This window comes from Mus musculus, chromosome 17, assembly GCF_000001635.26.
Source record: "Mus musculus strain C57BL/6J chromosome 17, GRCm38.p6 C57BL/6J".
In the NCBI taxonomy this organism is placed as follows: Eukaryota; Metazoa; Chordata; class Mammalia; order Rodentia; family Muridae; genus Mus; species Mus musculus.
In genome coordinates, this window is record NC_000083.6 from 22,482,012 (window position 1) to 22,545,467 (window position 63,456).

General features: G+C 40.9%; 1 long non-coding RNA gene and 1 pseudogene across 2 annotated transcripts; both read left to right on the plus strand.

Annotated features, from left to right (window-relative positions):
- Window positions 12,608–13,551, plus strand: Gm19012 (predicted gene, 19012; annotated as a pseudogene).
- Gm30818 (predicted gene, 30818) lies at window positions 15,435–40,103 on the plus strand. Of its 2 annotated transcripts, NR_168627.1 has the most exons (7): window positions 15,435–15,516; window positions 16,186–16,276; window positions 26,280–26,558; window positions 26,641–26,802; window positions 30,924–31,060; window positions 39,304–39,360; window positions 39,779–40,103. It is a non-coding gene; the product is annotated as a predicted gene, 30818 (long non-coding RNA). The 2 variants fall into 2 exon arrangements; NR_168628.1 differs by lacking the exons at window positions 39,304–39,360; window positions 39,779–40,103 and having other exon boundaries at window positions 30,924–31,243.
- The last annotated feature ends 23,353 nt before the right edge of the window (window positions 40,104–63,456 follow it).

A 63,456-nucleotide genomic window follows, 5' to 3' on the forward strand; every position in this document is an offset into this window, starting at 1 on the left:
TGTGCCTAGTAAAAGCAGTGCCTTGATGTGCAGGTGTGTGTGAAGGGGTGGTGTGTGGGTGAGGAGGGAGCAATGAGGGGAGAATCTTCAAGAGGAGATACTGGGAGGAGGGGGCTCAATATTTGGATGTAAAGTGAATAAATGTTTAAAAGTGAATTATTACAGAAAAATATTTTGTACAATATTTGTATTAAATTTTTTAAAAATGCAAAGATCATATGCCCCAGTACAGGGGAATGCCAGAGCCAGGAAGCAGGAGTGGGTGGGTTGGGGAGCAGTGTTGGGGGAGGGTATAGGGGGCTTTGGGGATAGCATTTGAAAAGTAAATGAAAAAATCTAATAAAAAATCAATTTAAAATTAAAAAAAAATATTGTGGCTATTCCCAAGCTCTTCAAGTTTATTTTCATCTATGTTTTCCAATGCCCCTTTTCGACTACCTGTATTTTTAAGAGAGAACAGCTCATGCAACTGGGGCATCCCAGAGAGCTTGAACCCACTTATCTGTCCCAATTCCTGGTTATCCCGATTTTCTACTCATTATTCCACCTCAGATTACATGTATGTTTTGGGGGAGGTTTTGTGGGGGTGACCAGGCTGTCATGTATTCATAATTTAAATTGCAATGTAAATTACATTACAGTAGTTTACCATAATTAACTCCACATCCTGTAGCTTTGGCATTTTTTTTACCAACTCTTCAGTAATATTTCCTATGATTTGGAGGTTGTAATATGTATATTCCATATCTAGCTTGGTATGCAACAGTCTCTGAAAAAACTGATTCTTGTTGCAAAATTTCCTTCAACCAGGAAAAAGGCAGACTCAGGCTGAGGCATATAGAGAAACATTAGGTGAACTTTTAATATTTGAACATGTAGCAATATCCTAAGACAGGATGTCTTCCTAGAGGTGTGCCTTTTCCAGTCATTGGCTTTTTAAATTTTTTATTGAACTGATAAAATTTATCTTAAAATATACAACTCAGTATTGACATTTTTAAGTCATCAGATTAATTTATAATAGTTAAATGCCTCTTAAATATACATAATATCTTCTGAAGATAAGAATAATATACACTCAACCAGTTTTTTAAATCGATTTGGAACATTAAACATGATAGAAGTAGGAAAAAATCTCTTATGAAGTCCTCTATGAAAGGAAATTGTGAAAAGTTCCTGATAGACAGAAACCGTTCTGTTTCCCAAGGGAGAATACTCAGGGTAACTGAAGCTTCATAGAATTAATTGGGTAGTGTTCCTTCTGCTTCTGTTTTGTGGGATAGTTTGAAGAGTATTGGGATTAGGTCTTCTTTGAATATCTCATAGAATTCTATGCTAAACCCATCTGATCCTGGGCTTTTTGGTTGGGAGACTTTTAATGACTGCTTCTATTTCATTAGTGGTTCTGGGACTGTTTAGATGATTGGTATTTGATCCTGATTTAACTTTGGTATTTGGCATCTGACTAGAATATTGTTCATTTCATCCAGATTTTTCAGTTTTGTTGAATATAGGCTTTTTTAGTAGGATCTGATGTGGGGTTTTTTGTTTGTTTTTGTTGTTGTTTTTTTAATTTCCCCAGTTTCTGTTCTTATAGCTCCGTTTTCTGATCAAGGTTTTATCTATCTTGTTGATTTTCTCAAAGAACCAGCTCCTGGTTTTATAGATTCTTTGTATAGTTCTTTTTGTTTATACTTGGTTGATTTCAGCCCTGAGTTTGATTATTTCCTGCTGTCTACCCTTGAGTGTACTTGATTCTTTTTGTTCTAGAGCTTTCAGGTGTGCTGTCAAGCTGCTAGTGTATGCTCTCTCCAGTTTCCTTTTAGAGGCACTCAGAGCTATGAGTTTCCTCTTAGCTAACACTGCTTTCATTGTGTCCTATAAGTTTGGGTCTGTTGTGCCTTCATTTTCATTAAAATTTTAAAAGTTTTAAATTTCTTTATTTTGTCCTTGACCAAGTTATCATTAAGTAGGGCATTGTTCAGCTTCCATGTGTATGTATGCTTTCCTGTTGTTTTTGTTGCTGTTAAAGACCAGCCATTGACCGTGGTGATCTGATAGGATGCATGGGATTATTTAAATATTGTATCTGTTGGTTCCTGTTTTGTGACAAATTATATGCTCAATTTTGGAGAAGGTCCCATGAGGTGCTGAGAAGAATGTATGTTTTAGGATGAAATGTTCTATAGATATCTGTGAAATCCATTTGATCTATAACTTCTGTTAGTTTCAATGTGTCTCTGTTTAGTTTATGTTTCCATGATCTATCCATTGATGAGAGTGGGGTATTTTCGTCTCCCACTATTATTGTGTGAGGTGCAATGTGTGCTTTTGAGCTTTACTAAAGTTTCTTTTATGAATGTGGGTGCCCTTGCATTTGGAGCATAGATATTCAGAATTGAGAGTTCTTCTTGGTAGATTTTTCTTTTAAGGAAGTGTCCTTCCTTATCCTTCTTGAAAACTTTTGGTTGAAAGTTGATTTTATTCAATATTAGAATGGCTACTCCAGCTTGTTTCTTGGTACCATTTGCTTGGTTTTCCAAATTGTTTTCCAGTCCTTTACTCTGAGTTAGTAGTGTTTGTCTTTGACACTGAGGTGCGTTTCCTGTATCCAGCAAAATGTTGGGTCCTGTTTAAATATCCAGTCTGTTAGTCTGTGTCTTTTTATTGTGGAATTGAATCTATTGATGTTAAGAGATATTGAGGAATAGTGACTGTTGCTTCCTGTTATTTTTGATGTTATTTCTATGTTTGTGAAACTATCTTCTTTTGGATTTTTTGAAAGATTATTTTCTTGCTTTTCCTAGGGTGTAGTTTCCCTCCTTGTGTTGGTGTTTTTCATCTATTTTCCTTTGTAGGACTGGATTTGTGGAAAAATATTGTGTAAATTTGGTTTGTTATGTAATATCTTGGTTTCTCCATCTGTGTTAATTGAGAATTCTGGTGGGTATAGTAGCCTGGGCTGGCATTTGTGTTCTCTAAGGTTCTATATGAGATCTGCCCAGGATCTTCTAGCTTTCATAGTATTGGGTAAGATGTCTGGTGTAATTCTGATAGGTCTGCCTTTATATATTACTTGACCTTTTCCCCTTATTGCTTTTAATATTCTTTCTTTGTTTTGTGCATTTGGTGTTTTGATTATTATGTGAAGGGAGGAATTTCTTTTCTGGTCCAAACTATTTGGAGTTCTGTAGGCTTCTTGTATGTTCATGGGCATGTCTTTCTTTAGGTTAGGGAAGTTTGCTCTAATTTTGTTGAAGATATTTACTGGCCATTTAAATTGGGAATATTTGCTCTCTTCTATACCTATTATCCTTAGGTTTGTTCTCATTATCTCCTGGATTTCTTGGATGTTTTGGGTTAGGAGCTTTATGCATTTTCTTTGATTATTGTGTCAGTGTTTTCTGTGGTATCTTCTGTACCTGAGATTCCATGTTCTATCTCTTGTATTCTGTTGGTGATGTATCTATGACTCCTGATCTGTTTCCTAGGTTTTCTACTTCCAGGGTTGTCTCCCTTTGTGATTTCTTTATTGTTTCTATTTCCATTTTTAGATCCTGGATGGTTTTGTTCAATTCCATCACCTGTTTTGTTGTGTTTTCCTGCAATTCTTTTAGGGATTTTTGTGTTTCCTCTTTAAGGGCTTCAAGCTGTTTATCTGTGTTCTTCTGTATTTCTTTAAGTGAGTTATTTATGTCCTTTTTAAAGTCCTCTATCATCATTATGAGATCTGATTTTTAAATCGGAGTCTTGCTTGTTCCATGTGTTGGGACAAGGGCTCACTGTGGTCGGAGGACTAGCTTCTGATGATGCCAAGTAGCCTTGGTTTCTGTTGCTTATGTTCTTGTCCTTGCCTCTTGCCATCTGGTTTTCTGTGGTGTTAGCTGGTCTTGCTCTCTCTGACTGTGGCTTGTCCCTCCTGAAAGCCTATGTGTCAGAACTCCTGGGAGACCAGTTCTCTCTGGGAGGAATTTGAGCATGGACACCTGTGGCACAGGGCCAGCTCCGGGGTGCAGATGGAAATTGGAATGATTCTGTCCTCAGTTCCTGTGTCCTGAGGGCTCTGGGCGGGTCCCTCTGAACAGAAGTGGTGATCTTACCTGTGCTCCCAGGCTTGCCAGTACTCCTGGGAGACCTGCTCTCTTCCTTTGGTATTTCTTTTAGGAGCACTGTGTCATGCATGGGATCAGCTCCGAACATGAGGAAAGCAGAAGCCTTTTTTATTGGTTTTCCCAGAGAGTGTCGAATCAGTTTTAAGTCATTCAAGATTTCTTCAACTTTTGAAATAAACCTTCCCCACTCCAAGGCTGTGGTGAAGTTTGTGATCTCAAGCACTTCGGACTCGTGCTCACTGTCTTCCACCATCTTGCCGAGGAGAGTATCAGCCTTTTGGCCAGTTTTGCAGTGCCATCTGTGTCCTTTCTTTATGGAGCTACCCTTACTCTAGAAAGTCTTATATTACCCACAAAATACTCTTAGCAACATTACACTAAAGAAAGAAGGTATGTTTGAAGCAACCTATCAGAAATGATTATTTCTGTGACATCATTTCTCCAGGGAGCACCTGGGTGCCCTCACCTTGAACATCATGCATGACATACAGTCCACTCAAGTGGCAGGAGAGGTGTTGAGGGGAATCCTGGGGCAGCTGGTCACTCAGATAAGTTGAGGACTTTCCAGGTGCACAGGCAAGTAACACTGGTTGACATCATGATTCTCTGCATCCTGGTCTGGCTCCATTTCCACACCCACTCCAGTGGAGCGTGCATGACAAGTCCAAAAGCTTGGCTGTAGTCCTGAGATACAAAGTTTCACAGAAACTGGTCTCCTGGAGAGTCTTTGTCATTCCATAACAGGGATGTGGTCCAGATATGTCCTGGTGATAGTTGGGATAGGCTTAGAGTGCTTTCTTTCAGTATTGTTTTATTATAGGTGCCCCCAAGGAATGATTTGACTTATTCAGACAAAATGCCTTCAGTGTTGAAAGAGATAGTGAAACAAATCAGGCATTGCAGTTTACTGGGTAAAAGTAGAAATCTCAGGGCAAGTTCTACAAAGTAAACTTAGAATAACAGCCTAGTCACTCTCATATGCAGGAATTTACAATGGTCTAGGAAGTAGGAGGGTTGTGGTTTAAGGAGGAACTAGAGTATTGCATTATTCATGAAAAGTTTAGCAAGAGCAGAAGCCCCCTGTTGGTGGTTTATACAATGTACTTGAATTGTGACTAGGGTATGAAATCCTCACCAGGCTCCTAGAATAGCTGACTTTAGATAGGGCGGCTTTTTATCTCAATTGTAACCACTGCCTGTTTCCTGCCAGTCTTTATGTATGCATTACTCTGTTTTGTGTAAAGAGTCATTATGAATCAGATGACCTCAATGTATCACCTAACTTCCTTGTTTTCTTCTATAATATAATTCTGATGCTCGCTTTGAGAAATTACGTTCAGTTCCAACACTCTCTGGTGTTCCTGTTTGTTTGTCACTAACCAACTCCTTTCCTGTTGGGAGCCGCGCCCACATTCGCCGTTACAAGATGGCGCTGACAGCTGTGTTCTAAGTGGTAAACAAATAATCTGCGCATGTGCCGAGGGTGGTTCTTCACTCCATGTGCTCTGCCTTCCTCGTGACGTCAACTCGGCCGATGGGCTGCAGCCAATCAGGGAGTGACACGTCCTAGGCGAAGGAAAATTCTCCTTAATAGGGACGGGGTTTCGTTTTCTCTCTCTCTTGCTTCTTGCACTCTGGCTCCTGAAGATGTAAGCAATAAAGCTTTGCCGCAGAAGATTCTGGTCTGTTGCGTCTTTCCTGGCCGGTCGTGAGAACGCGTCTAATAACAATTGGTGCCGAATTCCGGGACGAGAAAAAACTCGGGACTGGCGCAAGGAAGATCCCTCATTCCAGAACCAGAACTGCGGGTCGCGGTAATAAAGGTTCCCGTAAAGCAGACTGTTAAGAAGGATTCAACTGCATGAATTCAGAACTTTTCAGCTGGGGAACGAGAGTACCAGTGAGTATAGCTTTACGAGGTAAGCCTGGCCTTGAACTTTCTAAGGAAATTCAAGACAGTCTATCAGAAGTAAAGTGGAAAATGGCTTTACAAGTTATGTTTGGCCTTGAATTTTTTCTAATGTTAGAAGCCCTTTTGTTCCTTTTCACATGTTATCAAGTGGTTAAGGCAGGGCGGATTCTAGATGAAATTCAGGACAAGCTATCAGAAGTAAAGTGGGGAGAGAGAGTAGGAACAAAGAGGAAATATGGTACACAAAATAAGTATACAGGCCTTTCCAAGGGTCTTGAACCCGAGGAAAAGTTAAGGTTAGGTAGGAATACCTGGAGAGAGATTAGAAGAAAAAGAGGAAAAAGGGAAAAGAAGAAAGATCAATTAGCGGAGGTCTCTAGGAAAAGGAGCCTGTGCTCATCGCTGGATGGGCTCGGGGAGCCAGCTCTTAGTAGCTCTGAAGCAGATGAAGAATTCTCCTCTGAGGAAACAGACTGGGAGGAAGAAGCAGCTCATTATGAGAAAAAAGGGTACCAGCCAGGTAAAATGCTAGCTAATCAGTTAAGGAAGCCAAAAGCGGCTGGCGAAGGCCAGTTTGCTGATTGGCCTCAGGGCAGTCGGTTTCAAGGTCCGCCCTATGCGGAGCCCCCGCCCTGCGTAGTGCGTCAGCAATGCGCAGAGAGATGCGCAGAGAGGCCCTGCGCAGAGAGGCAGTGCGCAGACTCATTCATTCCCAGAGAGGAACAAAGGAAAATACAACAGGCATTTCCGGTCTTTGAAGGAGCCGAGGGTGGGCGTGTCCACGCTCCGGTAGAATACTTACAAATTAAAGAAATTGCCGAGTCGGTCCGTAAATACGGAACCAATGCTAATTTTACCTTGGTGCAGTTAGACAGGCTTGCCGGCATGGCACTAACTCCTGCCGACTGGCAAACGGTTGTAAAAGCCGCTCTCCCTAGTATGGGCAAATATATGGAATGGAGAGCGCTTTGGCACGAAGCTGCACAAGCGCAGGCCCGAGCAAACGCAGCCGCTTTGACTCCAGAGCAGAGAGATTGGACTTTTGACTTGTTAACGGGTCAGGGAGCTTATTCTGCTGATCAAACAAACTACCATTGGGGAGCTTATGCCCAAGTTTCTTCCACGGCTATTAGGGCCTGGAAGGCGCTCTCTCGAGCAGGTGAAACCACTGGGCAGTTAACAAAGATAATCCAGGGACCTCAGGAATCCTTCTCAGATTTTGTGGCCAGAATGACAGAGGCAGCAGAGCGTATTTTTGGAGAGTCAGAGCAAGCTGCGCCTCTGATAGAACAGCTAATCTATGAGCAAGCCACAAAGGAGTGCCGAGCGGCCATAGCCCCAAGAAAGAACAAAGGCTTACAAGACTGGCTCAGGGTCTGTCGAGAGCTTGGGGGACCTCTCACCAATGCAGGCTTAGCGGCCGCCATCCTCCAATCTCAGAACCGCTCCATGAGCAGAAATGATCAGAGGACATGTTTTAATTGCGGAAAGCCTGGGCATTTTAAGAAAGATTGCAGAGCTCCAGATAAACAGGGAGGGACTCTCACTCTTTGCTCTAAGTGTGGCAAGGGTTATCATAGAGCTGACCAGTGTCGCTCTGTGAGGGATATAAAGGGCAGAGTCCTTCCCCCACCTGATAGTCAATCAACTGATGTGCCAAAAAACGGGTCATCGGGCCCTCGGTCCCAGGGCCCTCAAAGATATGGGAACCGGTTTGTCAGGACCCAGGAAGCAGTCAGAGAGGCGACCCAGGAAGACCCACAAGGGTGGACCTGCGTGCCGCCTCCGACTTCCTATTAATGCCTCAAATGAGTATTCAGCCGGTGCCAGTGGAGCCTATACCATCCTTGCCCCCGGGAACCATGGGCCTTATTCTCGGCCGGGGTTCACTCACCTTGCAGGGCTTAGTAGTCCACCCTGGAGTTATGGATTGTCAACATTCCCCTGAAATACAGGTCCTGTGCTCAAGCCCTAAGGGCGTTTTTTCTATTAGTAAAGGAGATAGGATAGCTCAGCTGCTGCTCCTCCCTGATAATACCAGGGAAAAATCTGCAGGACCTGAGATAAAGAAAATGGGCTCCTCAGGAAATGATTCTGCCTATTTGGTTGTATCTTTAAATGATAGACCTAAGCTCCGCCTTAAGATCAACGGAAAAGAGTTTGAAGGCATCCTTGATACCGGAGCAGATAAAAGTATAATTTCTACACATTGGTGGCCCAAAGCATGGCCCACCACAGAGTCATCTCATTCATTACAGGGCCTAGGATATCAATCATGTCCCACTATAAGCTCCATTGCCTTGACGTGGGAATCCTCTGAAGGACAGCAAGGGAAATTCATACCTTATGTGCTCCCACTCCCGGTTAACCTCTGGGGAAGGGATATTATGCAGCATTTGGGCCTTATTTTGTCCAATGAAAACGCCCCATCGGGAGGGTATTCAGCTAAAGCAAAAAATATCATGGCAAAGATGGGTTATAAAGAAGGAAAAGGGTTAGGACATCAAGAACAGGGAAGGATAGAGCCCATCTCACCTAATGGAAACCAAGACAGACAGGGTCTGGGTTTTCCTTAGCGGCCATTGGGGCAGCACGACCCATACCATGGAAAACAGGGGACCCAGTGTGGGTTCCTCAATGGCACCTATCCTCTGAAAAACTAGAAGCTGTGATTCAACTGGTAGAGGAACAATTAAAATTAGGCCATATTGAACCCTCTACCTCACCTTGGAATACTCCAATTTTTGTAATTAAGAAAAAGTCAGGAAAGTGGAGACTGCTCCATGACCTCAGAGCCATTAATGAGCAAATGAACTTATTTGGCCCAGTACAGAGGGGTCTCCCTGTACTTTCCGCCTTACCACGTGGCTGGAATTTAATTATTATAGATATTAAAGATTGTTTCTTTTCTATACCTTTGTGTCCAAGGGATAGGCCCAGATTTGCCTTTACCATCCCCTCTATTAATCACATGGAACCTGATAAGAGGTATCAATGGAAGGTCTTACCACAGGGAATGTCCAATAGTCCTACTATGTGTCAACTTTATGTACAAGAAGCTCTTTTGCCAGTGAGGGAACAATTCCCCTCTTTAATTTTGCTCCTTTACATGGATGACATCCTCCTGTGCCATAAAGACCTTACCATGCTACAAAAGGCATATCCTTTTCTACTTAAAACTTTAAGTCAGTGGGGTTTACAGATAGCCACAGAAAAGGTCCAAATTTCTGATACAGGACAATTCTTGGGCTCTGTGGTGTCCCCAGATAAGATTGTGCCCCAAAAGGTAGAGATAAGAAGAGATCACCTCCATACCTTAAATGATTTTCAAAAGCTGTTGGGAGATATTAATTGGCTCAGACCTTTTTTAAAGATTCCTTCCGCTGAGTTAAGGCCTTTGTTTAGTATTTTAGAAGGAGATCCTCATATCTCCTCCCCTAGGACTCTTACTCTAGCTGCTAACCAGGCCTTACAAAAAGTGGAAAAGGCCTTACAGAATGCACAATTACAACGTATTGAGGATTCGCAGCCTTTCAGTTTGTGTGTCTTTAAGACAGCACAATTGCCAACTGCAGTTTTGTGGCAGAATGGGCCATTGTTGTGGATCCATCCAAACGTATCCCCAGCTAAAATAATAGATTGGTATCCTGATGCAATTGCACAGCTTGCCCTTAAAGGTCTAAAAGCAGCAATCACCCACTTTGGGCAAAGTCCATATCTTTTAATTGTACCTTATACCGCTGCACAGGTTCAAACCTTGGCAGCCGCATCTAATGATTGGGCAGTTTTAGTTACCTCCTTTTCAGGAAAAATAGATAACCATTATCCAAAACATCCAATCTTACAGTTTGCCCAAAATCAATCTGTTGTTTTTCCACAAATAACAGTAAGAAACCCACTTAAAAATGGGATTGTGGTATATACTGATGGATCAAAAACTGGCATAGGTGCCTATGTGGCTAATGGTAAAGTGGTATCCAAACAGTATAATGAAATTTCACCTCAAGTGGTAGAATGTTTAGTGGTTTTAGAAGTTTTAAAAACCTTTTTAGAACCCCTTAATATTGTGTCAGATTCCTGTTATGTGGTTAATGCAGTAAATCTTTTAGAAGTGGCTGGAGTGATTAAGCCTTCCAGTAGAGTTGCCAATATTTTTCAGCAGATACAATTAGTTTTGTTATCTAGAAGATCTCCTGTTTATATTACTCATGTTAGAGCCCACTCAGGCCTACCTGGCCCCATGGCTCTGGGAAATGATTTGGCAGATAAGGCCACTAAAGTGGTGGCTGCTGCCCTATCATCCCCGGTAGAGGCTGCAAAAAATTTTCATAACAATTTTCATGTGACGGCTGAAACATTACGCAGTCGTTTCTCCTTGACAAGAAAAGAAGCCCGTGACATTGTTACTCAATGTCAAAGCTGCTGTGAGTTCTTGCCAGTTCCTCATGTGGGAATTAACCCACGCGGTATTCGACCTCTACAGGTCTGGCAAATGGATGTTACACATGTTTCTTCCTTTGGAAAACTTCAATATCTCCATGTGTCCATTGACACATGTTCTGGCATCATGTTTGCTTCTCCGTTAACCGGAGAAAAAGCCTCACATGTGATTCAACATTGTCTTGAGGCATGGAGTGCTTGGGGGAAACCCAGACTCCTTAAGACTGATAATGGACCAGCTTATACGTCTCAAAAATTCCAACAGTTCTGCCGTCAGATGGACGTAACCCACCTGACTGGACTTCCATACAACCCTCAAGGACAGGGTATTGTTGAGTGTGCGCATCGCACCCTCAAAGCCTATCTTATAAAACAGAAGAGGGGAACTTTTGAGGAGACTGTACCCCGAGCACCAAGAGTGTCTGTGTCTTTGGCACTCTTTACACTCAATTTTTTAAATATTGATGCTCATGGCCATACTGCGGCTGAACGTCATTGTTCAGAGCCAGATAGGCCCAATGAGATGGTTAAATGGAAAAATGTCCTTGATAATAAATGGTATGGCCCGGATCCTATCTTGATAAGATCCAGGGGAGCTGTCTGTGTTTTCCCACAGAATGAAGACAACCCATTTTGGATACCAGAAAGACTCACCCGAAAAATCCAGACTGACCAAGGGAATACTAATGTCCCTCGTCTTGGTGATGTCCAGGGCGTCAATAATAAAGAGAGAGCAGCGTTGGGGGATAATGTCGACATTTCCACTCCCAATGACGGTGATGTATAATGCTCAAGTATTCTCCTGCTTTTTTACCACTAACTAGGAACTGGGTTTAGCCTTAATTCAGACAGCCTTGGCTCTGTCTGGACAGGTCCAGACGACTGACACCATTAACACTTTGTCAGCCTCAGTGACTACAGTCATAGATAAACAGGCCTCAGCTAATGTCAAGATACAGAGAGGTCTCATGCTGGTTAATCAACTCATAGATCTTGTCTAGGAACAACTAGATGTATTATGGCAAATAGCTCAGCTGGGGTGTAAACAAAAGTTTCCGGGATTGTGTGTTACTTCCATTCAGTATGTTAAATTTACTAGGGCAGCTAATTTGTCAAAAAGTCTTTTTCAGTATATGTTACAGAATTGGACGGCTGAATTTGAACAGATCCTTCGGGAATTGAGACTTCAGGTCAACTCCACGCGCTTGGACCTGTCCCTGACCAAAGGATTACCCAATTGGATCTCCTCAGCATTTTCTTTCTTTAAAAAATGGGTGGGATTAATATTATTTGGAGATACACTTTGCTGTGGATTAGTGTTGCTTCTTTGATTGGTCTGTAAGCTTAAGGTCCAAACTAGGAGAGACAAGGTGGTTATTGCCCAGGCGCTTGCAGGACTAGAACATGGAGCTTCCCCTGATATATCTATGCTTAGGCAATAGGTCGCTGGCCACTCAGCTCTTATATCCCATGAGGCTAGTCTCATTGCACGGGATAGAGTGAGTGTGCTTCAGCAGCCCGAGAGAGTTGCACGGCTAAGCACTGCAATGGAAAGGCTCTGCGGCATATATGAGCCTATTCTAGGGAGACATGTCATCTTTCATGAAGGTTCAGTGTCCTAGTTCCCTTCCCCCAGGCAAAACGACACGGGAGCAGGTCAGGGTTGCTCTGGGTAAAAGCTTGTGAGCCTAAGAGCTAATCCTGTACATGGCTCCTTTACCTACACACTGGGGATTTGACCTCTATCTCCACTCTCATTAATATGGGTGGCCTATTTGCTCTTATTAAAAGGAAAGGGGGAGATGTTGGGAGCCGCGCCCACATTCGCCGTTACAAGATGGCGCTGACAGCTGTGTTCTAAGTGGTAAACAAATAATCTGCGCATGTGCCGAGGGTGGTTCTTCACTCCATGTGCTCTGCCTTCCTCGTGACGTCAACTCGGCCGATGGGCTGCAGCCAATCAGGGAGTGACACGTCCTAGGCGAAGGAAAATTCTCCTTAATAGGGACGGGGTTTCGTTTTCTCTCTCTCTTGCTTCTTGCACTCTGGCTCCTGAAGATGTAAGCAATAAAGCTTTGCCGCAGAAGATTCTGGTCTGTTGCGTCTTTCCTGGCCGGTCGTGAGAACGCGTCTAATAACACTTTCCCACCTGAGTACCAGGACCCTGATTTCTCCAGAGGGCTGAGGAGCCGACTGAGCCAGCCTGTGGCACTCCATGACAGGTCGGGGCCCTTCTTTTCTCCAGGCCTTCTGTACAGTACCAAATGATGTTTCCTCATCTGTATTAAGCAATTCCATTTCAGGGATGTCTTGAGATGAATCTGCAGTTTGATGGTAGGGAGCTTGTAGGGAACCAATCTACAATGGATACCCCATGGAAAGAGCAAGGTAGAAAGGAAAATAAGCAGAATCCCCAGAGTGAGTGGAAAGAGGAAAGATGGCTAACTTCCCACATACTAAGGGGTTGGAGGAAGGAAAGTCTGCACTGACGGCTCAGCCTAAGGTTTACTCTAATCCCAAGTGTAACTTTCTTCTGGGTGAGTTTAAGTGCAAACACTCCCCTGAGGTCATCCTGTGTGGCATTGCCATATTTTGGCATCACCTTGGTAAGGATGGCTGGTCCATGTTGAAGCTGAAGACTGCTACCCTAAAGAACTTCCCAGATCTCCATGAGTTGCAACCTCATCACTGCCTTGTTCGAGCTCCCAGAGAAACTGAGGAGGTACATATACCACCAGGTGTAGTACACTGATAGACAGCACTTGCATTGCTAGTTGACAGGCCTTGCTTTACAACTTATGTACTGTGTCAAATACATTCCTAAGTATTGGGCCACGAATGACTTCCCACCAATACTTTGCCAGTATTCTCTGCAATCAACAACAGCAGCTTCATTTCTGGGTTTGGGCCTTCCAAGGTTGAGAGATTGTCTTTCTGCTGAGTCTAGATTGACATGTGGAGCATGAATCATTTACATAACAGACAATGGAGTCTGGCATCACAGAACAACAAGACTGCTTTAAGAGTCATTTTTTCTGGGAAGGGGTCTTTCAAAGTGTGGTCAAAGCCTTCAATCAAGGCAACATTATCATGTGAAAATCTCTTGCAATTGCAGTGCCATTTACACTCAGTGTGGTCTTGTAAATAGGTTTGTCCCCTTAGACTCGTGTGTTTGAATGCTTGGCCCACAGGAAATGACATTATTAGGAAGTATGTCTTTGTTGGAATAAGTGGTCTTGTCAGAGAAATTGTATCACTTTATGGGTGGGCTTTGAGATCCTCCTTCTACCTGCATGAACTAATCTTTTCCTGGCTGGCTTCTGATCAAGGCATAAAACTCTTAGCTTTTTTTCCAGTACCATGCCTGTCTGAAAGATGTCATGCTTCTGGCCTTGGTGATAATGGGAACCTCTGAACCTGTAAGCCAGTCCCCATTTATATTTTATAAGTTGCCTTGTTCATGTTGTCTCTTTACAGCAATGGAAGCTCTAAGACACTCACCTTTCAGAGAGATGGGGGCTATTAAAAGGAATCATTGACAACACACGTAGACATTTTTGTGTTCAAGTGTGTACTTAATTTAAATGAAGTTATAACACTTGGATTGATAATGATTCTCCCAAGGGCTACAGTTAAAACAGTCCTGATGCCTGGGAAATCTCCCTTTCCTAGAGCTCAAGAGTCTCCACCAACAAGATGAGCTGTCACTATTGCTCTTTGCTCTCTCCCAGAACTTGAATCTCAGACCCTGTACTTATTATACACACATACATGTACAACAATAAAGAAATCATGAGTTGGGTGGGGGATGGGAAAAGCTGAGAGGCTGGGCATGACTGAAGTGGACACAGTTCCCCTGTACAGAGTTCTCAAAAATAAATGAAATCATTAAATTAAAAGAAATAAAAAATGGAAGGTTTGGAGGAAACATAGAAAGTGCACACGGGCTGTGAAGGCTAGCTAGCAAGAGATTGAAACTATTTTCCAAAAGTACTGGAGAAGTCATGAAAAATTTGGGGAAGTTGCTACAGCTGAGAAAAAAAATTCTGGATTAAAATTATCCATCACTAAAGCAGTGCAATGAATGATCAGAAAAGGCAGTGGAAAATAACATTTAATTTTAAGATACTTTGAGAGCAAAACCAAGTATGACAAGCCATGACTATTTTCTGATAAACCTTTGGAGTTCACTAGTTAATGGTATTAGCACACATGGCAGGGCAGGCATTAAGAGCCCCCTCTCTGAGGCATAGGACAGTACACACTACATGTAGATATAGACACTGCTTAAATGTGTCGCACTTTTTCTTTTATACTGTGAGTTTTTTTGAAGACAGGAATTCCTTCAGCCTTGTTGCCCTCTGGACCCGGTAGGTGATCCTTAGTGAAAGGTGAAGGATCACTGACTGACTACATAACTGAAGGCTTTTGTACTCAGGGAGGACCCGCAGCTGGGAGCAAATCGAAAATCTGCTTTTCAGAAATAGGTCTGTATTTCAGGACCTGAGAAAGGAAGTGCAATAGCGAGCAAGCTCTCCTGTGGACAGAGGCAATGGGATGAGGAGGTGCACCCTAGCTGGCACAGTCCTGGAAAGGAAGTACAGAGCATGCAAAAAAAAAAGAAAGAAAGAAAGAAAGAAAGAAAGAAAGAAAGAAAGAAAGAAAGAAAGAAAGAAAGAAAGAAAGAAAGAAAGAAAGAAAGAGAGAGAGAGAGAAAAAGAAAAAGGCTCTCTCCTTAACCCTGCTGTAATAAGACTATCTGCTTGTGGTAGGGACATGAACCTTCTCATGTGCGTACAGGAGTCACATGACCTCAGTATGACCAGTCAGGAGAGTCCTGGTTCGCTAGCCAGTCTGATTGGCCAAGTTCTGGACATGTGACCAATTAGGTCATAGACTAGGAGTTACAGTTGGTGGGAGGTTGCTGAGACGGTTGGAAACTGACCTGTTATAACTGAGGTTAAGTTTTCACTCCGGGGCTACATTGGCAGAGACAGTGTGCTCAGGCTAGATTTCAGGAGAGCTGCTCCTGTGTACTCCCCCAGCACCCAGGTACAGCCTAGTTTTTCTAGTCTTGCTGATGATGTGACTCCCTAACCTGCCTTCTCAGCTTGTCAGAACCACTTTGGTTGTGTTGTAGGCACTGACCCTTTCTTCACACTGCCTGGCTAATGGAGGCCTTAGGGCTGCAGAATATAGATTCTGAACCTCCCAGGACTCTGTGCAGCACTCCCTGGCCAGTTCGTGGTGGCTGAGACAAGCAGGCTCCTGCCCAGCACAAGCCCTGTGGACCATCACAGGGAAGCAGAGCTTTGCCCTCTTTCATGTCCCCCTTTTATGTCCAGGATCCTCCAAAACGGGCACATTATGCATAGAAATGAGAACATACCACAGTTGTCTTTAGAGACTTGGCTTGTCACATGAAGCATTATCCTTAGTTCTAACTATTTTCTGGAAAATGGCACTTTTCATTCTTTGTGTTTGTTTGTTTGTTTGTTTTTCGAGACAGGGTTTACTCTGTGTAGCCCTGGCTGTCCTAGAACTCACTCTGTAGACCAGGCTGGCCTCAAACTCAGAAATACGCCTGTCTCTGCCTCCCAGGTGCTGCGATTAAAGACATGCACCACCACGCCCAGCTGTCACTTTTCATTCTTAAGGCTAGGTCCTTTTTCATCTCGTATACTCTTCACGTGATTTTATTTATGGATTTCTGTATTTCAGACTCACCTTATATTCGTGAGTGAACTGATGTTCATGAACATGAGCTTATAAATGTGTTGTTTATCATGAAGTATCACGGACTATCGTTAAGGTTTGTCACATCTTTTACATGAAATTATTGGTAATAGTATTTGGTTTACTGTAGTTTTAATTGTTTGTGTATGTCTGCACACATGGGAAGGACAAATTGTGAGGCCAGTTCTCTCATTCCACCATGTGGGCTCCAGGAAAAAAAAAACTTGGGTCATCTGGTCTGATCGTAAGCAGCTTTATCCAGGGAAGCAGCCAGCTCTCTGTTGGTCTGGTTTTGGTTACAGGGTAATGTTAGCTTTCTGGAACACAGTGGAAAGTGTCCCTTCCCTTTTTATGGAATTATCTTAGGAACAGTGGTGTTCTTTAAATGTCTGGTAGAATTCATTTATGAATATGTCAAGCCTTGGACCTTTGTTTTTTTCCTGTTAATATTTTAACTTCATTGCTTGTTATTGATCTATTCAAGCATTTTATATGTATTTTGAAATTTGCCCATTTCTCCCTGTTTCACAATTGGTTGCAGTATAGGGTTCCTATATCTGTTTCAAAGATTCTTAGATATGTTCTAATGATTCTTTTTTTTTCTTTTTAAGATCTATATATTTATTTGTTGTGAGTTAGTACACTGTTGCTGTCTTCAGACACACCAGAAGAGGGCATCAGATCCCATTACAGGTGGTTATGAGCCACCCTGTGGTTGCTGGGAATTAAACTCTGGACCTCTGAAAGATCAGTCAGTGCTCTTAAAGCCCAAGCCATCTCTCCAGGCCTGTTCTAAAGGTTGCTAGAGCCTTGCTGTATCTGCTACTGTATCCCATTCATTTGTCTCTAGTTTTACTCTGTATCTTCTCATATCCTTAAATTTGGGAATGCTTCCTCAGTTTTGTCTCTCCTTTCCAAGGACCAGGATTTTTTTTTCATTGTTCATTATTTTCTGTTTGGTTAGTCTCAGCTCTCACTTTCAGCCTGTTTTATCAGCTACTGGTTTGGGGTTGTATTTGTTGTTCTTTTCCTTTTTTTTTTCTTAAAATTTTTTATTATTTAAATGCATTTTATACATCAAACATATTAATAATATTGAGTATTTTGAGAATCAAATACAAAAATTTTGTTCAACTTTTATATTCATAGCCTTCCATACCCTAAAAATATCATCAATGAACATTTAATACTGCCCATATCTGAGGATTCTATATCTAATGTTGAATACTAAATTGTTTCAAAACATACAAAATATTCTTTAGGAATTAAGCATAGTATAAGAGCATAAAATATTAAAAATGAACCATTAAGAAATATATTCAAAAGCCTTTATATGATACTACTTAACAGTTATTGAAAACACACTATATGTCTGTGTATAGGGTCTAATTATAAGTTTGCTCAAAAAAGATTATCAGTGTTTCTAGGAGAGAAATTATTTTATCAGTAAATATAGTTTAAAATTTTTTAAATGGAAAAAACTCTTTGAAGTTAAACATTAAGAAAATGTTAATTTCAAGCACAGTGATCAAAACTTATCAATAATAATTCCATGATGTTTGTAAACATGATTTTAATATTTTCAACTGTTAATATTCAACAAATAGAATAATTATCTTAAGATATATTTTCATTATGTCTCCCTTTTCATTTATAATTTTATTAATTTGGATTCTGTCTCTGTGCCCTCTGGTTAGTCTGGCTAAGAGTTTATCTATCTTGTTGATTTTTTCAAAGAAAAACCAGCTCCTGGTTTTGTTGATTCTTGTACAGTTCTTTTTGTTTCTTTTTGGTTGATTTCAGCCCTGAGTTTGACTATTTCCTGCCATCTACTCCTCTTGGGTGTATTTGCTTCTGTTTGTTCTAGAGTTTTCTGGTGTGCTGTCAAGCTGCTAGTGTAAGCTCTCTCCAGTTTCTTTTGGGAGGCACTCAGAGCTATGAGTTTTCCTCTTAGCACTGCTTTCATTGTGTCCCATAAGTTTGTGTATGATGTGTCTTCATTTTCATTAAATTCTAAAAAGCCTTTATTTTTTTCTTTATTCCTTCCTTGACCAAGTTATCATTGAGTTGGGTGTTGTTCAGTTTCCATGTGTATGTGTGTTTCCCACTGTTTTTGTTGGTATTTAAGACCAGCCTTAGTCTGTGGTAATCTGATAGGGTGCATGGAATTGTTTCAATCTTCTTGTATATATTGAGGTCTGTTTTGTGACTGATTATATGGTCAATTTAGGCGAAGGTACCATGAGGGCTGAGAAGAAAGTATATTCTTTTGCTTTAGGATGAAATGTTCTATAAATATCTGTTAGATCCATTTGGTTCATAACTTGTTAGTTTCACTGTGTCTCTGTTTAGTTTGTTTCCATGATGTGTCCATTGCTGAGAGTTGGGTATTAAAGTCTCCCACTATTATTGTATGGGGTACAATGTGTGCTTTAAGCTTTAGTAAACTTTCTTTTATGAATGTGAGTGGCCTTGGATTTGGAGCGTAGATGTTCAGAATTGAGAGTTCATCTTGGTAGATTTTCTCTTTGACCAGTATGAAGTGTTCTTCCTTATCTTTTTTGATAACTTTGATAACTTGAAAGTTGATTTTATTCGATATTAGAATGGCTACTCCAGCTTGTTTCCTGGAACCATTTGCTTGGAAAATTGTTTTCCAACGTTTTACTCTGAGGTATTGTCTGTCTTTGCCACTGAGATGGATTTCCTGTATACAACAAAATGCTGGGCTCTGTTTACATAGCCAGTCTGTTATCCTATGTCTTTTTATTGGGGAATTGATTCCATTGATGTTATGAGATAGTAAGGAAACGTGATTGTTACTTCTTGTTATTTTTGTATTTAGAAGTAGAATTATGCTTCTGTGGCTATCTTTTTTTAAGTTTGCTGAAAGATTGCTTCCTTGCTTTTTTCTAGGGTGTAGTTTCCCTCCTTGTGTTGGTGTTTTCCATCTGTTATCCTTTGTAGGGCCGTATTTATGGAATGATATTGTGTAAAATTTGGTTTTGTCATGGAACATCTTGTTTTCTCCAGCTATGATAATTGACAGTTTTGCTGGATATAGTAGCCTGGGATGGAATGTGTGGTTTCTTAGGGTCTGTATGACATCTGCCCAGGATCTTCTAGCTTTCATAGTCTCTGGTGAGAAGTCTGGTGTAATTCTGATAGGTCTTCCTATGTTACTTGACCTTTTTCCCTTACTGCTTTTAACATTATTTCTTTGTTTAGTGCATTTGGTGTTTTGATTATTATGCGACAGGTGGGATTTCTTTTATGGTTCAGTTTTTTTTTTTTTTTTTTTTTTTTTTTTTTTGGAGTTCTCTGTAGGCTTCTTGTATGTCCATGGACATCTTTTTCTTTAGGGTAAGGGAAGTTTTCTTTTATAATTTTGTTGAAGATATTTACTGGCCCTTTAAGTTGGGAAATCTTCTCTCTGTTCTATACCTTTTATCCTTAGGTTTGGTCTTCTCATTGTGTCCTGGATTTCCTGGATGCTTTGGGTTAGGATCTTTTTGGATTTTGCATTTTCTTTGACTGTTGTGTCAATGTTTCCTATGGTATTGTCTGCACCTGAGATTCTTTCTTCTTGTATTCTGTTGGTGACGCTTGCATCTGTGACTCCTGATCTCTTCCCTAGGTTTCCTAATTCCAGAGTTGTCTCCCTTTGTGATTTCTTTATTGTTTTTACTTCCATTTTTAGATCCTGGATGGTTTTGTTTCTTCCCTTTGCCTGTTTGATTGTGTTTGCCTCTAACTCTTTAAGGGATTTTTGTGTTTCCTCTTTAAGGGCTTCTAGCTGTTTAACCGTGTTCTCCTGTATTTATTTAAGGGAGTTGTTTATGTCCTTCTCAATGTCCTCTATCATCATCATGAGAAGTGATTTTATACCTGAGTCTTGCCTTTCCAGTGTATTGGGGTGTCTTAGTCGGGGTTTCTATTCCTGCACAAACATCATGACCAAGAAACAAGTTGGGGAGGAAAGGGTTTATTCGGCTTACACTTCCATACTGCTGTTCATCACCAAGGAAGCCAGGACTGGAACTCAAGCAGGTCAGGAAGCAGGAGCTGATGCAGAGGCCATGGAGGGATGTTCTTTACTGGCTTGCCTCACCTGGCTTGCTCAGCCTGCTTTCTTATAGAACCAAGACTACCAGCCCTGAGATGGTCCCACCCACAAGGGGCCTTTCCCCCTTGATCACTAATTGAGAAAATGCCTTACAGTTGGATCTCATGGAGGCATTTCCTCAACTGAAGCTCCTTTCTCTGTGATAACGCCAGCTGTGTCAAGTTGACACAAAACTAGCCAGTACAATTGACCCCTTGTCAACTTGACACACAAAAACATCACTAGTAAGCCTCAACCCTTACAATCTTATTCATCCCCATTCTAAATAACTTTAAAAGTCCCACAGTCTTTACATATGCTTAAAATTTCAATCTCTTTAAAATATCCATCTCTTTTAAAATCCAAAGTCTTTTTACAATTAAAAGTCTCTTAACTGTGGGCTCCACTAAAACAGTTTCTTCCTTCAAGAGGGAAAATATCAGGGCACAGTCACAATCAAAAGCAAAAGTCAATCTCCAACTGTCCAATGTCTGGGATCCAACTCACGATCTTCTGGGCTCCTCCAAGGGCTTGGGTCACTTCTCCAGCCAGGCCCTTTGTAGCACACGAGTCATCCTCTAGGCTCCAGATGCCTGTACTCCACTGCTGCTGCTGCTCTTGGTGGTCATCTCATGGTACTGGCATCTCCAAAACACTGCATGACCCCTTCAGTCCTGGGCCATCAATTGCAACTGAGGCTGCACTTTCACCAATGGCCTTCCATGGCCTCTCACAGTGCCAAGCCTCAGCTGCTCTGCTCAACTCCTTCATGCCTTCAAAACCAGTACCACCTGGGTGACCCTTACACATTACCAAGTCCAGCCACAGCACAAGGTACAACTTTGGCTATATCTGGAACACAGCCACTGTGCTTTCAGAAAATACTTCCCAGAAGATGTCACCTCAATGATGCTGGTCTCTTCTTAATCACCGCTAATTTCTTAGCTCCAGCTAACCAGCATCAATAGTCCCAGTAATGCAAAGTTTTTGCTTTAGTAGTTCTGGTATCTTGTTAATCACAGCTGATTCTTCAGCCCCAGCTAACCAGAACTACAGAATCTTCACAATCAAAACAGAAATGGCCCTGAAAAGAGTCTTTAATTTTCCCTCTGAAATTTCACACACCAGAGCTCCAACTTCTGCAGTGTTCTCAACATTATCTTCCAAGCTCCTACACAACATCCGACAGAGGTCTTAACAATGGATGGATCTTCAAGCCCAAAGTTCCAAAGTCCTTCCACAGTCCTCCCCAAAACATGGTCAGGTTGTCACAGGAATACCCCACTCCACTGGTACCAATTTGTCTTAGTCGGGGTTTCTATTCCTGCACAAACATCATGACCAAGAAACAAGTTGGGGAGGAAAGGGTTTATTCGGCTTACACTTCCATACTGCTGTTCATCACCAAGGAAGCCAGGACTGGAACTCAAGCAGGTCAGGAAGCAGGAGCTGATGCAGAGGCCATGGAGGGATGTTCTTTACTGGCTTGCCTCACCTGGCTTGCTCAGCCTGCTTTCTTATAGAACCAAGACTACCAGCCCTGAGATGGTCCCACCCACAAGGGGCCTTTCCCCCTTGATCACTAATTGAGAAAATGCCTTACAGTTGGATCTCATGGAGGCATTTCCTCAACTGAAGCTCCTTTCTCTGTGATAACGCCAGCTGTGTCAAGTTGACACAAAACTAGCCAGTACATGGGGTATCCAGGACTTGTTATGGTGGGAGAATTGGGTTCTAATGATGCCAGGTAACCTTGGTTTCTGTTTCTTATGTTCTTATGCTTGCCTCCCACCATCTGATTATCTCTAGTGCTACCTGTCCTAGCAATGTCTGACTGGAGCCTGTCCTTCCTGTGATCCTGGTTGTGTCAGAACTCCTCAGAATCAAGCTGTCTCTGTGATCCTGTGATTGTTAGATCCTGTGATTCTGGGATCCTGTGATTGTGAGATCCTGGATGTGTCAGAGCTTCTGGGAGTCAAGCTGCCTATGGGATCCTGTGATCCTGTGAAACTGTGAACCTGGGATTCTGGGATTGCTAGAGAGCCTGGGAGTGGAACTTCCTCTGGGTGTTGTGGGACTGGCTGTGGAGTTTATGCTCAAGGTTTGCTCAGGGCACGGGCCCAAACTGGAAGAAACCTGTGCCACTGGTCAGGTGGAGTTCCTGGATGCCTGGATCCAGCTGGTCCCAGTAAATTCCAATGTTATGTTGTTAATTTTCTATGACCCAGAAGTGCACTATGGGACCATCTTACCTCTCTCTTACTTTTCTATGTGGGAATTGGGAACAGTAAGGCTTCTTCCAAACCTGCTTCTCTTGTTTGTAATACCATGGTTTTCATCTCATTGTTTGTCAGCTTATATTAGGGTGGAAATTGTCAAGCGGCTTGCAGGGAAGTGAAGAGAGCAGGCAGTGATGCAGCTGGACCTGGAAGTCAGGCCCTCTGAAAATGTGACACCTCAGGAGCCTCAGTAAAGGCAGCTTTAGATGGCTCTGCCACCTCCACAAAGAAGTGTGGTCTGCTGTCAGGATCTTTTGAAAGGGGTGAGAAAAATGACACAGACAACAGGACTGAAATTGACAAGTTAAGTTCTGGACCATCCAAACATCATGAAGCTGCTCCACATCAGAAAACGCATCTTTATGGTGATAGAATGTACAGCAGAGGGAGATGTTTTAAGCCACAGAAGGTTGACAGTTTTCAGGAGGAACAGGCTCAGCACATCCACACACAGATAATTTGTTCAGTTCACTATGCCATGAGAACACCATTGCACACAGGGACATGAAATTGTATGTATTTGGCCTGGCCATCAAAGGTCCCTCTAGGCAATAGTTCAAGGGCGGTAGTGGTATAGTGTGTGGTGTGGTGACACCAGATTCCCAACATATTATGTGTGGCAGAGAGGGACTCTCTACTGGATCTGATCATAGCACTGTTTTGTCAGGTAGTATGGGATGGGGTGAGCCTCAGGACTTGATCTCCTACAGTCTTACATTAACACCCTATATACATTGTTACTTCAAGTACCTGAAGGACAATCACCATATAGATTTCTAGACATCAGTCCTGGCTAGACAGCAGCTGTTTTGCTGTCTCATATACAATGCCAGGTACCAGAACCTGTTAGACATTCCCCTAACCACATTGCCACCAGAGATACAGGGATAGGTATCAGGGCTTGCTTGTCATTCCACCCCCTGCCATTAACCAACATAGCCTGCTAGATTCACATCTTGCAGAACACCTCCTGTCCTGGCATATACCCCAGGTGTAATGCACTGTTAAATAGCACTTGTACTTTTAGGCACCAGGAATTACTGTACAACATCCCCAGTGCCTTGAATACATTCCTAAGTATTGGGCCATGCATGACTTTCCACCAAACACCACACTGACTGCTGGGTATTGAACCATGCTGAACGGGTCACAAACATATGCATCACATTAGTTCTGTGTATCCGGTCCTGATCTCTGACAAAACCTCATATTGACTCATAATCATCAGTCCATGATGGATACTCCCTGCGACTGTACCATCAACTCACTGCTATGTGCTGGGCCCTGCTTGACAGCCTCACATTAATGAAGCTCACATGTCCTTCTCGGTGTCAGGACCCTCTTAGACATCAGCTCTAATCAGCACCTACTACAACATTAGTTATCAGGCCTTGATGGAGACTCCTGTACCCCTGTCACAGACTATAATCTACTATGTCATAGGCCCTGCTGGATAAACTTAGAACATCAGTCTTGATGGACATCCCCTCATGAGTCTGTGTGTGTACAATGCCAGCATGCTGTCCCCTAGACCAAACTGTGTGGCAGTGTCAATGGGATTTCTAGAAATGTCAGATAGCTACTAGCACTGTGTGCAGAGTGGTATCCTCAGGGAAGGGGTATTTAGGAAGGCCTAGACACCTGAATGTTATGTGGGAAGGTGGCTTTAGGTGTCCATCCATGCCTGAATGCACATCCTTGCCTAAAAATAGCACTGTGTGTGTGGGCACCCAGCATGGAGTGATAAAATCAGTGTATTTAGGGCTGTGGGAAAGGGGAAAGGCGATTGCAGCAGGACCTAGGGCCTAGCAGTTGTTTGTGATAGTGGAGGGGATGTCCTAGAGGGCTTCAAACCTCAGTGTGTGTCATGTGGATGGTGGAGAGTGTCCAGAAGGATCTCAATATGGCACTATATGTGGGGCTTCATCAGGGGACAAGCTGTAGGGCCTGATAGCTTGCTTGTGTTTTTCAGATAGCAGGGAGTTGGTATGGTCCAGTAGCATCTGTCATCTGGTATAGTAAATGGTGTAGCCACTCTGGTGTGTTGTCCTTTGAGTCCTGACACCTTAAACATTACATGGGTTCTAGATGAGTGTATCCAACCCTGCCTGAAAATTATCATTGTATTTGGGGCAGCAGCATGAGAGAGTGGATATTATAAACTTCTAGGTATCAGGCCTTGCTGACACCTCCCTCACAGATACACCATATCCACTGGAAGCTATCAACGCCGGCTGCATATACCTGGTGGGTGCATTCAACCTTCCATAACTCAGGACCTACTGGGCCCTACACCACATAAACTGGTAATTGCAGGAGCTGCTGGCCTTCACTTAGAGCCCTATATATACTGCCATAAAACAGATGCTGCTGGAACCCTAGCCTCACTATTGGGTAACGGGTTGTTTATCCGACCTTGCTGGACACATTCCCTCACTGTCCCCATCACTCATAAAGATGCTGCTATGTTTCACTCTATGCTGGTAAATCTACTGTGCCTCACCCCACATACAATACTAAGTCTTATACCTTGTGAGACCCTCCTACCTCACATACATTGCTAGGAATCAGACCCTGCTGTTCCTAACCTCCTGTGTTCACTGCTAAGATTTAGTCTTGTTAGGAATTCAACTACCAAACTCAAGGCACTCTGAAGAATCAGGACCCCCTCCTCCTGCCACCACTGTGCTGTGTATAGTGTCAGGTCCTACTGGACCTACCCAATAAACAAAGTGTGGAGGGACAGGACCTAGGGAGGCATGCTCCCCCTTTCCCAGTCATTTCCATCTGCTTACATTGCACACTGTCAAGCCATGTTGGACACTGCCCTGCTGTTTTCCCATAGAAAATCCTAGGTATCCAGCCTTTCCCCAGCTGCCCAGCTTGTCCCATGTACACTAGTATATCAGAGCCTATTGGTTCTCTTGATCCCTGTCGCTAACTCACATCCTCTGCCAGCTCTCAGAGCATACTGGGCATCCCGATGCACACTTTCACCCTCTGCTACATTACTGTTGTGTTTCAGGAGTTTTTATGCATCTTCTGACAAGCCTTCCCTCCTTCTTTCATAGTTCCATTCCTAGCAGTGTAGGGGTCAACAGCAGCATGGTATCATAGCTAGCAGCTTGTGTGTGTGTGTGTGTGTGTGTGTGTTGGCAGGTTTGCCCTGCTGGTCCTCATATCTACTGGACCATGTTGGAAGAGGGTGTATTTCAGACATGACTTTTGGGCAGTGGCAAGGTGCATCATGTTCACATACATGCTTGTGCCTTCAATACTGATGCTGGGATTTCTGTTCAGTAAGGAGAAGCAAACTTGCTGTCAGACACATTGAACACATGGAAGATGGTAGAGCCTGCTGACATGTTTTAGACAATCTCCTAGAGATTGAAGGTTGCAAGGAATGAATGCAGAGTTGGGTGTACTCCTGACCTTCCTGTAAAGGTGAACAGTTCTGTGACCAGGGGGAGGGACCCACAGTTGCTGGACTTGTCAGAAACTGATCTGTCCTTCATAATTACTCATGCATGCTCAGATTCTAAAAGAGACCTTTGTCACCTCTCTTTGTCCTGGTCCATATGGGTAATGGCTTTTCCTGGCCCAGAATGCATTTACAAGAGGGTGAGAGGATGCTGTTGATACTGCTGAAGACTATTCAGTACTGCATCAGTGAGGTATTTTAATCTTTCCAACAGTCTGTTTCCTGTGTCTCTCAAGAGATGAAGGAGAAAAGGCCTATCTCTGTCGATGTTGAATCATGGGAGCAGGGAGTATCCTGAGTAGGACTGAGAGGTTCAGAAAGGAGTCAGGCTCAAGCTTCAAGGGGATGTGTGCCTGACCACCCACCAGCCAACAGTGCAACTCTGGATACTCCAGCCATGATGTCCTGGTCATGCTAGTCAAGAATGGTTCCCTCATCCCAGCCCCTGACTTGGGTTTGCAACATGTCCTGGAACCTGGACCACCAGCACCAGGTGAGCCACCCACGGGAAATAGGTCCCTTTGGCTCCATTTGCACATTTATTAGGCTGAACAGTCATGTCTTCTCTTTTCCAGATGCTGCTGCTACAAAATTCCTGAACAAGATGCGAAAGTGTTTCAGCTGAGCCTTGAGAGGTGAAAGTACCTGTGCACCTGTCCCCTGGATGGGACAACTTGAGGAAGGGCCATCCATATTCCCATTCCCTACCCAGGACACTGCTAATGTGCATATGAGGAGTAAGTCCACCACTAACTCTCTATCCCTGAAGGGCTTTCACTGTCCTGAAGTAGGCACAACTGTGTAGGCCCAGCAGGTCATGTCACTGATCCAGAAGAAATATAGAGAACAGCATGGCAGATGCCTGCTGTATGGGCTACACTGATTGTCTAAATGCAAGACAAACACCAAGGGTCCTCCTGGCAGTGAGTGAAAGAGAAACTAAGCAGAGATGAGACAAAAGAGAGGAGGAAGTTTTATTACCTGAAGGGGATGAGGAGAACAATTGGCATCCTATTTGGGAAGCCACATCCTGCTCCAGCAAGTAAAGCATGGGCACTTCACCCCATGAGCCTGTGCATATGGGTAGAAGTGTGGGTCTCTCCCTGCACATGCTCCATGCAGGAAGACACTAGTGCCCTGAGCATGCTCAGTATAGGAGTTCACTAAACTCTTAAGCTTGTACCACACTCCTGGGCATATTCAATTTATGTTCATGGAGCACATACCCTAAAAACGTATATGACATACAAAAGAGAAGACATTACCTTTTAGCAGATTCCACAAGGTGCCTTTCTTGCAGGGTGGCTAAGAATACCTCAGACCATGACTAAGAACACCACAATGGACACTGAGACTTGTTGCCAGTCCTTGGGCACAGGCCACACATGGCCCTGTTTGAAGTTTGAAGATGTTTCTTATAGACTTCATGTTCAAGTAATGTTAGGAATCTATGTAAAATTCACTCAGTGTAAGCAGGAGTCACTGATTAAAACACTATAGCATTACATAGTTGCTTGTCCTTTTGGCCCTTCCTGCCTCATCTCCTTCCTATATATAAGCCAGTGGTTTTCAACCTTCCTGACTCTGCAACATTTTAATACAGTTACTCATGATGTGGTGCCATTCAACCATAAAATTACTTCATTGCTACTTCCAACCTGTAAATATTTTACTGTTATGAGTCATAATATAAATATCTGATATGCAGGATATCTGATATACAACCTCCAAAGTGGTTATGACCCTCAATTACCACTATAAGCATCTCTGGCAGGGATATCAGCTTGGCCCTGAAACCTGAGAGGGCCTGATGTCCAATGATTGAGCATATCTTCCTGCCACAAGGCTCCGTTCTCTGTGATGAGCCATCTACACTGCTGAAGTGTGATGGTGCAGGGATAATTCCAGGTCTTGCTGAAGTGTGATGGTGCAGGGATAATCCCAGGTCTACCTCCTCCTTTTCCCTGGGTGGATCCTCCGTTCTTGTGGTGGACAGATTGTGTTTAGAGGACATTAACCAGCCTGTGTACTCAGGCTTTCCTTAGCTAAGACACTGTTCTTGTGTTAGATAGGAGGCTAGTTCCAGGAAGGCGCTACAAACAAGGCCCCTGAATAGAACCTAAACAGAAATAGTTGGGCCTGCTCAGGGCCCTCAGAACAGGACATAAATTAGGGGTTTCAGTCCACTGATGGCCAAGATTGAATGGCAGTGCAGTGTTAGACCCCAGGTTCATCAGCTCTTGTCCAAACAGGATGCAAAAAATGGTGATGAACAGCCTCAGTACCCCTCAGGTGCTTTCTGGTTCCCCTTTTCTCAAATTAACTTTTCACCTATAGGTATATTTAGACCCTTGTGCATAGTTTTGTTATATATCTATATTTATCTCTGTCTCTATATCTATCTATATCTATATCTACATCTACATCATCTACATCTACATCTCTATCTATCTATCTATCTATCTATCTATCTATCTATCTATCTGGCTCCTTTCTGGCTGGCCCAGGAGAGAGGTCCTGCTGGGTCTCTACGGGGCCAAGGAGGATGGTGAGTGTTGATGACCCAAAAGAAACACACACAACCTGGAATCTTGTTGAAGTATGAACTCAATTTTATGACATCAGCCTCTCACTTATATAAGTTCAGAACATAGGGGGATTTTTGGTGGGGTAAGATGATGTAGGAGGCGGGGGAAGGGTGATGGAGAGTATGGAGTGACTGACAGGGCCAATGGCATAGCTCTACATCAGCAATGGTAGGGCAGAAGCAACACCAAAGAGGTCTTGTTGAGTCATCCCTATACGGAAGTGACTGAACCAGGCTCGGGGTTGGTCCCAAACCAGGGCCAAAATGGGGCCCACCAATATATATGACATTATATAACAGACTTAATTCATGGTAAAATGTGCTTTCAAGAGAAGGACACCTCTGTCCTTCATGTGCCCACTCTGAGGGAGGCACAGAAATAGGGTACAGTGCCAGGAGAGGTGTGAGTTCATTCTGCTAGGTCCACTTGTTTTGTTGTTTTTTAAATTTTTTATTAGATATTTTCTTTATTTACATTTCAAAATTTATCCCCTTTCCCCATTTCCCCTCTGAAAACCCCTCTATCCTACCCCTCCCCTGCACACCCCCCCTTACTAACTCACCCACTCCAGCTTCTCTGTCCTGGCATTCCTGTACAAAGGGGCATCAAGCTGTCACAGGATCAAGGGCTTCTCCTCTCATTGATGTCCCACAAGGCCATCCTCTACTACATATGTAGTTGGAGCCATGGGTACCCTTTGGTTGATGGTTTAGTCCCTGGGAGTTCTGGGGATACTGGTTGGTTCATATTGTTGTTTCTCCTATGGGGATGCATACCCCTTCAGCTCTTTTGGTCCTTTCTCTAGCTCCTCCACTAGGGACCCTGTGCTCAGTCCAATGGATGGCTGTGAGCATTCACTTCTTTGTCAGGTACTGGCAGAGCCTCTCAGGAGACAGCTATATCAGGCTTCTGTCAGCAAGCACTCATTGGAATCAACAATAGTGTCTGGGTTTGGTGACTGTATATGGTATGGATCCCCAGGTGGGACAGTCTCTGGATGGCTTTCCTTCAGGTTCTGTTCTATGTTTTGTCTGTATTTTGATCGCTTTCTAAGAAGGATTGAAGTATCCACACTTTGCTCTTCCTTGTTCTTGAGCTTCATGTGATCTGTGGATTGTATCTTGGGTATTCTGAATTCTGGGCTAATATCCACTTAACAGTGAGTGCATACTGCCATAGACCACCCCAGCTGTGTATGGGGGTCCCTGGGATGTGGGTTCTCAAGGCCACCATGGGTAAGGATTAGGTGGTGACAAACAGAAACAAACACAGAGGCAGTTTGAATCTGAGCATATTTTGCAGCTCTTTAGCAGGGGATATACATTAAAAACCAAACATTACATCTCTTAGAAACTGTATCCAGTGAAACAATCACAAATACCAACAAAAATCATTTGGTATAGTATAGCACAAAAATATCTCTTAGAAACTGTATCTGAAACAATCACAAACAGAACAGGTAACATCATTATTTATATTAATAATCAAACTATAACAATTCTAAAAGGATGTATTCAATGGGGGCAGTCGTCCAAGGCTAGTGGCATATTTCCAAGAGCAGGTTAAGAAATCTTTAAAGGTCAGTGCTCTTAACTGCTGAGCTAACCCTCCAGCCCTATATGGTCAATTATTATTTAACATCTAACCCCTGATTTTTTATAAATCTTCAACACATAAATTTGAAATATTTTAATTCTTTCTAATTAAGGCTTTCTTTACCATATACCAAAATCCACCTCTGATGACACACGAGTAGCCATATGAAATTCTATTGTTGGGAAAGTTTTTATTTCTCATAATAGTTTTGTAAATGACTTAAAAAGTAAAGGATTGGTTTTCCCGGGGATAAGGTCATGTTAGTGACCCCATCTCAAGGGATGGTTTCTTACCCATTACTCTTGCTTAAGATATTGGCCTAGGCTACCAGAAACATGTAAATAAGAAAAGGAATTAGAGAAAACAACACAGATGCCATGAGAACTAGGGCTCAATATTTTTTTTCTCCCGCAAAGAGTTCCACAACTGTTTCCAGGAGGCTTCCTCCTTTTGAGGTCAACCACCTCAGTCTGTGGAACTTGTCATATAGATCCTATTGGAGGTGTGTGGCAGCATACCATGGGTGTTCTTTTGCGATTGAGTTACCTCACCCAGGATGATATTTTCCATCCATTTGCCTTGTTTTAAAAGTGTGTATCAGTTTTCTTTGCTCACTCACTGAATTCTGGGTGTTTGATCTTACAGTGCATGTCATCTGTGTTCCTCTTTTTCAGGAACACAAGACCCCAACCTGCTGCAGGGTGGAGAGTAGAGACAACTGGAGCTTTCCGCATAACACTTGTGCATTCCTTCTGCAGGCTTCAAAAGCCTAATCTGTGATTTTAGACACAAGACAGGAGGAGACTGAGAGGTGAATGCTGGCCAGTCCTGTGTGTTCTGCCAGGGTAGTGACTGGCAAATGATGTTCCACTGACTAGATTGTTGGATAGTAATTGTTGTAGTCCAAGAGACTCTTTGACAAGTCAAGAGTGTGTACATCTGGAGCATTCTGGGAACATAATTTTAATAGTAATATATTTTATGTAACCTGAAAGAGTTTAATAGTTCTAGTTATTTTATTTATGTATGATTTATTTAGTTTTGTTTTATGAGCTTGTTGGGATTTTCAACATATAGATTCACTTCGTTTATGAATGAATCTTCTACTGGCAGTTCCAGTGGGATGAACAATTAATCCTCCTTTCCTCCCTCCCTCCCTCCTTCCCTTCCTCCCTCCCTCTCTCCCTCTCTCCTGTCCTCCCAACTTCCCTCCCTCCCTCCCTCCCTCCCTCCCTCCCTCCCTTCCTCCTTCTTTGCTCTCCTCTCACACAACCTCCTCCTTTTTCCAGTCCACTGTGTTTCTAACCTCAGACTCCTGCAGTAGAGATTACCTTTATTACCATTTTTATCTTGGCATGGTAGCAATGCCAACATTCCCAAAACTAAGGAAGCTAAGCTGGAGAATTGTGGCATTATTAGCCAACATGTGCTGCATTAAAAACAAAAGAAAATGAAAGAACAAACAAACTTCTTTCCAAAACCATGTTGTTTTTAAAGTTTACCAGCCTTGTCCTCTAATGCACATGATTATGGCTGTTCACTGAAGGGGTTAGGATTACATTTTTCTTTTTGTCATCCTCCAGCTCATTTTTATTACTCACTTCTTTCCTTTTTCTCTATAGATACTTTATTGTATCATGTTAATTATTTTGCTGTTTTTGTGACCACAGTTGCTAGATGCTCTAATGATGTGCCCAAACCTATTTCAGATTAGTTGTAATCTAGCTTTGATAACATAGAAAAACTGCTTCAGAACAGCTGTTTTCTTTCTTTCTTCTGGGCCCCAATGGCTATTTGTATTTCATCTCTGTGATGGAAAGCCATCAACACATTGTTTCATTTTTTTATAGGACAACAAGCCCTCTTGAGTCTTTTCATTTCTACACAGACACTATCACTCCTGTCCTTGACATTTATCTGTTTGAATTTGATTCACCATCTGGTAAAATTTCCTTACTCACTGGGAATTTCCTTTCCCATTGTGACTTGTAAGGCAGTTACAGCCCATTCCTTTCTTTATCCTTTGGTGTGGGTCAATCTGCCTGGAGCCTGCACAGCTGGACAAAGAATCTGATGCAAGCATATCTTTAAAGACTGAGAGTCTCCAGATGTTCTTGTTCCCTGACTATACTTCTTATAATTCTTATAATTCTTATACTTCTTATAATTCTTGCTCATTTTGAGGGTTAAAATACCACTGGCTTAGGCAATTCACACCTGTAGCATAAAGGCAGGGCATTAAGTAAAGTAGCCTTTGTGCCTTCTCTGCAGGAACCTCTCAGATCTAACTCTCAGCCTGCTTCTGGAGTCCCAGGGGGAAAAATGTGATTTTAGTCTTTATTTGCAAGTTCTATGTCTACAAAGAACTCTGAGAAACCATACCATTTCAAAAATGAATTCTCTGTACTGTCTTTGTCCTTACTACTTATGTATCTTTCAGAATATATGATCACATGGTAAAAAGATCACCACAAGTTTACACATAAATTCAAATCATAAATTAAGAAGTTTACAACAGAGAATGTTTACATGCATATCAACTAGGAGTAATTATCTGGCTAAAAGTTCATTATCTGTCACTAGCTCAACAGGCTCATTGAAAGTAAAAAAAAAAACATATTTTTTGTGACTAAGTTATTATGGAAGTTTTCTACTTATAAACCCAGTCAATTTTTTTATCTTCTCTCCTTGCACCTATAGTAAATTCTTAGTTCTATTTTTATGACCTTTGGTTAATTGTTTTATAACCCTTTGGAATATGCTCTCAGTTGTAAAAGCCTGTTTTCTCTCTCAGAAACAATGAACTCTTCTGAAATTTTGAAGACTTGCAGAGTTCTAATTGCAGTTTTCACATAGGAAAGGTCTTAATAGCAGTCTATTCTTAAAGATCTTAATAATTCCTAATATAATCTTAGGAATTCTTTTATCATCATCATTAAGAATTAAGAAATATGGTATCCCTACAAGGGCAGTATATTTTCATTACCCTGCAGAAATGTGTACAAAGGGTGGACTAATACCCAGTGTTTCTTATATAAATTTAATAATAACCAAAATAAATTAATAACAGGAATCTTTCCTCCAACTTAATCTTCTCGGCCTTGCCTAAAGAAGCAAATCCGACATCCTTTACAGTTCATGAGGGAACCATCTCAGCAAGATCACCTGCTAGGTTTGAGTTTCTCCTAGATGTCTCCTGGCATCAGTGGCTTCATGCACAATGCCTGGCTGCTGTTGACTCCAATTTCTCTATATCTGAATGCATGGGTGTGCCCCTCTGGACTCTATGTGGACATCCACCCATTCCAATCTTTGTTTTAATTTGACCTAGGTCACAGAATCTCTGGTCAGCAAGACCTGGCTCCTGCACATCTCCAATTCCCCTCTAACAACATGGATGGTCATTCCTCTCTTCACTTGGTTAGATGATGGTCACAGGTCCTCTGGCATCAATGTCTGACTGCAGTTTGTCTCCAATTCTCCTGTATGTGAATGAATGGTTGTGCTCCTCTCTGTTCTGGCTTGGCCACCGCTCATCCTGCTTGCTGCTCTGCTATGGTATAGGTCATAGAGAACCTCAGAAGTGTGGGATGAGCCACCCAGCTGAGACGTCACTGATTCTACTTTTCATTTTTGTACCTTTGATGGGTCATGTATATTACTTGCCAGGATAAGAACCAGATCATTCATGAGGGATTGCAGTTCAGCTGCCATAGAGTAGATTGTCTTTTGTTAGTAAGTTCTGTGCTTAGTAGCTGGTGTTGGGCTTTTGTTCTTCAAAGAATGTCCCTTCCCCTTGATTTTGTGCTGAGATTTCCATAATGTTCCATATCATTACTTGTGATGTTTTTCCAAAAGGTATTAGGAGGATCCTCTCCTTTTCCTGGTATATATGGGGAAGTGTTGGCTGTATCCTTGAGCTTAGTGGAACTTGGAAACGAAGGCCTTAGTTTCGAAATCCTTTCTCCCTGACTTATTCCTCTAGATATTATATTACTCTGCCTCTCTTCATGGGAATGAATGTGATCCTTCACTTTGATCTTATCCTTGGGAATTCTGAACTCCTGAGTCTCCAACCTCAGATGTCTTCTCATGAAGACATCAACTAAGCCCTGGAAGTTTTGGGGTTTTGGCAATTATTCTGGAATCTTGGGTGCGAGTGCTGTGAAGACAAGCTGACTGTGGCACAGTGTACTATTCTGGGGCCATCAGGGTGAGGTCTCACAGGCCAAGACTTTGGCTGCATGCTTGATCTCAAGTCCATCTTACTATAATCTTGTGTTTTTAGAGCTGAATATACTGAGTGCTTTAAGGTAGGTGTTTGGAGATGTCCTGTGTTTTGTTGGCCCCTACAGACTTGAATTCTTGGGACTGATATTGATGGCTTGGCCACTGGGAATTTTACTGGATTCCAGACTCACTCTCAAGGCAGGAGGTGGCTCTTATTTCACCTCCCATGTATTGGTTTGTTTGGCCATTGAAGGTGGGACATTTTGTTCAGAGCCAACCACTATCACATGTCAGCAGGGATGTCCTAAGACCACATCTTCAAACCTCTTTTATGGTTCACTTGTCCTTTTTTGAGGCGGTATATTGTTCCAGGCTCCTTTTCCAGTTCCTTAGATAGTCTTGCTCTCATCAATTTTGTCTGGAAGCAGGAAGCAAAGGGCACATCACTCAGGTAATTCTACCATGGATCTGGTTGTACCTTTGAGGTCCCATGACTGGCAGCAGGTAGAAGGGGTTTTGGGTCTACAGGTGATTGTTTAAATACAGATCTTTCTAGCCTGGCAGTTGATATGCTTTCTACCCTTGTCCTTCCTGGATCTTGGTGATGCACATTTTCCAGGATCATGGCAGCCTTGGAATAGTATTCAGCCTTGGAATCACAGATGTGTGAGGAGGGATACACAACCTGGGAAAGTTTTCAGCTGGAGTGAGACTCAGGGTGGAGTGAGATCCCTGGCCTCAGGAATCTGCAGATAAAGTCTCTTTCTGTGTTTTACAGGAAGCTCTGGGATGTTTGATTTTAGCTTCCTCTCAGTATTTGGTGTCAAGCAAGAAATGGTGCTCCTCAGTGTCCACATAGAACAGCTTGTCTGTCCTCAGTGCAGGATTCCTGGGTGTCAGCTTCCTCCCAGCATGGGCTTGAAGTGCAAGGCACGTCTTTACCCCTAACACCTAGCCTCTTATTTTAGGCATGGTGTATGTTACACTTAGCTATTGCCTTTGTGAGGGCATCTCCCTGGACACAGACCATATCATCTGGCTCAACTTGTAGATTTTAGAGTTGAAGATGGAGGGCTAGACAGGCTTGGAGAGTTGAGGCCTGTTATTTCAATTATGATTACTGCTGGAAATGTCCCTGAAGCTGATTCAGTTCCCTGGATGGGAGTAATTTGACAGCTGTTCCTTGTTGTTCCCCTCATTAGTTGCCTTGTCTTCATTCTGTGGCTCCTCATGAGTCTGGAGTATCTGAAAATGCTCAGGAAGGATGGAGACTGACCTGATAGCTTTATTGTGTGGGGCACCCCTGAACAAGTTGCCAGTGGGCTGGCTAATGGCTGCTTAATGTTTTTGTTCATTAGAATCTGTAGTGCCTTTCCAATTCACTGCATTTTGCTAGGGCTGTTTTCAGTTGGAAGGTATGCCTGTATCTCTCTCAGTACTAGAAACAGCTCTTCCACAGGCCCTACTCTGGAAACAAAAGGTGTTAGTTTGCTGTAGAACTTGTTAATTCTTGCATTTTCTGAACCTGTTACAAATACAAAGCTTGGTGTTACAAATTGTTGAGGCAATGGCTTGTCCTGAGAAAGCTATGGAGGTCCTAGAGCCTGTGATAGTCCTTTGACAGACCCACATGCAGCAGTAAATCTCGCAGTTTTATGTCCTGGTAAAGAAGGGCTTCTGATGTCTTGGGCAGTAGCCACAACTGTCTCCAAGAATACAGAGGATATGCCCCAGACAATTCCGCTAAATTTCTGCTGTATAAGATCCTCCGAGACCTCCGAGAAAGGAAGGTGATCCATTTTCTTATTATGGTTTGAAAACGGTTGTGGTGTGGAGTTCAGGAAAAGTTGCTTGATAAGACTGTAAAAGACAGGAGTCGAAAACATCAGCCCAAAGCAGAGGATCAAGAGGCCCATCAGTCTCTGTAAATATGGCACCTGTAGCCATATAGTCCCTCCATTGCCTCCATATCCTATATCCCTTAGTGTCACATTCAACCGGGATGTGTTCCAATCTCACCCTGCATAGCATCTTCAGTATGAAGATCCCCATGCCCTGAGCTCACATCCTTGTATGAAAAATTTCACAAGTCAGATTTCTTACATTTACATAAATTGTGCTGGAATCTGAGTCTCTTTCACATTTTTTTCTGTCTTTTGTACATCCTGGAGATAGTTATGTAGGATAAGGACAAGGAATGAGAATACCCAGGAGTGAGGCATCTCTCTTATGACTGCCCACTCACAATAGGACTCTAATGCTCAAGAACCATAGCGCAAGGACAGAGCACTGAATATGAGCAAGGGGAATGGAGGGGCCTCATCTCTCCATTTACACTTTCATTGCTCTTTCCTCCACTCCTGTCATTCTCCCTTACAATACTCGCTGAACTCAATACAATAGTATAAGGGCCCCTGGAGCTGTTATCTGAGAGAGATTTGTATCTGGGAGAATTGAAGCTACCTGTTGTTACGTGAATCTGGGAGTCCTCCGTACAGGTGCACAGCATCAGTTTAATGTATTGAACAACACTCCCATGTATAGCACCCATTACAGGACAAACAGAACAAAATGCTATAATTTGTCAGTACACCTGTCTTTCTATGGAATGTGGAGTAAAGTTTGTGAACAACAGTGTGCTGCTCCATGTGTGTGAACCACATCTTTGCTCACCTTTGGGATGTCCCCTTTGGTCTCAGCTGATGGTGATAGTGGATACTCTGTGAATAATGGGAATAGTAGGAAAAGCAGCCGCTCCTTAGCATACATCCCAATGCTCATGTCCATTGCTGTGTCCATGGAGCTGGTGCTCATCCACGAGTCCCTAAAGCTATTCTTCAGAAGGAGAGAATTCCCCTTCATCTGAAACCCAGTGCATCTCTCAGGACACTGAGTCCTAAAGCTCAGTTTGAGATGTGTCAGGAGGGCTCTGGGGACATCACACTGCTGTGGCCTCCTCATCACAAAGGGATCCTGGCAGTAGAGAGACTGCCACAGCCACTTTTCCAGCCTCCAACCAAGCAGCACTTCCTGTGTCCTTTCCCTAATCCCTCCTTCCAAATACTGATTGTGAATCAGTCAGAAATAGACCCTGTCCATATTTTGTTCCTTCTTTCTGAGCCCCAGTATTTCTCTTTGTAGTCATATATTTTTTACAACCTACTTTAATATGGTTCAACCTCCTCTCTGGCCTACCACCCACAACAGGTAGTGGAAAAGGAAGGGCATTGGAATATGGGGAAGTGGAACTGTTCATAAATAGTTCTTTAGGGAAATTCCTGTCCTAGTGCCTTTTCGAGCACCAACTGATGCACACTAACCCCCCTTTTTTTGGTCTCCTATCTGGGCGGAATGGATCTCTGGTTGCAGGTGGGAGGAGTTGGTGAATGACCAACAGACACAACACGAGAGAGTGTGTTGAATCTGAGTGTATCATCCAAATGAACACCAGACTTTTTATACAGAAGAAAAACAAGAAAAGCCAGGCAGGACACATCCACAGAGTTACAGTGACACAAAACAGAAGGAATGTATACAACAAAAGATGGCGGGGATCAGGCCACTGTTTACCACTAAGAAGGGAACCAGGTGTAATGCTAGTCTATTGTTAAGCCCACCATCAGGGATTCTTAGTAAATGCCTGATTATGCTGTTCCTTTGGGCCTAGTGAAGAACCCTGTCTCAGGAGGATTCCCTAACTCTTTCATGGTTAATCTACCTATTCAGTAGGCCATTGTGTATTCCCTTGTTTGGGTGAGACTTGGCTACTGTCCTAAGTAATCACTCTGCAGACTAGCCCTTAGCTATTCTAGCTCCGATCTTTGTAATGCCTAATTAGTTTCACCAACTCTACTAGAAGTAAATTTGAATGTTACTGAATAGGAAAACTTCTCCCTGAATTCCTACTGAATTCCAAGCTCATCGACTTCAAGGATTTTTTAGGACATTGGAACACTGGTGGAGGCTCACCTATGTTAAAATTCAATCTTTAAAGGCACTTATAATAAAACAATATTGAAAGAGAGCATACACAATACTAATGCGGGGATAGGGTTTGAGTATACAGGCTATGAGAATGCCAAAATTTCAGGAGGTTGAGTTTACTTGAGACTCTACTTGAGACAGCCTCCAGGCTTTCGACCTCGACAGGCAGACTTCACTGGAGTAGCCATAGCAGTCGTTGTTCTCAGTCTAGTTCGCTAACAAACACCAAACATGAGTCAGCAGCTGCAGTCTAGTCTATTGAGCAGATACCACACATGAATCAGGAAGGGCAGTTCAATCCAAAACAAACCAGGTCAACAAATACACCTTAACGATGTGTTGACATTAGAATGGAACATCTAAAAGTTTCACGGTGGGGGTGTGGTTTCAGTTATGTATGTACATGGAATGAAAAAATATGCTTACCAACAAAACTTTTAAGGATTAGATAAACAAGGGAAGTCCTCTTATCACCAGAGACATGGAGATCTTCACAAAGCAAATTGCCCAAGTGATTCACAGACTGTCTCAGTATCTGGTTTTTAAAAAACAATTCATGGAAATGAATTTCAAAAGGGCTAGCCCAAGCTCTTGATTACACACACATACTGGATAAACACAGAGATTGGACAATATATAGACTGGAAGGACAATACAGAAACTGGATAAACACAGATACTGGGAAATTAATGTTACATGCAGTCTTTTTTAGACTAATCTTTTTTTTTTGGGACAAACAACAGACAATACAGATACTGGATAAACCCAGAGATTGGGCAATAAATGCTACAGCTAGCTTTATTCAGACTAACCATATTTTCCTCTTGGGGCCCAAAACAGGAATCCTTTGATCCAATACAGCAGGAGAAGACTATCATCCCAATCGCTTAAGTGGAGGTGGGTAATTTTAGTCGCTGGATGTGTTATAGTTATTATTATCTAGGGTTTTAGAGGGTTTGTTTGAATTATTGTATATTAATAGAAATTTAAGGTTTTTAATTATTGTTTTCTCTATTGAAAGAAATGTAAGGTTTTTATTTAGTCATTTTACATTCATAGAGATTTAAGCTTGTTTTGTTATCTTATTTTGTGACTGTATTGTATATAAAAAGTCCTTTAATAAAAACGTGATGGTTCTTATATCTATTATGAATAAATTGTTAATGTTGGTGTAAAAGAAAATTCTTTTTATTTAAGTTTTATTGCACTATGATGATAAAAGATACATAATTTCAATTTATCCAAATTTGTTAACATTTAAAAGCATATTGTGAGTAAATAGACTTATATCTATTCTTTCCCTTTTGTATCCCAGCTCCTCCTGGAGAGTTCCCCTTTCAAAACCTGCAAAACCTTTCATTTTTTTTTTAGTCATATTCTTTAAAATTCATAAAATGTTGCAACAATAAAAATGAGTATTATAAAAGTTGTTTGATAGAAAACAACTATCAATTGAACAATCTTATGTAGCTGTTTGTGTACTGCAATACTGAAAATACATACATTTTTCTCAATATAAATTTTAAATAACTCCAAATATATTAACTGTATGTTATTTTAAAATAATATGTCACTATTAGTTTTTGTAATGAACATAAATAAAGTCTTTTTGTTTGCTTTGTTTTTAGTAGAGTTTAAAATCTTGGCTCTTACTGTGGTACAAACACAAAATAAGAACAGTTTTTGGAGATTGGAGTTCATTGTAATAAGAGTTGACAGTTCTGCTGCACCAAGGAATTGTAGGCACAACTTTTGCATACAGATTTCCTGTTACAGTCAAAGCTATTTGACTTGAGTGATTGTTGTCCTTCTCAGCCTACAGGGAACAGGTTACATTCATTTAAGAAATGATGTATGGGCCAGGCGGTGGTGGTGCACACCTTTAATCCCAGCACTTGGGAGGCAGAGGCTGGCAGATTTATGAGTTCAAGGCTGGCTTGGTCTATAGAGTGAGTTCCAGGACAGCCAGGGATATATAGAGAGACCCTGTCTCAAAAAACAAAACAAAAAGAGAGAGAGAGAGAGAGAGAGAGAGAGAGAGAGAGAGAGAGAGAGAGAGAGAGAAAAGAAAGAAAGAAAGAAATGGTGTGTGTATTAAGATGGTCTAGCTATCAAGTCATTCATCAACTGTTTCAGTGAACAATAGTTCTGTTTGGAAGGTGGCACAGATGTTAGGTGAGGGTAAGATTCTGGTTCATTGGCTGTGATGATGTTGAAAAGCATACATCTCAGGAAAAGAGTACCTTATAAAGTCCTCTTCTGGGGTTGGGGATTTAGCTCAGTGGTAGAGCATTTGCCTAGCAAGTGCAAGGCCCTGGGTTCGGTCCTCAGCTCTGGAAAAAAAAGAAGACAAAATAAAGTCCTCTTCTTCAAAACTGATAATTATAAATATCAAGCAAAGCCTTCAGTCTCACTCTTTGCTGCTCTCTTACAAGCCACCTCCCAAATTAATTGTCTATGTACCTGTTGGCTGTATAAACAATTTTGAAATATGTAAGCTGTTCTGGAAATCATAGTATAGTGTAAAAACATCAAATAAACAATCCTAATAGGGAGGCTGAGATAGGAGAAGCATGATTTCAAGATCATTATGTGGCACACAGCAAGACCCTGTAATGTACAAAGAAGCAGAAAGTGTATATGGATTTATGATATTGGACCTATTCCTCACCATTACCAAATTAGAGAGACCATGAAATGACAGCCAACAAATTTCTAATTCCTCATATTTTTGGAGTTCAATCAAATAGGATATGTTGGTAATATTAATTTTCATATTAAGAGTTATTAAGGAAAAGTAATTGTTAATTCCTGTTATTTTTCTTGTTAGAGGTGGAATTATGTTTGTGTGGGTTTGTTGTAAGATTACTTTCTTGCTTCTTCTAGGTTTAGTTTCACTCCTTGTGTTGGTGGTTTCCATCTATTACCCTTTGTAGGGCTGGATTTGTGGAAAGATATTGTGTAAAATTGGTTTTGTCATGGAATATCTTGTTTTCTCCATCTATGTTGATTGAGAGTTTTGCTGGGCATAGTAGATGACATTTGTGTTCTCTTAGTGTCTGTATAACATCTGTCCAGGATCGTCTAGCTTTCATAGTCTCTGGTGAGAAGTCTGGTGTAATTCTGATAGGTCTACCTTTCTATGGTACTTGACCTTTTTTCCTTACTGCTTTTAACATTTTTTCTTTGTTTAGTGCATTTGGTGTTTTGATTATTATGTGACAGGTGGAGTTTCTTTTATGGTTCAGCCTATTTGGAGTTCTCTGTGATCTTGAATATGTCCAAGCTCCTGGGAGTCAAGCTGCCTTTGGAAACTTGAGATCCTGGTGTGACCAAGCTCCTGTGATCCTGGATATGTTAGAGTGCCTGGGAGTGGAGCTTCCTCTGGGTGTTGTGAGGCTGCCCCAAAGGACAATTCTTAAACAGAAACAGGGATACGATGAGGAAACTTAAGTGTTCTTAAGAAAATATTTGCATTGGATGGTGTTTTGCTAGGGCAAAGACATGAAGGAACAGTGCCTTGAAGTAGACACAGGTGAAAGGATGTTTTGCTAAAGCTAGCACATGAAAGGACACTTGATGAGTGATTCTTTGCTAACAACCCACTTCCACCTTACATTTCCACCTTACATTTATTCCTTGAGCTCCATTTGTCAGGACTCCATGGAGAGAAACTCTCCACAAAATTTCTGGTGGTGTGCTGTGCTGCATTTTCTTGCTTATTGGAGGACTTGAGCCAATTGGCAGAGTGATGTCAGCTGAAACAGACTCAAGAGCTGAGGCAAGACACATGGTGAGGCAAAACCCAGGGAGCACATGTGATGTTTGGAAGGAATATAAATAGGACACAATGGACTATGCTTTTGCAGCTAAACTCTTCTTGGTCTTGTGTCTTCACTAACCTTCACTCAGTCCAGAGAGGCTCAGCTGCTCCTGGCATACCTTCTGGTTCCAAATCCCTCCTGCTGACTCATTGAGATTCTACTGAGGCCTAGCATCTCCTGCTAGTCTGTGCTACCACTGCTGCTATCCTGACAGTACTGAACTGGTCTGCTCATATACCTGTGAAGTGTCTGTGAGTTGATGGAGAGTCTACTGCTTACCTGTGTACTGAGCTGCTGATTTGGCTTCTTCCTTTCCAGTTTGTATCTTCTTGATCTTTATTAGTTGTCTTTTTGCTTGAGCTTCAAGTACTATGTTGGATAGACAGGGAGTGAGTGGGCAGCCTCGTCTTGTCTCTGATTTTAGTGGAATTCTTAAGTTATTCTTCATTAAATTGATATTAGCTATGGGCTTGCTGTATATTTCCCTATGTGTAGGTATGCACTTTGTATCCTTTTTGTCTCCATTAACATGAAGTGTTGTTGGACTTTGTCAAAGGTTTTTTCAGCAACTGATGAGATGTTCCTGTCGGTGGTTTTCCTTTCAGTGTTTTTTCTTTTAAATTTTCTTTATTTACATTTCAAATGTTATCCCCTTTCATGGTTTCCTCCTGTCCCAGAAACCCCCTATCCTATCGTCCCTCACCCTGCTTCTATGAGGGTGTTCCTCCACTTACCTACCCACTCCTACCTCCCTGTCCTAGATTCTCCTACACTTGGGCATCTATCTAGCCTTCATAAGACCCAAGGACCTCTCCTCCCATTGATGCCTGACAAAGCCATCTGCTACATATGCAGCTGGAGCCATGTGTACTTGTTGGTTGATGGCTTAGTTCCTGGGAGCTCTAGAGAAGTCTGGTTGGTTGATATTGTTGTTCTTCCTATGGGGTTGAAAACCCCTTCAACTCCTTGAGTCCTTTCTCTACCTTCTCTATTGAGGACCCTGCACACAGTCCAATGGTTGGCTGCGAGCATCCACCTCTGTATTTGTAAGACTCTGGAAGGTCCTCTCAGGAGACAGCTATATCAGGCTCCTGTCAGCATACACTTGTTGGCATCCAAAATAGTGCCTTGATTGGGTAACTGTATATGGGGTGAATCCCCAGGTGGGACAGTCTCTGGGTGGCATTTCCTTCAGTCTCTGCTCTACACTTTATCTCCATATTTGGTCCTGTGAGTATTTAGTTCTCCTTATAAGAAGGACAGAAGCACCCACACTTTGGTCTTCTTTCTACTTGAGCTTCATGTGGTTTGTGAACTGTATCTTGGGTATTTGAAGTGTTTGGGCTAGTATCGAGGTATCAGCGAGTTTATACCATGTGTGTTCTTTTGTGAATGGCTTGCTATATATGGCCTTCATTATGCTTAGATATATAGCTTGTGTCCCTGATGTCTCCATTAACATAAACTGTTTTTTGTCAAAGTTTTTTTTTTTTCAGCATCTAATGAGATTATCCTATGGAGTGTTTTTCCTTTCAGTGTTTTTATATGGTAGATTACTTTGATGGAATTCCATATATTGAACCATCCTGCATCCCTTGGATCAAGACTACTTGATCATGGTGGATGGAATCTTTGATATGTAGTTAGATCCAGTTTGCCTGTATTTTCTTGAATATTTTTTACAACAATGTTCATAAACGTAACTTGTCTGAAATTCTCTTTGTAGAGTCTTTGTGTGGGTTAGGTGTCAATGTGATTGTGGCCTCATAGAATGAGTTTTGCAATGTTTCTTCTGTTTCTATATTCTTGAGTAGTTTAAGGCGTATTGATATTAGCTGTTCTTTGAAAGTCTGGTAGAAATCTATGTGAAAACCATCTGGCCCTGGGTTAGTTTTAGTTGAGAGACTTTTAATGGCTGTGTTTATTTCCTTAGAGGTTTTTGGTACTGTTTGAATTGTTTATACCTGGTCTTGATTTAACTGTGGTAAATGGTATGTTTAGAAAACCATCCATTTCATATATATTTTTAAATATTTTGGCATTCAGGCTTTTGAAGTCTGACCTAGTGATTCTTCAGATTTCCTGTTGATATGTCCTTCATTAAATTTCTATTTTTTTGATTTGTGTACTGTCTTCTGAATTTTCCTTATTTTGGCTAAGGGTTTGTCTTTCTTGTTGATTTTATCAAAAAAAAAAAAAAAAAAAGAAAAAGAAAAAAAAAAAGCAGTGCTTGGTTTCACCGGTTCTTTATATTGTTCTATTTGTTTTTAATGTGGTTGTTTATTTCAGTCCAGAGTTTGATTATTTCTTACTGTGTACTTCTCTTATATTTGCTTCTCTTTGTTCTACAGCTTTAAGGTGTGCTTTTAAGTTGCTAGCAGGGGATCTCTCCAATTCCTCTTTTAAATTTTATTTTATTAGATATTTTCTTTATTTACATTTTAAAAGCTATCCCGAAAGTTCCCTATACCCGCACCCCCCCTGCTCCCCTACCCACTGACTCCCACTTCTTGGCCCTGGTGTTCCCCTGTATTGGGGCATATAAAGTTTGCAAGCCCAAAGGGCCTTTCTTCCCAGTGATGGCCGACTAGAGATACATATGCAGCTAGAGATATGAGCTCTGGGAGTACTGGTTAGTTCATATTGTTTTTCCACCTATAGGGTTGCAGACCATTTTAGATCCTTGGGTACTTTCTCTAGTTCCTCCATTGGGGGCCCTGTGTTCCATCCAATAGCTGATTGTGAGCATTCACTTCTGTTTGCCAGGCACTGGCATAGCCTCACAAGAGACAGCTAGCTATACCAGGGTCCTTTCAGCAAAATCTTGCTGGCGTATGCAATAGTGTCTGTGTTTGGTGGCTGATTATGGGATGGATCCCCGGGTATGGCAGTCTCTAGATGGTCTATCCTTTCATCTCAGCTCAAAACTTTGTCTCTGTAATTCCTTCCATGGGTGTTTTGTTCCCAATTCTAAGAAGGGGCAAAGTGTCCACACTTTGGTCTTTGTTCTTGAGTTCCATGAGTTTTGCAAATTGTATCTTGTACCTTGTGTATTCTAAGTTTCTGGACTAATATCCACTTATCAGTGGGTACATATTGTGTGAGTTCCTTTGTGATTGTGTTTCCTCACTCAGGATGATAACCTCCAGATCCATCCATTTGCCTAGGAATTTCATAAATTCATTGTTTTTAATAGATGAGTAGTACTCCATTGTGTAAATGTACCACATTTTCTGTATCCATTCCTCTGTTAAGGGACATCTGGGTTCTTTCCAGCTTCTGGCTATTATAAATAAGGCTGCTATGAATGTAGTGGAGCATGTATCCTTATTACATGTTGGAGCATCTTCTGAATATATGACCAGGACTGGTGTTGCTGGATCCTCTGGAACTACTATGTCCAATTTTCTGAAGAACCGCCAGACTGATTTCCAGAGTAGTTGTACAAGCCTGCAATCCCACCAGCAATGGAGGAGTGTTGCTCTTTCTCCACATCCTTGCCAGCACCTGCTGTCACCTGAATTTTTGACTTAGCCATTCTGACTGGTGTGAGGTGGAATCTCAGGGTTGTTTTGATTTGCATTTCCCTGATGATTAAGGATGCTGAACATTTTTTTCAGGTGCTTCTCAGCCGTTCGTTATTCCTCAGGTGAGAATTCATTGTTTAGCTCTGTGCCCCATTTTTTAATGGGGTTATTTGATTTTTCTGGAGTCCACCTCCTTGAATTCGTTATATATATTGGATATTAGTCCCCTATCTGATTTAGGATAGGTAAAGATCCTTTCCCAATCTGTTGGTGGCCTTTTTATCTTATTGACAGGGTCTTTTGCCTTACAGAAGCTTTGCAATTTTATGAGGTCCCATTTGTCAATTCTTGATTTTACAGCACAAGCCATTGCTGTTCTGTTTAGGAATTTTTCCCCTGTGCCCATATCTTTGAGGCTTTCCCCCACTTTCTCCTCTATAAAATTCAGTGTCTCTGGTTTTATGTGGAGGTCTTTGATCCAGATAGACTTGAACTTTGTACAAGGAGATAAGAATGGATCAATTCGCATTCTTCTACATGATAACTGCCAGTTGTGCCAGCACCATTTATTGAAAATGCTGTCTTTTTTCCACTGGATGGTTTTAGCTCCCTTGTCAAAGATCAAGTGACCATAGGTGTGGGTTCATTTCTGGGTCTTTAATTCTATTCCATTGTTCTACCTGTCTGTTGCTGTACCAGTACCATGCAGTTTTTTATCACAATTGCTCTGTAGTACAGCTTGAGGTTAGGCATGGTGATTCCAACAGAGGTTCTTTTATTGTTGAGAAGAGTTTTTGCTATCCTAGGTTTTTTATTATTCCAGACAAATTTGCAAATTGCCCTTTCTAACACAGTGAAGAATTGAGTTGGAATTTTGATGGGGATTGCATTGAATCTGTAGATTGCTTTCAGCAGGATTGCCATTTTGACTATATTAATCCTGCCAATCAACGAGCATGGGAGATCTTTCTAACTTCTGAGATCTTCTTCAATTTCTTTCTTCAGAGAATTGAAGTTCTTATCATACAGATCTTTCACTTCTTTAGTTAGAGTCGCACCAAGGTATGTGATGTTCTTTGTGACTATTGTTAAGCGAGTTGTTTCCCTAATTTCTTTCTTGGCCCATTTATCCTTTGTGTAGAGAAAGGCCATTGATTTGTTTGAGTTAATTTTATATCCAGATACTTCACTGAAGCTGTTTTTCAGGTTGTGGAGTTCTCGGGTAGAATTTTTAGGGTCACTTATATATACTATCATATCATCTGCAAATAGTGATATTTTCACTTCTTCCTTTCCAATTTGTATCCCCTTGATCTCCTTTTGTTGTATAATTCCTCTGGCTAGGACTTCAAGTACTATATTGAATATGTAGGGAGAAAGTGGGCAGCCTTGTCTAGACCCTGAGTTTAGTGGGATTGCTTTGAGTTTCTCTTCGTTTAGTTTGATGTTGGCTACTGGTTTGCTGTATATTGTTTTTATTATGTTTATGTATGGGCCTTGAATTCCTGATCTTTCCAAGACTTTTATCATGAAAGGGTGTTAGACTTTTTCAAATGCTTTCTCAGCATCTAAGGAGTTGATCATGTGATTTTTGTCTTTGAGTTTGTTTGTATAGTGGATTATGTTGATGGATTTCCATAATTTAAACCATCTCTTCATCCCTGGGATCAAGCTTACTTGGTCATGATGGATGATCGTTTTGATGTGTCCTTGGATTCGGTTTGTGAGGGTTTTATTGTGTATTTTTGCATTGATAATCATAAGGGAAATTGGTCTGAAGTTCTCTTTTTGTCTGATCTTTGTGTGGTTTAGGTATCAGAGTAATTGTGGCTTTATGGAATGAGTTGGGTAGAGTACCTTCTGATTCTATTTTGTGGAATAGTTTGAGGAGAGTTGGTATTAGGTCTTCTTTGAAGATGTGATAGAACTTTGCACTAAACCCATCTGGTCCTGGGCTTTTTTTGGTTGGGAGACTTTTAATGACTGCTTCTATTTATTTAGGAGAAGTGGGACTGTTTAGATCATTAATATGATCCTGATTTAACGTTGGTACCTGGTATCTGTCTAGGAAGTAGTCCATTTCATCCATGTTTTCCAGTTTTGTTGAGTATAGCCTTTTGTAGAAGTATCTGATGGTGTGTTGGATTTCTTCAGGATCTGTTGTTATGTCTCCCTTTTCATTTCTGATTTTTTTAATTAGGATGCTGTCCCTGTGCCCTCTAGTGAGTCTGGATAAGGGTTTATCTATCTTGTTGATTTTCTCAAAGAACCAGCTCCTTGTTTGGTTGATTCTTTTTATAGTTCTTCTTGTTTCCACTTGGTTAATATGAACTACCCAGGATCCCCCAGAGCACGTGTCTCTAGCTGCGTATGTAGCAGAAGATTGCCTAGTGAGCCATCAGTGGAAAGAGAGACCCATTGGTCATGCAAACTTTATCTGCCTCAGTACAGGGGCAGGGCCAAGAAGTGGGAGTGGGAGGGTAGGGGAGTGGGTGGGGTACAGGTGGGGGACTTTTGGGATAGCATTGCAAATGTAAATGAAATAAATACCTAATTTTAAAAAAGTTCATGTTAGAAAAAAAAAGTATTTACTTGTTTCATGTTGTTTTGGATTCATGTCTGATCAAAATCCCAAGAAATGCAAGGAATTTGTCAAACCTTTATACAGTAAATAAATTTTAATACCACCTGAAAGCTTTTCCTTCAGGAAACCCTTTCCTGTGCTTTATTAATTATGTGGCATTCAGCTTTAGAATTTGCATTCTGGAGTAGACACATACAAATAGCATGAATGTGAGAATAGCTGGATCTCCTGGTAGAGACAACATTCATGTATATGCTAGGTAATTCTTTTTTTTAATTATTTTTATTTTTTTTATTATTATTTTTTATTTTTTTAAAATGACTCAAGATCTTTTTTTTTTTAAAGATTTATTTATTTATTATATGTAAGTACACTGTAGCTGTCTTTAGACACACCAGAAGAGGGCATCCGATCTTGTTACAGATGGTGGTGAGCCACCATGTGGTTGCTGGGATTTGAACTCCGGACCTTTGGAAGAGCAGTCGGGTGCTCTTACCCACTGAGCCATCTCACCAGCCCCCGCTAGGTAATTCTTAATATTATGCAGGAAATTATTTATTCCACACTCAATATTCTCTCACGTGTCTATTTCAGCAAAATATCTTCTCACAAGACAGCTTCTAGAGAAACATCATGTGACACAACTAAGTCTCTAAAGAATCCAGAAATTTCCACATCATGCACTTTACTGCTTTATGTGTGCTGGGCTAAAGAAATGGGATATCCTGAATATTTGTAAGAAAACACTTTAGGAGCCAAGTGTGGATTTAGCTGCTCTTAAATCTCCACATTTGATAGAATATGAATGCAGGTTTCAGTGTACAAGATCACAAAAGCCTACATATTAAGATGTCATTGTGTAATAACTGCTTTATTGCTATGAAGAGACAAATGACCAAGGATAACCTTAAAAACGGAAACATTTAAGTGAAAGTAGCTTACATATTCAGAGGGTTACCCCAGGGTCACAGGGCAAGATGCCTGGTGGTAGATAGGCTGGCAGGCATGGGTGGGAAAGCTTAAATAGTTCCACTAACTGGAGACTAAGCATTCAAGCATCTCAGCTTATGGAGGGACTTTATCATTTAAACTACCATATTGCACCCCCAATATCCACATAGGCCTATCGCCATGTCTTAATAAAAATGTTTTCAATGGAATCTCAAATTTCCCCATGGTTTTTCATAGTCTCAACACTGTCTTAAATTCCAAAGTGCTATCATTCACTGATCCTTCTCTTCAGTGCTCCTCCCCATTCCATTTCTATTTTTATCACAATTACTCTGTAGTACAGCTTTAGGTCAGGAATGGTGATTCCACCAGAGGTTCTTTTATCCTTGAGAAGATTTTATGCTATCCTAGGTTTTTTTGTTATTCCAGATGAATTTGCAAATTGACCTTTCTAATTCGTTGAAGAATTGAGTTGGAATTTTGATGGGGACTGCATTGAATCTGCAGATTGCTTTTGGCAAGATAGCCACTTTTACTATATTGATCCTGCCAATCCATGAGCATGGGAGATCTTTCCATTTTCTGAGATCTTCTTTAATTTCTTTCTTCAGGGACTTGAAGTTCTTATCATACAGATCTTTCACTTCCTTAGTTAGAGTCACGCCAAGGTATTTTATATTATTTGTGACTATTGAGAAGGGTGTTGTTTCCCTAATTTCTTTCTGTTTATCCTTTGTGTACAGAAAGGCCATTGACTTGTTTGAGTTAATTTTATATCCATCTACTTCACTGAAGCCTTTTATCAGGTTTAAGAGTTCTCTGGTGGAATTATTAGGGTCACTTATATATACTCTCATATCATCTGCAAAAAGTGATATTTTGACTTCTTCCTTCCCAATTTGTATCCCCTTGATCTCCTTTTGTTGTGTAATTGCTCTGGCTAGGACTTCAAATACAATGTTGAATAGGTAGGGAGAGAGTGGACAGCCTTGTCTAGTCCCTGATTTTAGTGGGATTACTTCCAGCTTCTCACTATTTACTTTGATGTTGGCTACTGGTTTGCTGTAGATTGCTTTTATCATGTTTAGGTATGGGCTTTGATATTCCTGATCTTTCCAAGACTTTTTCATGAATGGGTGTTGTATTTTGTCAAATGCTTTCTCAGCATCTAACGAGATGATCGTGTGGTTTTTGTCTTTGAGTTTGTTTATATACTGGATTATGTTGATGGATTTCGGTATATTGAACCATTGATGCGTCCCTGGGATGAAACCTACTTGGTCAGGATGGATGATTGTTTTGATGTGTTCTTGGATTCGGTTAGTGAGAACTTTATTGAGGATTTTTGCATCGATATTCATAAGGGAAATTGGTTTGAAGTTCTCTATCTTTGTTTGGTCTTTTTTTGGTTTAGTTATCAGAGTAATTGTAGCTTCGTGGAATGAATTGGGTAGAATACCTTCTGTTTCTGTTTTGTGGAATAGTTTGTGAAAAACTGGGATTAGATATTCTTTGAAGGTCTGATAGAACTCTGCACTAAACCCATCTGGTCCTGGGATTCTTTTGGTTGGGAGATTATTAATGACTGCTTCTATTTCTGTAGGAGATATAGGACTGTTTAGATCATTAACCTGATCTTGATATAACTTTGGTACCTGGTATCTATCTAGAAACTTGTCCATTTCATCTAGGTTCTCCAGTTGTGTTGAGTATAGCCTTTTGTAGAAGAATCTGATGGTGTTTTAGATTTCTTCAGGATCTGTTGTTATGTCTCCCCTTTCATTTCTGATTTTGTTAATTAGGATGCTTTCCCTGTGCCCTCTAGTGAGTCTGGCTAAGGGCTTATCTATCTTGATGATGTTCTCAAAGAACCAGCTCCTCGATTGTTTGATCCTTTGAATAGTTCTTCTTGTTTCCACTTGGTTGATTTCGCCCCTGAGTTTGATTATTTCCTACCTTCTACTCCTCTTGGGTGAATTTGCTTCCTTTTGTTCTAGAGCTTTTAGCTGTGTTGTCAAGCTGCTAATGTGTGCTTTCACTAGTTTCATTTTGGAGGCACTCAGAGCTATGAGTTTTGCTCTTAGAAATGCTTTCATTGTGTCCCATAAGTTTGGGTATGTTGTGGCTTCATTTTCATTAAACTCCAAAAAGTCCTTAATTTCTTTCTTTATTTCATCCTTGACCAAAATATCATTGAGAAGAGTGTTGTTCAGTTTCCACATGAATGTTGGCTTTCTATTATTTATTTTGTTATAGAAGATCAGCCTTAGTCCATGGTTATCTGATAGAATGCAAGAGACAATTTCAATAGTTTTGTATATGTTGAGGCTTGTTCTGTGACCAATTACGTGGTCAATTTTGGAGAAGGTACCATGAGGTGCTGAGAAGAAGGTATATCCTTTTGTTTTAGGATAAAATGTTCTGTAGATATCTGTCAGATCCATTTGTTTCAAAACTTCTGTTAGTTTCACTGTGTCCCTGTTTAGTTTCTCTTTCCATGATCTGTCCATTGGTGAAAGTGGTGTGTTGAAGTCTCCCACTATTATTGTGTGAAGTGCAATGTGTGTTTTGAGCTTTACTAAAGTTTCTTTAATGAATGTGGCTGCCCTTGTATTTGGAGCATAGATATTCAGAATTGATAGTTCCTCTTGGAGGATTTTACCTTTGATGAGAACGAAGTGCCCCTCCTTGTCTTTTTTGATGACTTTGGGTTGGAAGTCGATTTTAATAGATATTAGAATGGCTACTCCAGCTTGTTTCTTCATACCATTTGCTTGGAAAATTGTTTTCCAGCCTTTCATTCTGAGGTAGTGTCTATCTTTTTCTCTGAGATTAGTTTCCTGTAAGCAGCAAAATGCTGGGTCTTGTTTGTGTAGACACTTTGTTAGTCTATGTCTTTTTCTTGGGGAGTTGAGTCCATTGATATTAAGAGATATTAAGGAAAAGTAATTGTTGCTTCCTATTATTTTTGTTGTTAAAGTTTGCATTCTGTTCTTGTGGTTGTCCTTTTTTAGGTTTGTTGAGGGATTACCTTCTTGCTTTTTCTAGGGCGTGTTTTCTGTTCTTGTATTGGTATTTTCTGTTATTATCCTTTGAAGGGCTGGATTCGTGGAAAGATAATGTGTGAATTTGGTTTTGTCATGGAATACTTTGGTTTCTCCATCTATGGTAATTGAGAGTTTGCATGGGTATAGTAGCCTGGGTTGGCATTTGTGTTCTCTTAGTGTCTGTATAACATCTGTCCAGGCTCTTCTGGCTTTCATAGTCTCTGGTGAAAAGTCTGGTGTAGTTCTGATAGGCCTTCCTTTATATGTTACTTGACCTTTCTCCCTTACTGCTTTTAATATTCTTTCTTTATTTAGTGCATTTGTTGTTCTGATTATTATGTGTCGGGAGGAATTTCTTTTCTGGTCCAGTCTATTTGGAGTTCTGTAGGCTTCTTGTATGATCATGGGCATCTCTTTCTTTATGTTTGGGAAGTTTTCTTCTATTATTTTGTTGAAGATATTTTCTAATCCTTTGAGTTGAAAACCTTCATTCTCATCAACTCCTATTATCCGTAGGTTTTGTCTGCTCATTATGTCCTAGATTTCCTGGATGTTTTGAGTTAGGATCTTTTTGTATTTTGCATTTTCTTTGATTGTTGTGCCGATGTTCTCTATTGAATCTTCTGCACCTGAGATTCTCTCTTCATCTCTTGTATTCTGTTGCTGATACTAGCATCTATATGGTTCCAGATTTCTTTCCTAGGGTTTCTATCTCCAGTGTTGCATCACTTTGGGTTTTCTTTATTGTGTCTACTTCCCTTTTTAGGTCTTGGATGGTTTTATTCAATTCCATCAACTGTTTGGTTGCGTTTTCCTGCAATTCTTTAAGGGATTTTTGCGCTTCCTCTTTAATGTCTTCTACCTGTTTAGCAGTGTTCTCCTGTATTTCTTTAAGTGAATTATTAAAGTCCTTCTTGATGTCCTCTACCATCATCATGAGATATGCCTTCAAATCTGGGTCTAGCTTCTCGGGTGTGTTGGGGTGCACTGGACTGGGCGAAGTGGGAGTGCTGAGTTCTGATGATGGTGAATGGTCTTGTTTTCTGTTAGTAAGATTCTTACGTTTAACTTTCGCCATCTGGTAATATCTGGAGTTAGTTGTTATAGTTGTCTCTGTTTAGAGATTGTTCCTCTGGTGATTTTGTTACACTCTATCAGCTGACCTGGGATACTAGCTCTCTTCTCTTAGTTTCAGTGGTCAGAGCAGTCTCTGCAGGAAAGGTGCACGGTTATCTGGTGTTTGGACCTCCTCCTGGCCGAAGATGAAGGCCCAAAACAGGACCTTTCCCAGAAGCTCTCTTGCTTTGGCCTGTCACAGAAGTTGTTAGCTTCAGTAGTCCACACTCTTACCTGTCCAGACTACTTCCTGGGGAGTCCCGGAACCAAGATTGGCCCTGCGGATCCTGATGCAAAGGCCTCCTGGGCCAGGTGGACACCTATCCTCTGGCCGGGATGGTGGCCGGATATCTGGATCCTGAAAATGGTGCTGCCTCAGAAGTTCTTTGGCTCTCACCTGTTCCAGAAACTTCAGTAGTCCACACTCTCACCTGTGCAGACTAGTTCCTGTGGAGTCCCGGAACCAAGATGGCTCTTGCAGATTCTGAGGCAAAAGCCTCTGGTTTTGTTTTTCTAAGGTTAAATGCAGTGGAGCTTTGTTTTAATTTATCATTCCTGGTTTCCAATTTTGCTAATCATAGACTCTGTATATGTTTTCCAGAGTATCAGTATAGCTTCTGTTACAAACTGACACTTTTAACCCATTTATGAATGGACTATTTGTCTTTTAAGTTAGGGTTGTAAAAACTGTTTAGACATTTTGAATGCATATAATTTTCCAGGTAAGACATGATTAGATTAAAAAAAAAAAGAATACCTTTAACTATATTATGAAGTCATCAAAGTAGCAGGATAAAGTCCATTTTGTTTTTAAACTCCATATTGAGTTACTTATCTTCAGATTGACATAGTTCCACCCTTGGGCTCTATAATTTCTCTGGATATTAATTCTTCCCATTGGGTGTCTGGGGTTTAAGTGACAGAAAAGGTTACCAATATTGCCTAGTTTCCACCTGGGATTCCATGGATGTAGGATATGGAGGTAGAGGGTCATATCTCATAGATAGGAGGTGAAATTTCCAAACTGTAAAGGGCCACACCAGAAACTGTCTGCTATGTTCAATATTCATAATACAGCAACTGATAGAAATTATCTATGAATATTTGAAAACAGGAGGCTCTGTTTATTCAAGATTGTGACATTTTGAGTTTCTTATCTTCAGAGTGACAATGCTCCCACTCTTGGGCTCCGAGAAAAAGACCACAAAGTGTTCTCAGCTATTGACAATAGACAAAATAGCTGTGGCCAGCTCACAATAACAGGATAATCTGGTCAAAATAACAGGATGATGTAAAAAAAAACATGAATTGTTCCAAGGTCAAGATGTCTCTGCTAGATGTGTGGTCTCCCCTTGTGGTTTTAACAGATGCTATGTACCAATCAGTTTAAAGGCCAATTTCCCTTTACCCAAATCATGTAACACTAATGATTGGAAGCCCCTGCTTGCAATTTTTCCCTATATAAACTGAATTCTCCTAGACCCAGCTATTACTTTCCTAACCTGTAGCATCAGAAATGTTTGTGAGCCAAGTGCAAACTCAAAGACTTTCATGTGCTTGCATCAGAGTTGTGGTCCCTGGTGGTCTTTTTTTTGGGGGAGGATGGTCTCATGATTTGAACATAACAATCTCAGTATTGCAACATCAGAAAATCTGGAGCCACAATATTAAAGAAAAGTCGTTGTAGTTAACTAAAATAGGGATGCTGTATTTAATCATACAGGCTCACTGCCCTAGTAAGAGTTGGTCAAGTTTTAGGGCTCAATTTGAATAGAATGGAGAGGATTCAGGAACCCCAGGACTAAGGCTGTTCTATTCCATTCAAAGAGGAGTGAGAGAGAGGTCTGCAGAAAGCCAAATGAAAATACAGCTACAAAACTGTTGTTGATAAGCGTCATGCTAACTGTGTTGTGTTTTTGTATGGCTCTGACATTATGCTAATACTCCATGATTCAATCAAATTACAGTGGCTCTCAAAACATGTGCATTTACCCATTGTTGAATATGGCAGACCATTGTGTTGTCCTGTCCTGTTGTACCTTAACAGTCTACTCTGCACACTCAAAGCAATAAAATGAATTTCAATTAATTTTGCTAAATCATTTACACAATGCTAATTGTATATACTTCCCAGAATATTCATCCTGAAACCAAATTCCATAATGGGCTTTATTAAATAATTTATCCTAGCTTAATTGTGTGAAACTATCCACACATATATTGGGAAACATTAAAGAGATAACCTATGGAAATGTTCAATATTGTATAGAAATTACCAAAGTTGATGAAAAGTCAATTTGAATCACTGTGAAAAGATGAAAAAGTATTTACTACAACTCCAAAGCTATGGTATCGAAAATGCAATCGGAAGACTCAGAATGTTTGATCTTAGACAAGTGGTAGGTTACAGTAGAACAAATGCATGCCATTATATATATTTTTTTTCATTTTTTCCCCAAAAGTAAGAAGGTCATTCCATTCATGAGAAATTACTGGCAGAATATTTTGTTTTCAGTATTGGTTATTGCTGAATCATGAGTTCACAGTTAGCACAATCTTAAATAAACAGAGCCTCTTGTTTTCAAATATTCATAGATAATTTCTATCAGTTGTTTTATCATGGATGTTGAACATAGCAGAGAGTTTCTGGGGTGGCCATTAACAGTTAGGAAATTTCAACTACCTGGAATGATTTTGAGATCATCATCCTAAGTAAGCATAGACTTAACTGCCATGGGAAACTTGAAAACTTTTTTCACATTGTACTTTGTACCCTTCACACAGTATTGATTTATTTTTTACCATAAAACCATTTACACACATAGTTCTTGTTTATGATGGTAACAACGTGTTGTCTTTGTAGTCTCAGATACAGTTATGTGGAAAAGAGCACGGACAGAATGAGAAGGATTTAGTATATTAGGGGACATGGACAATGCCCATATAGGATGCTTGAGAGCAAATGAAACAGGCTTTATGGTATTGGAACATTAAGCAGTATTTGTGGAAGAGCATGGGAAGAAACATATTACAGGATCCTGATGAGCATTCTTAGAGTGCCTTCTAGAGGCTACAGTTTTTCATTTTTTCTTTTTCTTATTAGATATTTTTAAATTTACATTTCAAATGCTATCCCGAAAGTTCCCTGTGCCCCCCCATCCCCCCAACCTAGTCTCCTACCCACCCACTCCCACTTCTTGGCCTTGGCGTTCCCCTGTACTGGGGCATATAAAATTTGCAAGACCAAGGGGCCTCTCTTCCCAGTGATGGCCGACTAGGCCATCTTCTGCTACATATGCAGCTAGAGACAGGAGCTCTGGGGGTACTGGTTAGTTCTTATTGTTGTTCCACCTATCGGGTTGTAGACACCATCTCCTTTGGTACTTTCTCTAGCTCCTCCATTGGGAGCCCTGTGTTCCATCCACTAGATGACTGTGAGCATCCACTTCTGTATTTGTCAGACACTGGCATAGCCTCACAGGAGACAGCTATATCAGGGTTCTTTCAGTGAAATCTTGCTGGCATATGCAATAGTGTCTGGGTTCGGTGGCTTATTATGGGATGGATTCATGGGTGGGGTAGTCTCTGGATGATCTTTCCTTTTGTCTTAGCTCCAAACTAACCTCACACCAGTCAGAATGGCTAAGATCAAAAATTCAGGTGAAAGCAGATGCTGCCGAGGATGTGGAGAAAGAGGAACACTCCTCCATTGCTGATGGGATTGCAAGCTTGTACGAGCACGCTGGAAGTCAGTATGGCAGTTCCTCAGAAAATTGGAAATAGTACTACCGAGATATCCAGCAATACCTCTCCTGGGCATATACCCAGAAGATGTTCCAACTTGTAATAAGGAAACATGCTCCACTATGTTCATAACAGCCTTATTTATAATAGCCAGAAGCTGGAAAGGACACAGATGTCCCTCAGCAGAAGAATGGATACAGAAAATGTGGTACAATTATATATTGGAGTACTACTCAGCTATGAAAAACAATGAATTTATGTATTTTAGGCAAATGGATGGATCTAGAGGATTAGCTCCTGAGTAAGCTAACCCAATCACAAAAGAAATCACTTGATATGCACTCACTGATAAGTGGATATGAGCCTAGAAACTTAGAATATCCAAGATACAATTTGCAAAACACAAGAAAATCAAGAAGAAGGAAGACCAACGTGTGGATGCTTCATTTGTCCTTAGAATAGGGAACAAAATATCTCTAGAGGCTACATTTTTAGGAACCAAAACAGGACTTAGAGAGGATCTTGTATGGATAGGGAAACTACCTTCATCTATAGGACACTAAAAACTCTGGCATCTACAGGATAACTTTTGGGACAGTCTTAAGAAGTCTTGATTCAGCTCTGCCATGGATGCAAGGGAAGAAGTCCAATTGATGAACAGTGCTGCCAAATAGGTATATTGTATTCACCAGAGGTAAAATCTGCTGTGTCACAATTTAAGCACACATTATTCTGAAGTGGGTACCTCTGGCCCTGTTAGTAATCTTTAGATAATAATAACTTGGTTTTATGAGGATTATTCTATTTATCTAATACTTGCCAGGATCTTTACAGAAGAATAATCTAAAAGATGATTTCCTTTATCACTTGTATGCAAAAATAGGTATAATGCTATTGTGGCACTAGATCAAGCCTGGATTTACATGGGAACTCCCTTCCTCTTCCTAGGATGCTAGGATTGAAGAACTGTACCAATACAGATAGCTCAAATATTTTCATTGAATTATAGGACTTGATGACGTTCCTTATGGCTGTATTCTTCATTCAGGAAAAATGGCAATGCCTAGAACTTGCTCACTCTACTCTGTACAGAAATTGTATGGTCAAGAATTGCAGTAGTTGTTTTAATTTTGTTTTTCAGAACAAATAACATTAATGCAGTATCTAGTGATACTGAGCTTTCTAGTGAGAAGTACTTTGTATTTTTGTGAATTCTATGTGGAGGAGCCTCACATCACACAGGGTAAAGGCAGAACCTCAGAGGACAAAATAACTGCATGATATTTTCCTCTTAGATTTGGTCCTGTTGGTTGGAATCAGGCTTCTTTTAATTTTATTTTATGATAAACTAAGACACTCAGCAGTGTAACATACAGTTATCCCAATCATTCAGTTCCATGCAAGTTCTTGAGTATCAATTGAGCTGTGATCAGGAGTGGTGGAGAGGCTACAGTAACTGAATTCTTATCACCATTATTTGAATTCTTTGCTTAGTACATTCTTTGACATATACTCTCACATAAGCCTATGATTGCAATATTTGAAAATCATGTCACTTTGATGTCTCCATATTTTCATTTGTCTATATCTATATGTGGGAACCTATATGTGGGAACAGAACACTGGTTGTATTATTGTTGATCTGTATTCTTGCAGTGTTTGGGTTTGTAATAATCAAGTGAGCTATGCTCAGAACACACATGAGATTTCTTTAATAATCTCTAAATACATCTCTACCTCAATGGCTACATTTTCAGCATATATGTTCTTTTCCATGAGAATTATTATTCCTCACCATTACAATAAAGAATATTAACTGTAAATTTCATAACTTTGCAATATGAAATATCACTTAAGATCTTTCAGCAATCTGTAGGTTGCCGTGTTGTCTTATTGACAGTGTCCTTTGCCTTACAGAGATGCACAGTTTCATGAGGTTCCAATTTGTCAATTGTGATCTTAGAGCTTGAGACACTAGTATTTTGTTTAGGAAAGATTCTCCTCTGCCCATGTGATACAGGATTTTCCCCACTTAATCTGCTATTATTTTCAGTGTATCTCCTGTTACTTGGAGGTCCTTGATCCACTTGGACCTGAGCTTTGTACAAAGAGATAAGAATTCATCAGTTTGGATTCATATACGTGCTGACCTCCAGGTGAACCATCACCATTTTTTGAAAATGGTGTCTTTTTTATCACTGGAAGGTTTTAGCTCTTTTATCAAAGATTAAGTGACCATAAATGTGTGGGACTTTTTCTGCATCTTCAATTCTACTCTAGGTAGATAACTGGCTGTCTTTTTTACCAGTACCATAGAGTTTTTATGGAGACTGCTCTGTAAATATAGCTTAGAGTCAGGCATGGAGATTCCCAAGAAGTTCTTTTATTGTTGAGAATAGTTTATGCTATTGTGGGTTTTTTTTTTTTTTATTCCAAATGAACTTGCAAATTTCTCTTTCTATCTCTATGAAGAACTGAGTTGGATTTTGATGGGGATTGCATTGAATCTGTAGATTGCTTTCTGAAAAATGGACATTTTTTACTATATTGTTCCTAACAATCCATGAGCTTGGGTGATCTTTCCATCTTCTGAGATCTTCTTTGATTTCATTCTTCAGAGAATTGAAATTCTTGTCATACAGTTTTTTTTTCACTTGCTTGTTTAGAATTACACCAAGGTATTTTATATTATTTGTGACTATTGTGAAGTGTGTTGTTTCCCTAATCTCTTTCTCAGCCTGTTTATCCTTTGAGTAGAGGAAGGCTACTGATTTGTATAATTTTATATCGAGCCACTTTGCTGAAGTTGTTTATGAGGTTTAGGAGCTCTCTGGTGGAATTTTTGGGGTCACATAAATATGCTATCATATCATCTGCAAATTGTGATATTTTGACTTCTTCATTTCCAATTTGTGTCCCTTTGACCTCCTTTTGTGGTCTAATTGCTCTGGTTCCGACTATTGAGTAGATAGAGATAGAGTGGGCAGCCTTATCTAGTCCCTTTATTTAGTTGGATTGCTTTAAATTCCTTTCTATTTAGTTTAATATGGTCTACTAGGTTGATGTATTTTGCTTTTACTGTGTTCATGTTTAGATCTTAAATTCATGATCTTTTTAAGACTTTTACCATGAAGGATGTTGAATTTTATCAAATGCTTTCTCAACATCTAATGATGTGATCATGTGATCTATGACTTTGTTTATATATTGGATTACATTGATGGATTTCTGTGTGTTGAACCATCTCTGTATCCCTCAGATGAAATCTTCTTGATCATGTTGAATGATCACTTTGATGTGTTCTTGGATTCGGTTTATGAGAATTTTATTGAGTATTACTGCATCAATATTCATTAGGGAAACAGGCCCGAAGTTCTGTTTCTTTGTTGGGTCTTTGTGTGGTTTAGGTATAAGCATAATTGTGGCTTCATAGAACAAGATGAGTAGTTTTCTGTCTGTTTATATTTTGTGGAGTAGTTTGAAGAGTATTTGTATTAGGACTTCTTTGAACATCTAACATGTGGGAGAATTTTGATGACTGATTCTAGTTCTTTTGAGGTTTTCAGACTGTTTAGATGGTTTATATAATCATGATTTAACTTTGATAACTGGTGTACGTCTAGAAAATTGTCAATTTCCTACAAAATTTTCAGTTTTGTTGAATATGTGCATTTGCAGAAGCAGCTAATAAGTTTTTAAATTTTTTCTGTTTCTGTAGTTTTGTCGCCCTTTTCATTTCTGATTTTACTAAATTGGATACTGTCATTGTTTCCTTAGGATAGTCTGGTTAAGTGTTTATCTCTTGTTGATTTTCTCAAAGAACCAACTCCTGATTTTGTTGAATCTTTTTATAGTTCTTTTTGTTTCTACTTGGTTGATTTCAGCCCTGACTTTGATTATTTCTTGGTGCCTACTCCTCTTTGGTCTATTTGCTTCCTTTTGTTCTAGATCTTTCAGAGTCGCTCTCAAGCTCCTAGTATATGCTACCTCCAGTTTCTTTCTGAAGGCACACAGAGTCATGAGTTTTCCTCTTCTCACTGCTTTCATTGTGTCCCATAAGTTTGGGTATGTTGTGCCTTAATTTTCATTAAATCATAAAAGGCTTTAATTTCTTTTTTTCTTTCTTCACCAAGTCATCACTGAGTAGAGCTTCCATTTATATGTGGGTTCTCTGTTGCTTTTGTTGTTATTGAAGACCATCCTTAGTCCGTGGTGATCTGGTAGGGTGCATGGTATTAAGAATAGAAACACCTTAAGCATCAGGGTAATGCAAATCAAAACAACCCTGAGATTCCACCTCACACCAGTCAGAATGGCTAAGATCAAAAACTCAGGTGACAGCAGATGCTGGCGAGGATGTGGAGAAAGGGGAACACTCCTCCATTGTTGGTGGGATTGCAAGCTTGTACAACCACTCTGGAAATCAGTCTGGCGGTTCCTCAGAAAATTGGACATAGTACTACCGGAGGATCCCGCAATACCTCTCCTGGGCATATATCCAGACGATGTCCCAACCGGTAAGAAGGACACATGCTCCACTATGTTCATAGCAGCCTTATTTATAATAGCCAGAGGCTGGAAAGAACCCAGATGCCCCTCAACAGAGGAATGGATACAGAACATGTGGTACATTTACACAATGGAGTACTACTCAGCTATTAAAAAGAATGAATTTATGAAATTCCTAGGCAAATGGATGGACCTGGAGGGCATCATCCTGAGTGAGGTAACCCAATCACAAAGGAACTCACACAATATGTACTTACTGATAAGTGGCTATTAGCCCAGAAACTTAGGATACCCAAGATATAAGATACAATTTGCTAAACTCATGAAACTCAAGAAGAACGAAGACCAAAGTGTGGACACTTTGCCCCTTCTTAGAAATGGGAACAAAACACCCATGGAAGGAGTTACAGAGACAAAATTTGGAGCTGCGATGAAAGGATGAACCTTCTAGTGATTGCCATATCCAGGGATCCATCCCATAATCAGTTTCCAAACGCTGACACCATTGCATACACTAGCAAGATTTTGCTGAAAGGACCCAGATATAGCTGTCTCTTGTGAGACTATGCCGGGGCCTAGCAAACAAGAAGTGGATGCTCACAGTCAGCTATTGGATGGATCACAAGGCTCCCAATGGAGGAGCTAGAGAAATTACCCAAGGTGCTAAAGGGAACTGCAACCCTATAGGTGGAACAACAATATGAACTAACCAGTACCCCGGAGCTCTTGTCTCTAGCTGCATATGTATCAAAAGATGGCCTAGTCAGCCATCACTGCAAAGAGAGGCCCTTTGGATTTGCAAACTTTATATGCCCCAGTACAGGGAAATGCCAGGGCCAAAAAGGGGGAGTGGGTGTGTAGGAGGTTGGGGTGGTGAGTATGGGGGACTTTTGGGATAGCATTGGAAATGTAAACGAGGAAAATACCTAATAAAAAAAGAGAGAAAAAAAAGAGTAGAAACAGAATGTTTGGTTCAGTTACACAATGTAATTCTATTAAGCTATTAAAAAATAAAAAGGACTGTATCAAATTTGTCAGAATATGGAAAGAAAAAATATTATCCTGAGCAATGTAACACAGAACTAAAAAGATGTACATGGTATGTACTGTCTTATAAGTGCACATTCACCAAAATATAACGAATAAACATGTTACAACTTACAGACCATATGAAGGTTAACAAGAAGGAAGGCCCAATTTAGGATACTTCAATCCCTTTTAGAAAGGGAACAAAAAAATATGGGAGACTGGAGGAAGGACAAACGTGTGGGAGATGGGACAGTATGGGGAAAAGGGAAACAGGATCAGGTATGATGGGCAAAAGAGAGAAGGCCAAAGGAAAGGGAGAATAAATAGAATTCTGAAGTTGCAGTGATGTAGGTTGGGGGCAACAGGGGGACTTCTAGAAAGTCCCAGTCTCACATCTGGAATGTGAGAGTCTTTCTGAACTCAATATGGATAACCTTAGATGAAATACCCAACAATAGGGATATGGAACATGAATAGACCAACTCCAGTAGTTACCCAAGGTCCCCAGTGGTGGCATGGGTCTACACACCCATCTTCAAATTTTTTGACCCAGAATTGTTTCATGTCTAAAGAAAATACCTGGACAAAAATGGAGCAAAGACTGAAGGAAAGGCCATCTAGTGACCAGTCTAACTTGGGTTCTAGTCCACACTCAGGCACCA